This window comes from Arvicola amphibius, chromosome 15 (assembly GCF_903992535.2).
Source record: "Arvicola amphibius chromosome 15, mArvAmp1.2, whole genome shotgun sequence".
Taxonomy (NCBI): Eukaryota; Metazoa; Chordata; class Mammalia; order Rodentia; family Cricetidae; genus Arvicola; species Arvicola amphibius.
The window spans coordinates 45,727,418-45,783,437 of NC_052061.1; the positions used below are offsets into that span (position 1 = coordinate 45,727,418).

Below are 56,020 nucleotides of genomic sequence, written 5' to 3' on the forward strand. Positions count from 1 at the left end.
ATGGTTCAGTGGTTTGAAGCATTGCTGATCTTGCAGAGGATCAGGGTTTAGTTCTCAGCACCCAAGTGGTGGCTAGAAACCATCCATAACTCTAGTTCCTATGGGTTCGATGTTCTCCTTTGATTTCTGTGGGCACCAGACACACATGGTGTCTGTGTGTGCATACGGGCAAAAGCACTCATTCACGAAGGTTAAATAAGTGTGACTGTAGAAAGGATGAGGGAAGACGCTCGCTGAAGTGCTACCCACACCCCTCCCTAAAGTCCCACGTCTCCATGTGGCTGTCACCCCCGACAGACTAATCCTGCAATGCCCCTGCGGTCACGTACACAGCAGCCCTCAGGTAGTCTAGGGATTCAGCTTACACCATTCTTTCTAGAAAGCCCCAGACTGTCTTTGAGTAACTCCATCTCAGATTTAGATTTCAGTTAAAATGTCACCAGACCACAGGTCTTTTCAACGTCCCTCAAAGAGAAGTTAGGGACCCTGCCTCTCCCAGATCCTGGGCCTCTCAGCCATATGTGAGTCTGTGCTGAGGACTGACTGATTCTATTTGTAGTCAGAATCCACCTCTGCCCAGTTCTAGTTCTGTTCTGAGACTCACTCTGTTGCCTATAACTTTGTAACTCACTATGTAGCCCAAGCTGACCTCAGACTCACTGTGTGGTCAAAGTTGGCCCTGAAGTCCTGATCCTCCTTCCCCAGTCTCCCCTGTGCTGGATTACAGGCATGCACCACCGTCCGGGTCTTTCAAGTGCTGTCCTATTGGGGATGTGGCATTTAGGCTGCTAACCTCTCGCAGTGTGTGATCCTGAGGGGAAAACCATCCAGCGGTCCCTCAGTGACCAGCTTGAGGTCAGGCCAACACCTGACACCCAGAATGCAAAGGGGCTATGAGGTCAGCCCTAGGGTGAAAATCAGAAACTCTAGCCCAGGGCCAGATGCTTCAGTTCAGGGTGAAATCGGAGGCACTGGCCACAGGCTTCATTTTGAAAACCAAGAAAGGGAAGAATCGTAAATAATGAAGTCACCGATATCTTGTCCTTCCTTATGGTGGTCCCCAGAGCATTGTGGGAGATACAGGCATGGGTCTCCCCTGCAACTATCCATAAGATCTGGTCCCTTGCCACTGATGCCTCTCAGATGTGAGTATTTCCTAGGACTTTGGTTCCCCACTGCTGGTGTTTTAGGGCAATGCCCAGCACCCCCAAGCGGGTGGTTTAAATCACATAGCATTTGTAACTATCTGCTTCTAAGCCAGCACCCTGGCCCTGACACCACCTTCCATTTTAGGTTCCATTTTTGCTGTCATATAAATAACAAATGATGTCAAGTTAGCCTTTGCAGAAGCCAACACCACCCATCCCTGTTTCCCCGACTTTATGTCAAAAGTCTAATCAGTGGGTGGCTTGAATTGTCCCTTGTCACAAACAAACAACAAAAAGACAGGTCTAGGGAATATAGGTATGGTGTTTGGCATGTCTGAGGCCCTGGGTTCCTTTCCTAGCACAGAAAGAAAGAAGAAAGGAAGGAAGAAAGGAGGGAGGGAGGAAAGGAGGGAGGGAGGGAGGGAGAAAGACAGAGAGAGAGAGAGAGAGAGGGAGGGAGGGAGGGAGAAAGCAAGAAAGAAAAAGAAAGAGAAAGAAAGAAAGAAAGAAAGAAAGAAAGAAAGAAAGAAAGAAAGAAAGAAAGAAAGACCTGCTCTCTCTCTGAGCCATTTGCTTTCGAGGTGGGAGGAAACGCCTCTCAGGTCCCTTGAGGACAATTGTCCTTCTGGTACAGCAGCCTTCAGTGCTCCTCCCTGCCTGTCTCCTGTGACTGAGCAGTGATCTGGATGGCGGAGTCAGTTAACAATGCCCTAAGTAAAGAGAAAGCCGGGGTTCCCTCAGCAGGGAGGCTCCAGTTTTTAGCATTATAAACCAGTGAAAGGCTCTGGAAAGAAGTACTGTGTGGTGGCCCATGTCTAGGGGTACTCAGCAGGCCATGGGGCCGGGCAGGAGTCTTTGAACATTGTAGGTGGTACTGTCAACTTCACACAGTCAGAGACATGGGGAGGGGTAGGAACAGAAGGGCAGGGGAATTAGTCAGGCACTGAGCTAGCAGCTGGTAGAGGATTGAAAATCACACAGAGCGTGGGGCTGGGTTACTTGGGATGGGATTGTGTGTCTGTTCTCCCTTGGGTCTTATGCTACTGACCAACACAGCCTTGACCCAGCAGAGGTGGGAGAGTCTGTAGTTGTTTACACCTGTGGTATGACCCCTGTGGGCTGATTGACAGGATCCTCTCTCTCTCTCTCTCTCTCTCTCTCTCTCTCTCTCTCTTCCTCTCCCTCCCCCTCCCTCCCTCCCCCCCCTCCATCTCCAGTGCCTCCCGCCCCTGTGCACCAAGGCATAGCTGTCTGCGGAGCCTGTTCCTCACACCAGCATGTGGGAGATGAGAGCGGTCAGCTGTAGGCGATGGGGAACTCGTAACTTAATTGCTCCAGGGACCGTCATCACAGAGAATGTTGACGTTGTTGGCGTCTGGTGTGCGGTGTCCTGTGCGCTGTAGATGTCCACTAGATGCTGGGTGTGACACTCAAAAATGTGTCCAGATACGTAGTTCATTTTGTTATTTATTATTGTGTGCATACATGATGTTTGTGTGTGGATGTGTGGATCTCACAGCACATGCCAGAGGTCAGAGGACAGCTCTGAGGAGTTGGTTCTCTCCTTCCATCTTTACATGGCTTCCAGGGGTCAAACTCGGGTCATCAGGCTTGCATGGCAGGCCACTTTATCTAATGAAGCATCTCACTGGCCCTATTATTTTTTTAAAAGCCGGTTACCACTATGTAGCCAAAGCTGACACTTAAACCATCATCCTCCTGCTTCAGCTTTTCAAGTGCTGGGGTTACAGGCACATGCCATCATGCTAGCTGCATGTCACTTTATATGACAAGCAGAGAGAGACAGAGACAAGGGGGAGCTGCAGGCACAGAGCTATGCCCCCACACCCCACAAGTTTTACCCCGTCCCTGCCCCGTGCCTGAATTATTCTCAGTGCCAGGGACAGGGTCTGTGCATTCCAGGAAACGGCATCGTGTCAGAGAAGACTGGCAACCAGCAAGCAGGGTGCTCAGTGGGAATGAATGCTCTGAAAATTCATTGGGTTGGGGATGTGGCTCAGCTGGTCGGTGCTCGCCCAGCATGTACAAAGCTCTGGCTCGAATCCCCAGTATCACATGCGTTAGTCAGGGTTCTCTGATGGAGCAGAACTGATAGAATGAATATGTGTGTATTTATGTATGTGTGTATTTGTGTGAGTGTTTATATGTGCATGTATTATTTGTGTGTGAGTGTATGTGTGTGTTTATATTTGCATGTATTTGTGTGAATATGTGTGTGTATGTATGTGTGTGTGTGTTGTGTGTGAGTGTAATATTTTAAGGCTGCATTGCATGTAGCACATCTTGCTTGACATCAAGTCTGATCCTCCTGTGTCCACCTCCCAAGTGCTAGGATTACTGGAGTATCTACCACACTTGGTTTCTATGGTGTGCTGGCTAATTTGGTTATCAGCTTGACTGCATCTGAAATGAACAAAATGCAAGCCTCTGGGCATTTTGTTTAAAGTGGGATTTATTAGGTGGTTGGCATCATATGGTCCTGTATTATGACAATGGCTGTCTCCCACCAAAGAAAAGAGGAACACGGTAGTTGCTCAGTCCGTGAGGCTGAATGTCTCCTCAATCCCAGTCTGGTGTTGGGGGTCTGGGGGATTTCCAGATGAGTTCTGTGCTTTAGTCTGTGTGGGAAGCTGGAAGGAGCTGGTTTTAATATCAGTGAAGGGATGCAGCGGCGCAGCAACAGAATAGATGAACTTGCCTGCAAATGTGAAGGCAAGCAGGCAAAAAGCAAAGTTGCCTTCATCCCTCTCCCTTTAACCTGGGCTGAGAAGGTGTCACCATATTCAGGGCGGGTCTTCTCACTTCAAACTATCAGATCAAGCACAATTTCTCACAGGAGTGTCCAGTGGCTTGCATTTGTGTTGATTACAGATGCAGTCAAGCTGATGGCAAAGATGAGTCACCACACCGCATAAACCAAGAGTGGTGGTCACCCCTTTAATGCTAGCACTTCTTGTGTGGTAAAGACAGGAGGGTCAGTCGGCCTTGATGCCACAACAGGTTGCATTACATGAGACGCAGTCACAAAATAATAAACAGCTGGGCCCTGAGTCTGCAGCAGGACGCAAGGTAATGTTCTAGAAAAGGGTCTGGAAAAGCCTCCCAGAGGTGGCGAAGTAGCAGAGATCTATGTGGGTAATATCATAAAAGCATCCATGTCAGATTGGTCCAGGCAAGGGAGGCAGATGTGAAAGAGCTCAGAGCAGAACTACCCCATGTAAGGAGGCTCATGTCTTCAAGGTGACTGTGGTCATCAGGGGTGGGGTGCGGTGGCGATGCCCCTGGAGGTGAGAGTAGCCGCTGGCCCTAAGTGGTATCAATTTTTTTCTGCTCTGTAGACTGGGGAGCCTGATGCTGGGCAGGGGTGGGGTGGGTATATGACGGGTGGCAAAAGCCTCACTCTGGAGGCTGCAGTGACCTGACCATCTCCACTTATTGAAGCTGAAAGAGTTGATGAAGGAGCCCCTTGAAATGTATTGAAGAGTTGATAGATGGTTGCAGTGATCACGGGAGGAAGAAAAGGAGGGAAGGAAGGTGGGAGGAGAAATGGACCAGAACACTTGCTGAACCAGCAGACCCAGGTTCAAACCCCAGTCCCACCCACTCTAAACTAGCAAGTTCACCCCTCTGTGCCTCAGGTCCCTCTTCTATAGAATGATTCCACGCTGCCTCATCTACCACTGGGTTCCTGAGGCAATGCTGTCACTTGACACCCCAAATTGAGTGGAAGCCCCTCTTCTTCACAGTGCCTAGTAGGGAGGCTTTCTAGCCAACCACAATCTTATTTCTAAGCTGCAGCTCAGAGGCACAGGGACCCTCAGGACAGCCCAGGACAGGCTCCTTCAGGCTGTCCGTGAAAATACTGGTTGGAGTTCACATGCCTGCCAAACTTTGGGCCTCCACAGACCAAATCTGAAGCCCCCAAAGGCTAATTAAGGCAAGCTCTTCCCTCCACTTGCGGCCCAGGCATCGTGGCTGCCCTGACATCTGGCCTACCAACCTGCTCCTGACAGGACTTTCTGCTTGGTGCTTTATTTCTCCCCCTGCCTTTCAGCTCAGCTGCCACCCAGCCCCCAACACTCTCAGCACAAATCCCAGGGAGGAGCCGTCAGGACCCTCCTACGACATCTGCTCAGGACCTCATAAATCCACAGGAACAATCCCAGGCCTAAGCACCTCCGTGTCACACAGGATGGGGTACTGCAAGGGCCGGCTCCAGACACTCCAAGGAAAACAACACACAGGCTTGCCCCGCCTCATGCAGTGCCATGGAAACAAGGCACAGGGAACCAAGCATCTGAAGAGAATGTTCTAGAATCTGTGAAAGGCCTGGCAGGAGCATGTGGGACCCAGAAACAAAGCTGGGTGTATCTGTCTCGGGCTTTGTAGACCTCCCACAACCTGGCACCCCTCTGTCTCCACACCCCTTGTTCTGATGCTAAATGGGAAAGTGTGGGGGCACTGACTGCCTGCTCCCCACGCCCTCCCCATTGGCCAAAACAATTCAGGTGTGTCTGGGAGAAATGCCAATATTTAAATATCCCAGTTTGGGGGTGATTTTGAAAGTTAGGAGAGACTGGGTGGTCGTGACATGTCTTTAATTCCAGGCAGAGGCTGGTAGATCTCTGAATTTGAGGCCAGCCTGGTCTACAGAGTGAGTTTCAGGACAGTTAGAGCTGTTACATAGAGAAAACCTGTCTTGAAAAAAAAAAACAAAAGAAACAAATGAAAAGAAAAAGAAAGAAAGAAAGAAAGAAAGAAAGAAAGAAAGAAAGAAAGAAAGGAGGGGAGTGAGGGAAGGAGGGAGGAAGAAGTGGCAAGACCACTGGAGGACATGGACACTCGGGAGATGATTAGGAGCCAGTAGGTCTTGGGACATCGTCACAGTCCCAGTAGCAAGGAGGGCCTTGACGCCCCCATCCAGGTTCCTTAGGTGACCGTTGATGTCCTTACACTGCCATGCTTTAACCTCACCATAGTCACGCAGATAATTGCAGGTTCACTTTGTACCACAGGCTGGTCTTGAACTCCTGACCCTTCTGCCTCAGCCTCCTGAGAGCTCAGAATACAGATGTGAGCCAATGAACTCAGTTTAATAGCAGTCATGCACTGAGTGACCACAGTTTGCCATACGTCATGCCGAGTCCTTCATTCATGACCCGCCAGCCATGGGTCTTTAAGATGAAGATGACTGTCACTGAATTCTTATTTAAAAGGTCATGAGGACCAAGCATGGTGTCACACACCTTTAATCCCAGCACCAGAGAGGCAGAGGCAGGTGTATCTCTGTGAATTGGAGGCCAGCTTGGTCTACATAGCGAGTTCCAGGACAGCCAGGGCTATACAGTGAGACTCTGTTTCAATAAAAGGGGGGGGCGTGAAACTGAGGCCCAAAGAGGTTTGTAATTTAGGGTGGTTGCACAATGTGGGGTTTGCAGTGAGGATATAAAGGAGGCCTAAGGTGATGATGGTCCCAGTGTCAGCTGGATCCAGGCTGGTGGTGGTGGGAAGGGGTGCTGCTTCCTGATGGATACTCTGCCATCATCCTGAAGCTGTCTATAATATAGTCCCAGAGTTGCCATGGCAACCCTGGTCAGCACTGTGGCTAATGGTTTCTGACTCTACTGTAGCTTGAGAAAGCGATTCCATTACTCATTCAACAAACATTTCAAAGTGCAGTCGAGGCAGATGTAGAGGCTCCATCCAGCAGCTAAGGTAAAGGAGCTGAAGAGAGGATGACCAAGAGCCCGGGTTCAGGGAGTGGGGTGAGGGTGGGGGGAGCATGCCCTTCCTCTCTCCAGCAGCCTGCTAAGTTAGGGTTACTATTGCTGTGATAAACACCATGGCCAAAAGCCACTCAGGGAGGAGAGGGTTTGCTTTAGTTTTCAGCCTCTTGTCCATTGTCCAGAGAACTCAGGAAGCCTGGAGGCAGGAGCTGAGGCAGAGGCCCTGGGGGAGGAGTGCTGCTTCCTTGCTTGCTCTCCATGAGTTGCTCAGCCTGCTGTTTTTGTACTGCTTAGAACCGCCTGCCCAGACATGGCTCTGTGTACAGTGAGCTGGGCCCTCCACCTCAGGCATCTATACAGAAAATGACTCTCAGATTTGCCTACAGGCCAACCCTATGGAGGCATTTTCTCAATTAAGATTTCCTTCTTGCCGGGAGGCGGTGGCTCACGCCTTTAATACCAGCACTCGGGAGGCAGAGGCAGGCGGATCTCTGTGAGTTCGAGACCAGCCTGGTCTACAAGAGCTAGTTCCAGGACAGGCTCCAAAGCTACAGAGAAACCCTGTCTCGAAAAACCAAAAAAAAAAAAGATTTCCTTCTTCCCAGTTGGTCCTAGCTGAGTCGAGTGACATAAAAAACTAGCCAGCGCACAGCCTTGACTCGGCTTTCGATTCTAGTTACGCTGCAGGTGAGTGAGCCCAGCGCTGTTACATCTTCAGATGTGCAAAAACAAACAGAAACAAACCAAACCGAAAAGAACAAACCCAAAAACCTGGGAGTCAGATTTTCATGGGAAAGCTGTCCAATTCGAATTTCAAGGAGGGGCTTCTGGGTACGGTTGTGCACTGCACAATCTGGGGACACCGGTGGTGTTAGGTCGGGAGACAGTGCTCCACGCTCTCTGCTATGTAAGCCTGGTTGTCATCTGGTGGGGGAGGGGGGGCTGAGTCTGGTCTTGGGTCACGGCCTGCCTCACCCAGCTCTAGGTACAGACCCAGAAAGTTATCATACAGCCACCGACATAAGCCACGGGAAAAGGTTGAGCAGAGTGCGGTGACCCACGCCTGTCATCCCAGTGGAGGGTAAAGCAGGAGGATTGCAAGGTCAAGGCCAGCCTGGGCTCCGACAGTGACCCCTTGTCTTGGAAGAAATGAAGTAATGGATAATGTATGTGAGTGTGGAAACGTACTCACAACGATGTACAGGTCACTGATAAAATTCCTTCCCTGGGGGAGATGAAAGCAATACCCAGTCTTCCTGAGTTCCAATGACAAACCCGAGAACCACTCCGTCCCAGTTTTCTGAGTCAGGGTCTCTCAATTTAACCCGAAGCTCCGGCATTTGGCTAGGTTGGCTAGCTGATAAGCTCCAAGGGATTCCTGCTTCTGCCGCCCTATCCCCCACAGTTCTTAGGTTTACGGGCATGAGCCACGATGCTGGTTTTTGTTGTTTCTTTGGGGTGCTGGGGACCTGAACTTGGGTCCTCACACTTGAGCAGGCGTTCCTCCTCTGAGTCGCTCCCTCTCTGTAACGGGCTCTTTTCATTTGTGTTCTGCGGGACCATCCTCTCAGCCAAACTGCAGCCATCTTTAAGAGTTCAGCTGTGTCTGGTTGCCAAATCACCACAGCTGGGCTCGTTGAGCATTGATTCCCTCATAGAGGGAGGGACAGGAAGGGTTGTGGGCCATCACCTAAGATCCAGTCACTCTTCCTAAAAGAATGCAGTTCCGCCCCAATTGCAGGCGGTCTTAAGGAAGAGTGAGAGGGTGCAGGGGAGGGAAAGGACTAGGGGGAGATGGGTCCATCTGTGTGGAGATGTGGGAGTCACCCAGGCTGGGTGTAGACCTCCCAGTGACCACTTTAAAGAACCCCTCACCCAAATGAGCTGTGGTGGTTCACACCCTTAATCTCAGCACTTAGGAGGCAGAGGCGGCAGATGTCAATGAGTGGAGGCCAGCCAGGACTATAGAGTGAGTTCCGGGGCTACATAGAGAAACCCAGTCTCAAAAGACCAAGCACCAACCCCTCATCCACTGCTCTGTAAGTCAGCCTAAATGTGACGATGGTGACCCTGGAAGGCAGCACATGAATGTTTTGTCTTCCTCCATTTGTGGAATTTTTATTGTAGTTATGGTTTTCCCCTTGTTTTGTTTTGTTTTGTTTTGTTGAGACAGGTCTCACGAAGCAGTCCTGGCTATCCTGGAACTCATTATGTAGATCAGGCTGGCTGCAAACTCCGCAGAGATCCGCTTGCTTCTGCTCCTCAGCACTGAGATTAAAGATGTGTGCCACCAAGCTCGCCACCTCCATGCTTTTGGCAATGCCAAAAACTTTTTAAAGAAAAATTAAGTCCATTCATAAACTTCTCTAAAGTGGAGTCAAAGTTTCTTTTCCAGCCTGAAAGTGGGAGGGGCTAGCTTTGGGCCAAAGCTGGACCTCACACTGAATCAGTGGGGCCTTGGGGCTGAGTATGAAAAGCAGAATGCCTCCCCCAGTCCCAGCCGGCAGAGTCAGTAGGCAGGACACCAGTGGACTCTACCTTACAAGTCTGTCTCGGGGTGTGGCTAGTGCCACTGCCACTCAGCAAATGGCCATTAAGGGACCCTAGCCTCACCTGGAGGTGCGAAGGCTGCAGAGCTGCTGTCTGTCCCCACCTATGGCGGCGACTCCCAGGTCCCCGAGGCACTCTTCAAGAGATCTGCTCTGCAAGTAAAGTGGAACTGCAGGCTGCTAGCCTCTGTGTGCTCACCCATTCAGGCAGCACCCACTATGAACCTGAACCGTGAATGGAAAGAAAGACACAACACCTCCAATGGAGCCTTCCACGAGGCTGGCTAACTTCAGTGTCTGCAGAGCGGTTGGAATGTTTGCAGGTCCAGAGCACAATTTCAATTTATCTTGGATTATCTCCAGCCCCTCTCTGGTGGACCTACCATCCTGTGACTAACAGTTGAATCCTTTGGAGTGAATTAATAAAGCCGTATCCCACCAACTAAAAGGCTAAGCATCCAAGACCTCTCCTCTGTTGCAACCTCCTTGGTTTGTGACTTCCTTTGTTACTGTAAAGATCTTCATAAAACTGATTCCAGGTTGGAATATGGAATTTGAGGTAACCCAAACCTGTGTTCCCAGGCCATGGGTACTCATATTTGGCTCCAGAATAAACAATCTCTTATTCCCTTTGAGGTCCATTTTTGCATCCACAGAGTTATCATTGGGCACCTGTTGTTTACCAGGATCTGGACTGCCGGTGCCCGGAAGAATCAGGGGGATATGGAAGTGGGTCTTGGCAGCAAGCGCCCAGGCCAAAGCAGGCTGCTAGGGGAGGCCAGCAGCACAAGGTTCTGGAAGAGGCGCTGGGCCTGGAGGCCATCTGGACAGTCCTAGAAACTCCTGAGGACAGACTTTCCTTCAAACCGTTCAGGCCAACATTTTGCTTCTCCACAGAGCTGGCCTCATTTCGTGACAACGGAAAGCTTCAGACTCAATTTGGAACAATCTTTTTTTTTTCTCTTTAAACAGTGCTTTGTTTCAAACTCAAAGGCTCTGTGAACACCAGGCAACAGCCGTCACCAAACTCCACTGTCACCCCTGCCAATCCTCCTGTCACTCCCCACTGCACCCTGCACATTGCCCTGTTCCCTAGCTCCCTGCTAGCTCTCCCTCCGGGTGGACTTTGAACCAAGTCACCCGCTGTAGACAACACCAGATCCCTCAAGCTGCTGGGTGTCCCATGGGAATGTCTGTTTGGAAAATCACAATTAGGGTCTGGGGAGTGGCTGAGCTCATGAAATGCTGCCCAGGCTGCAGGACCTGAGCTCAGATCCCAGCACCTGCAGCCGCAACTTAAAAACTCCAGTCTGTGTTGCATGTTGAAACCCTAGTGTTCAGGAAACAAAGGCAGGAGATCCCTGGGACTCACCAGACAGCATAAGGTTCAGTAGGAGAGCCTGTCACTAAAAGTCATGGGGAGGGCCAGGGAGACAGCTCGGTGGGGACAGGTGCTTGCTGTACAAGTCTGATGACCTTGTTTGGATTTCCAGAATCCACAGCCAAAGAAGAGAACAGACTCCCAAAAGCTGTCCTCTCACCTCCACGTAAGTGCCATAGCAAGTGTGTGTTTGCAATCCCATCGCCCCCACCAGCCACACACACACACACACACACACACACACACACACCCTAAATTAAATTTAAAATAATAAAAATAAGGTTGTGATTGACTGGGGAAGAGGATGAACATTGTCCTCTGGCCTCTACACATATATGTAGACATGGCACAGGTTTACACATACACCCCCATGGGCACTCACACACACACGCACAAGTATGCTAAGGCCCTGCACAGTAATGTGCATACCTGTAATCCCAGCACCAGGGAGCCTAAGGCAGGAATGTGAGTTCGAGGCCACCCTGTGCTATAGGGCTCAAAGAAACAAGTTATTTTTTTCAAAAACTAAAAGCAGATATAAAGCCTGGTGAGGTGGTACATGCCTGGAATCCTGGCACTTCGAAAGCTAAAGCAGGAGAGCTGTGAGCTGGAGGCCAGCCTGGGCTACATCAGAAGACCCTGTTGCAAATCTTCACTGTAAACAGACAAACGACTCACCTCACAGATTTTGACCCACCCATTAGGCAGACACTAATGTTTTCCTGCAGTCTACCAAACGCCAGGCAAAGGTGAGCTATGCGTGCGCGTGCGCGCGCGCACACACACACACACACACACACACACACACACACACACACATACACACATGCCTGGATCACGTTACTGCCGTGTCTGAATGACACTGAGGATCTCCTGGGGTGCCCACATTTATGCTTGAGGATTTATGGGAAGAGTCATTGTGTGCCCCCATGGTCTGGCAAGGCACCAAGAGTGACATCAGCCATGGGAACTGCTGGGGATGAGCCAAGGGAGCAAAGAAACACATTAGCATCTGCTTGAGTGGGTCTGCCAGAAACAAGGCGCAAACTGTTACCCCTCCTTTCCAGAGGCCTCCTTCATCTCGACCCCCAACCCCTCCCTGTAGGCAGCACCCCAAACCTGTCCTGACACAGAGCAGGAAGGGCTCCCCAGGCTCTGCAGGCCCCAGTTCTCTCTCACCTCAGACCTCCATGAACCACAGAGCAGTATTTGCCTCTCCTGTCACACCCAGAGTGAGGCCCTACCAGGAGCCTCGGCGGCAGGGCTCCCTCCCTTGATCTCAGCTTCCTCAGAACTATTAAGAAGGAGTCAGAGGGTTGGATGGGCTTAGGGCCCAATGCGGGGAGGGGCAGCTGGTTTGGCGGTCAGATAGGTGAACAAATCAGCCACCTTCCTGAGGTGGAACTCAGGGCCGAGACAACCAGGAAGTCCTTCGCTCCACCTGGCACAGCACCAAGCTGGTTTGAGATCTGGCATCTTCTGTGTGGCTTGGTAGTTTAGCAGGACTCCAGTTTTGGTTTTTTTTGTTGTTGTTGTTTTTTTGTTTTTTTTTTTTTTGGTTTTTCGAGACAGGGTTTCTCTGCAGCTTTTTTAGAGCCTGTCCTGGAACTAGCTCTTGTAGACCAGGCTGGCCTCGAACTCACAGAGATCCGCCTGCCTCTGCCTCCCGAGTGCTGGGATTAAAGGCGTGCGCCACCACCGCCCGGCTTCCAGCTTGTTTTTTTGTTTCTGGTTTTTTTTTTTTTTTTTTTTTTTTTAGAAAGGGTTTCTCTTTGTAGCCTTGGCGGTATTGGAACTCGCTCTGTAGACCAAGCTAGACTTGAACTCATGGAGATCTGCCTGCCTCTGCCTCCTGAGTGCTAGGATTAAAGGCATGCTCCACACCATTTGACTCAGGACTCCGGTTTTAGCAGGGGGTATGTCAGGGACACCCAACTGCCAAGCGCTGCCCAAACTCCTGTCTTGTGGAAGGACCACCCAGGCACAGGGACACAGTCCCACCTGAGGAAGAGGAAGGTTTAAACTGATGTTACCACAGCAGCAGAATGTGTCCTCTGTCCTGAGGCTGCAGGATCTGCCATTCAGGGAGTGTGCCCTCGCCTCCCCTGGAGGCCCTGGAGCCCTCCTCCTGTCTCCTTCAGCTTTGCAGGGCCCCAGGAGTTGCTCAACTTGTGGCTGCTTCCTTTTCACATTCTCTTATCTTTGCTCTCTCTTGTCTGGGTCTCAAGCCTCCCTTGGACACTAGCTTGTTCCTTAATCCAGCCTCATCATCAATTAGATCCTGAAAGACAGTTTTTCCAAGGGAGGCCCATGATCTGGGCCTGGACATGTATCTTATGGGAACCAAAGTTTAGACCCCTTCATAGTCCACCTCACAGGGCCCAGGGAACATTCTAGAATCATGGCACAATTGACTGCTGGGGCTAGGGAAGTAGTTCGGTGGGTAGAGTACTTTCCAGACACACAAAATTGGGTATTGTGCTGCGTCCTAACACTCTAGGAGAGGGAGGGGTGGGGGCCAGCCTGGGCTACCTCAGACTACGTGTTTCTGCTCAGCACCTCCTCTTCCTGACGGAGTCACCTGAGCTAACCTCACTCAGCCTGGGTTTAATCTCTTCTGTGGTTCTCTAGGAATGGGGAACAAGAAGATTACATCAGACTAACTCCAGGGCATCCACCCTCAGGGAAGAGAGAGGCCTTTCCCCCAGTCTGGATGGCACCCCGAGACCTGGGGTGGCACACCCCCTTCTAGCCCCAGATAACCCCTGGAGTTTATCTAAGAAGAATGCCAGGGTCCCACAGGAGGGCTGGGTGAAGTTGTGGAACAGACAAGTCCCCAGAGACCAATCAGCAAAAGAGCAAAAATATATACCATAGCCCCAGGCTGGCTTTCTCTCGGGCTCTCCTTCCTTCCCCACTCTACGAAGGCCTCCAGCAAGGGCAGGATAGACAGAGGGCAGGAAAGGCTTGCAGGTATAGCCAGGTCTTTTTTTTTTGAGACAGGGTCTGTAGCCCAGGCTGGCCCTTGTGAACTCACTATGTAGCAGAGGATAACTCTAAACTTCGGACCCTCCGGCCTTCTCAAGGGCTGTGATTCCGTCATACCCAGCTTGTACGGTGTTGTCCATTCTCCTAGGAGGGATTCAGAGCTCAGAGAGGTTGACCTTCCTGAAGGCACACAGCTATAAACAGAAAAGTAGACGTTGGGAGTCACGAATGTGAATTTCCCATGGATGGGGTTACCTCTGGCCTGTGCTACTGGCCAGCATGGTCATGGCCTTGTGACAGGGGAGGGGAGCTGGTCTCTCTGATCTTGTTTTTTTTTTTTTTTTTTTTAAAGATTTATTTATTTATTAAGCATACAATGTACTGCTGACAAGGAAGACACCAGGTCTCATTACAGATGGTTGTGAGCCACCATGTGGTTGCTGGGAATTGAACTCGGGACCTCTGGAAGAGCAGCCAGTGCTCTTACCCTCTGAGCCATCTCTCCAGCCCTGATCTTGTTTTTATAAAATGAAGATAACCATCTATGGTTAAGAATTTTAAAATCTAAGCCAGGAGTGGTGACATGTACCTATAAACAGGAGGTTGTGGCAGGGAGATTGCCACAGTCTAGGCTGCAGTGAGACCCTGTCTCACTAGACACAAAAAAGGCATATATCTAAGGCTGGCTGTGGAGACTAAGACCTGTGAGTCCAGCTTCTTGCGAAGAGAGAGGAGGATTACAACCCCTGGGACGTGGAATGAGTTCAAGGACAACCTGGATCCCCTAGGCTGGAGTTAAAGGCAGTAGTGAGCTGCCCAATGTGGGTGCTGGAAACCAAACTTGGGTCCTCTGCAAGAATGTGGGGAGGGTTAAACGCTACTGAAATAGAGTGAGCTGATATACATCTGTAACTTTACCAATGCGGTGATGGCCAAATTCAAATTAGGAGTTCAAGACTGTCCTACAAGAAAACATCTTAGAGAAGGAAACCCTCGTGCCCAGGGAGGGCCCAGCAGCTTCTTCCACAACCACTCAGTCTGAATTTGGACAACCACACATACTCGCACACAACATACAAAGCAGACAACCCAACTCGTTTTTCTTGAAAAACACATTTATTTCTGTAAACTGTTGGAATGCCAGAGATGGTCCTCACAGCCCAGTCCAGTGCAGTCTTCTTCCCCCAAATGAAAAGAGCGAGGATAAGGAAAAGAGCCATCCTCACGCGCTCACGAGGAGCCATGCCTGCCTCAGCTTTTCTTTAAAAGCAAACAAAGCCATCTTTTCGAATGTGTGGTGCAGACTAAGATTGCAGCCGGCGCCTTCCAGGTGCCCTGAAGCCTCCCTGCTTGCAGGGGACCTTTCCACCCTGGTCACCCTAGGGGGCCCTGAGGTTGACCCTGAATTCCCACCACCACTGGACTCAGACCTCTCATATTCAGAAGGACTTCGCCCAAAGGGTAGTTTAGACCACATGGCAGAGCCACCGTCAGGCAAGATTTAAGGCAAATTATCACTTCGGACTTGGTCCACGCCAGACCTAAACCTGTCCCTGCCAAGCAGCATCTACCAAATTTACATAGAGCTTAGGCCACTCTGAACAGAGTGGGGGTGGAGCCTGGAGCCATGTCTAGGGGTTTCCGAGGAATGTGTGTGAGCTCATGAAGGCTGTGGGGTATGCACAGCTCCTGGCATGGTGGCCAGCAGAGGGCCAACCCTAGCAGGAAACAGCCAAGGCAAGCTGGGATGGTACCCAGGCCAGGCCCCAGCAACTGGAGGCCAGGGTGGCTCAGCCCAGGCAGGCCACAGTGAGGGAAAGGGAAATGCCCGGCCAATGGTCACTGACAGAGGCACCTGGGATCTGATGGTGTGCATGGCCCTGGCACCAAGATGACTTCTCTTTAAAACAAAAAGGGGGCAGGTACCAAATGATGCTTGGTGAGCTTGAGAGGGTCACAGAGGGGCGGGGAGGGGGAGACACACACAGGAATGGAGGGGTGGGGTTTGCACACACTGGCGGTGCTGGCGCCTCTCATGGCTCCTCCTCCCTGGTGGGCTGGTGACTCTGAGGTGGCAGTCTCCACCAAGGTGGAGCAGGCAGATGGCTCTGAGGTGTAGGGCTGGGGCTACTCTGTCTGAGCATCGTAGTTGGCCCCTCCGGCCTTCTTCAGCTCGCTCCTAATGAAGTCTTCCTCCAGCTCCTTCCGATCGCTGATCACAAACTCCTTTGCAAAATTCTGCAAGGACAAAGAAGAGCTCAGAGTTTCTGTGAGGGAGGAGGGGGGCAGGTCCAGGGTTGCCCAGGCAACGCAGCAGGAAGCCCTGGCACCCCAGACACTCGCAGAGGAGTGCGGTAAAATCACACCAACAGAGCCTGTGCCAGAAGCCCGAACAGACGGACAGGAATGCCATGTCCTCTGGGCCACGGGTGAACCCAAGCATGACTCCTGGACTGTCTCGTCCTGGCTGTGTTACTGTGGACAGGTCCCTCTCAACGGTCATCCACCTTCAGCTGTAAAAACCCACCAGGGAGGTTGTGCAGTTGGAAAAGCAGGTCAGAGAAGGAAGGGAAAAGAGGAGCTAGACATGGTGGCACATACCTGCCATCCCAGCACACAGGAGGCTAAGGGCAGGGGAACTACCATGATTCTAGGACCAACTTGAGCTACATAGTGAGACCCTATTGCAAAAAAATAAAATCACAGAGGGGAGGGAACAGAAAAAAGGGGGCTCTGACTTGTGGCTACTGCTCGCCTTCATGTGTTACTACTGCACCCGGGTTTGGGAAAGGCCGGGAAAATAGGCTCTTACACATGGGTTCAACCATTACCAGGCCTGAGTACACCAGGGGTATTCAGCCTTTCCAACCACATTCAGTGGTGGGCAGAGCACTATTGGCATTCATTCTACAAACATGCCAGGCTATCGTTAGGAAACACACCGCTTCTGTCACTACTTCGGGTGCAAGTTTGGCCCCATAACCCGAGGGCCTGGCCCAGGAGGGAAAGAGTGAAGCAGGTGGTATCTTATCAGATAACACTGAGCCATGAGGGTTACGTTATTTTATACGTAGATTATACATTTCAATAAATCAAGAAAACCTCAAAGGGAGACAAAGAAAGCTGCCAGAAACACAAGTCCAAAGGTCGGGAAATTATCCACAGAAAGGAGTTGAAGGTGGCTGTGTAACCCTGTAAAATCAGCACCGGGGAGCTGCAGGCAGGAGGCAGGAGGCAGGAGGCATGGGAGTTCATGGCCAGACTCAGCTACACGGGGAGTTCAAGGCCAACAAAAGTCTGCGCGGTAAGAGGAGCATGCACATGTGTGCGTGCGTGTACACACACACACAGTGCTGTGGTACCGAGACCAAGCCACAGCATCAAACATGAGACCCCAACTATGACCCTGGGACTGGACACCTGAAGATCTACCTGAGAGAAATGAAATCACCTTGGCTCCTAAGCACACGCCCCGATCTCACAGCAGCGTGATTCACCAACAGCCAAGCACCCCAGAGAGCTAAACAGATGAGATGAGGCGGTACAGAGAGCTCGGGCGTCCCACATGGTGAAGCATTAATTAGTCAGCAATGAGAAGGAATGAAGTTCAGATGCCGGCTACAGCATGGAGGAGCCCTTAAACAGGAGCAGAAGCAGGCAGACGCGAAAGGCCACCCACTGTCTGGTTCCCCTGACAGGAAATGTCCAAAAAAGGCAAATCCACCGAGAAAGCAGATCAGAGGTGACCAGGGGTGGGAGAAGAACAGGAAATGACAGATACCACCTCAAATTGGACACGGTAGAATCGACAGAGCTCTTAGAGATGACTGTAAACCAAGACGGGCCGGAAAGCCAGGAAAGCCAGCTCTCTCTCTCTGCGTGAAGTACGGCTCTGCCCAAAATCCCCTCAAGAGCAACACTTAAAATCCCCAAAACAATCAAGATGTTTCCAGTTTCCATTTTACAGCCAAGACAGAGTTTGAAGACCCACCCAAGGTCACAGAGCTGGGACTACTGCCTTGGACTGGGAGTGTGGCTCAGGAGGAGAGTGCTTACCTCAGCAGGCACGAGGTCCTGGGTTCAATTTCCAGCACCCCCCTGATCCCCCATACAGATATAGATATAAAGAAAAGATGGCAAAAAAAAAATCTTTGGAACTAGGGAAGAGTGGTTAAAATGCTTAATTTCATGGCTTCCACATCAATAAAAACAAAATAAGCAAAATTGCCATAGCATCAGGAAGATCAACCTCTCAGCTTTCTAGATACCATGAGCAAGGCCACCAAGACATGGAGGGATATGGAGGAGGGGTTAGTATCAGTCAAGAGGGACTAGTATTAGTCAAGAGGGACAGCCTCACACACTCTCTGAATCCACTCTGACACAGTGGCCTTTTACACGGTTAAGATAAGACACACACACACACACCCCCCCCCCCCCCCCCCCCCCCCCCCCCGGCAGACAGCTTTGTCCAGTCCCTTCCCACCAGCCCCACTGGCCAGCACTGCTAAGTAAAAGCATGTGACCCAGACAATGGAAGGCAGTGGGCCTCGGTCAGAAAGAGAATTGAGAGCTGACTTGAGTCTCAACTCCCAGCTCAACCCAAGGGCACAGGGGAGGGGCAAGAGTGTCCCAGCAAGGAAGCCAACAGGCTTAGAGGAAGTTCAAAGTCCCCTGCTTGTTGACTGCCATATATGGCAATCTAAAGAAAAGAACCTGAAGTCTGTGTCAGGAGCAGGCGATAAGGGGTAAGAAATCTAAAGGGAAGTGTTAGGGGCTGGGTGCAGCTCCAGTTAAACCACAAGAGTGTGAGCTGTGACATGGCAATCAGGCAGCGCGGTGCTCACACCTACAATCCCAGATACCTTTAATCCCAGAACTTTGGAGACTGCCTAAGACCTTGAAGCCAGTTTGGGTTCAGTAGCAAAACCGGCTCAACAAAACAAACCAGGGGCTGGGGATGTGGCTCAGTGGGCAGAATGCTTGCCCAGCATGTAAAAAGACCTGGGTTCAATCCCCAGCACTGCACAAACCAGGCGTGATGATACAGGTTTATAATCCCAGGTAGCAGCAAGAGGATCAAAAGCTCAAGACTGGGTGAGGAGATGGCGCAGCAGGTAAAGGCACTTGCAGCCTACCCTGATGATCTGAGATCCCCATAGTGGAAAGAAAGATCAGCCCCTGTGCATTGTGTTCTGGCTCCACATGCCGCTGTGGTGTGCACAAGTCTACACACAAATAGATGTGGCAAAAAAAAAAAAATAAGGCCAGCCTCAGCTGCATATGGAGTTCAAGACCAGCCCAGGCTACCTGACTGTCTAAAAAAAGGAGATCAGACCAGCGAACCATACATAGCGATAAATGTGAATGGGCAAAATCACCTAAGCTTTCCCATGTACCCCCATATATATAACACTCACATGCACACATATACACTGTCTCAAACCATAAAAAAATAAATGCAACCTCAAACTTTGAGGTGTGCTTAAAACCAAACAGCCATGAAGCAAATGCTTCCAAGTTCACAAAGTTTACAGGACAGCCAATGCTCCACCCACACGATGCCTTGCTGTGTCAGTCACACAGAACATTCTCTCCTCTCTGTTGTCACAGAAGACAGGAAGAAGGAGACTTGACTGAAGGTGTGCTTGTACTGTGGCTGCCTGCAGAGCCTGAGCCGGGACCTCTGGGATGGTAACTCCGGGATGATGTGGAAAAGCATCACAGGGTCATGTGCTCAGCACCCTGTCAGCTCATTCCACGCCCACTGTTTTGGGGGAACTCTTAGTTGAGTGGTTTTCTCTTCTAGTGACCAAGGCAGGCATTTAACATTTCTGAGGTCACTGAAGTTCAAGCAATGCCCATGGTACCAAGGGAGACTGTGGATTTGCCCTGATGCCTTAGGTTGATGGTCTCATCCACAGTCAGCCAGGCTGCGGCCTCATGGTGAGCCTGGCTGGAGGTTGGCTCTGCTCCCCTCACCCCACAAGAGCCCAGGAGGTGGATCTGCACCCAAACTGCCCAGCTGAAGTCAGAGATGTCTGCAGATGCTAGAGGAGACGCTTCCTCTGGGGCTCCCATCTCCCCAGCAGCAGACTGGAAGATGACAAGGCCCAAGAAGTCATTCAGTTACCCCTCCATCCACAGTGAGGACAACGGAGGCTTCACAGCCTTTGGCTAACACCCATGTTACATCCACTCAACTGCCCCAACCCCTGCACCCGGGCCCTCCAGGAACCTTCCAGATCTCAACACCCCCTATGATTCAACCCTTCCCTGTACATCCCCCTAAATGAGGTTTCCCTGTTTGCAGCCAAGCCCGTTTATGGGGTCCTGTCACCCACGGACAGCCCTGATAAAAGCTGAGGGTACCTCTTCCCCACTATTACAGGGGCAGTTTCTTCTGATCTGAGAAAGTGGGAGAAGCAGGCATCCTATGAGGCAACCATGGTGGGCCAATAAGCCATTGCCCCCACAGAAGGCTTGACACACATGGCACATTCTTCCCATTGAGGGTGTGAATTCTACACAGTGTCCCCAAATGTATGGCTTGGGTACTGTGCTGGTTAGTTTTATGTCAATTTGATACGAGCTAGAGTTATCTGAACAGGGGGAATTGCAATTGAGAAAATGGCTCCGTAAGATCAGACTGTAGGCAAGACGGGAGAACATTTTCTTAATTAGTGATTGATGTGGAAAGGCTCGGCCCATTGTGTGATACCAGTCCCTGGGTTCTATAAGAAAGCAGGTGGAGGAAGTCATGAGGAACAAGTCAGTAAGCAGCACCCCTCTATGGCCTCTGCATCAGCTCCTAAGACAGGCTCCAGCCCTGCTTGGGTTCCTGCCCTGACTTCCTTCAGTGATGGACTCTGATATGGAATCCTAAGCAAAATAAACCCGTTCTTCCTCAGCTTGATTTACGGTCATGGTGTTTCAGCACAGTAATAGAAATCCTAAGACAGGTACCAACCTCAAAACTTACTTGAAATGACCCCCTGCACCCTGCCTTCACTCCTACTAAGTAAGCAGTCAGCTTCAGACCTAAGAGGGCCAGCAGCACCACCAGGGAGTCTCCAGTGGCACAGGGGAGTCGCCTTCCTGGTATGTTTGTAAAAAGAGCAGAAACCAAGTGACATCACTGGGCAGATGAAGCCTGATCTGGGAGCAATGCCAGGACCAGAAAGAGCGAAGAGCTGCTCACCTTCATCACTGGGTGCTAGCCACCAAGAAGTCACCTGTGCCAAAAGGTCACCTGCCTTCACGCTCGACCCCTATACACACACGCAAGTCATCTAAGAGCCACAAGGAGAGAAGGTGGCAGAACCCAGGCCTGTCCCTATTGAGAAGTGTTTCGATGGCACACATGCGGCCTTATGTAAATGTCACACAGCAAATGACACTGCAGCTCCACCGAAAGGCTGCCAGTTTACCCACAAGTAGCACTCACAGCCCCTGGCACAGATTGGTGTCACAGGTCAGCAGCAGCAGTGACCAGCACGCTGAAGCTGTTGGTGACTGAAAAGAACACCATCTAGTCTGCAAGCAGAGTGGCCCCACGGGACAGTCTCCCATCACAGAGGGGGCAGCAAGGCCTGGCAGGGGTGTGAGGGAATAAATGTCCCTCCCTTAAACCTGGTGGTGGCTTCATGGGTGCTCACAGGGGAAGCTTGCAATGTTCAAAAGTCACCCAGCTGTAGCTGTCCTGTGGTTCAAGACAAAGTGAGAGGATGGAACCAAAGGAATAAAACCCACTAAACCCTGCCAAGGCCAACCACCCCCGTTTCTGATAGAGAAGCGGAGAGGGGAAGTGACTCATTTCAGGTCACAAAGTAAAGAGCCCCATGTTAGGTCTGCCCTTCCTCCTCGCCCCTCCTCCAGGCTGGTCTACACTGTCTCCACCCCCACACCTCCAAACCAAAAGCCCCAAGGCTGCCCAAGTTACCGGTAAGAGTCAAAAGCACAAAGTACCAGTCTGAGTAATGTCACCTGAGGCATCTAGTGTTGTGTCCAGGACCTGCACACCCCTCCCAAGTCTCTAAACAGGGACTTTCCATGTCTCACCCAGTGGGACTCTTCAAAGGAAGAGGCTTGGGGCTGGAGAGATGGCTCAGTGGTCAAGAGCACTGGCAGTTCTTCCAGAGGACCTGAGTTCAATTCCCAGCACCCACATGGCAGCTTACAGCTGAATGTAACTCTACCTCCAGGGTATCTGACACCCTTACACAGATATACATGCAGACCAAATACCAATGCACATAAAGTAAAAAATAAATAAATCATTACAACCCCCCCACACACCCAAAAACAAGGAAGAGGCTCTTTCAGCCATGTTCAGTTCTGGCAGCTTCAGGCTTCCATCAAAACAGCCTGTAAAGATGGCTGAGGACAGGTTTGTCCCACAACCCTTCTCAGACCCCAGGCCTCTCTCCTTGAGAAAGTGATCCCAGTGAAAGGCAGTTAGGAAGTAGGTCTGCATATGCGCACGAACACACACACACACACACACACACACACACACACACACACACACGCACACACACACCTCTGTATGCAAGGTTAAATTAAGTATGTTAAATTAAGTATGCACGCAAGTATTCTCCTATCCTTGAGATTTTAAATTGTCTGCCCACCTCCTCTTCACCCCTCGGCTGACCTTGAACTTGCTGGTAGCCAAGAATGACCCTGAACTTCAGACTTTCCACCTCTCTGGTGTTGTGATTACGGATGTGATTACAGTGCCTGGTTTATGTGGTGCTGAGGACCCAGTGAGCTATATCCCCAGCCCCCGACTCTTTTTTAAAGGGCTTCCAACTGCCCGGGGTTAAACCCAGTTTTCCAGCTAAAGCAGGCTGCAAACAGGATTTAGTCTAAGCTGCTCCGTGCTCTGCAGCAGCCTGGCCCTCCGGAGCCTCAGTTCCTCCTCCGCAAACAGGAAGAGAAACAATGCCACACGCTGAGACTCTAATGAGGGTCTTGGAGTCTGCCCTGAGCCTACATGTTTGCTGGGTGCGCCCAGCACTGGACAAGTGCTGACTGGCCCTCAGCTGACTTGTATGAGTGATGTAGCTTTCCCTTCAGCCTCAAGGCTTCAGGGGAGCTTAGGGTTTAGTGGCTGGGCCCTTTCCTTGTTCCCCAGAGTTTATTTTCAATGAAGGACGGCCCTGAGGCTTCCTCTGGGTAAACATGGAAGGTGCTGGTTATGTCCACCAACCCAGTGGCAATCCCCAAAGCTGGGCTGGGAGAGCTGCAGAGAAGTTGCAAGTCTGCTAGGGAAGAGAGATGGCTGCCACCTTACCAAAAAGCCAAGCAGAACAACGCCACTCACTGTTCCCTGAAACCTATGCTGGCTTAATACTCACTATGGCCATCATTTGCCCATACCCTGGGAGGCCAAATTCCAGTGTTGTGGCTCTCTCTAAGAGAAGAGTAGCAGAGGCTCCAGGAGGCTCCAAAGGCAGTATTCAGTGGCTCTGGCCCTGTTCTCCATTCTGTGAAAGAGGAGAGGGAGAAAAAAGGGTCTCCCAGCCATGTTCACCAGCCATCCAGGGGTCTGCTTATGTCTCTAGAGCATGAAGATAAAGATGGTGACAATGTCCCACCATGAACACCAGAAGTCATGGGGGACCAACATAGCATCTCAGCCTTGTTCTAGGCTTTGGGGCCACCCGGAACCCATAAAAATCTCCACTATACAGGGTGGAGAGTCTCTGCCACATGCATGAGCTGTGGCAGGGCGTGGACAAGTCACCTGCTGGCCATAATCAAGTGCCTTTCACCAACTGTAATTCCCCCAAAATTCTAAGCCAAAGACCTCTCTCTGAGTGCAGAATAAAGGCAATTAGTCCCCAACAGCCCCTCTTGCCGGGAGGAAGGACAACCTCGCAGGAGGCTGAGCAAAAAGAAACTGAAGCTCACAGTAGCCGCTGGCACACTCCACTGTCAGCTCTCCCGCCCCCTTTGGGCCCTCCTACACCTATTCAGATGTCTGAAAGACCAAGTCCTTAAAACCTGACCAGCAAGGTATAATTTACTCAAAAAGAGCAGGTTTTTAAGCAGCCATGACTCATTGGAGAAGGATGAAGGCAACAGATGGATCAGAAGGTCAAGTTTCTGACAGCTTTGGAAACAAAGATCCCCCTCCCGCTCAGGGAGAGAACCAAGGGCACACCACAGGTGGGCATGTCATGATCTAGCAAGACAGAATGTGAGTAGACAGATATCCCCAGATCCTGCTGTGCGCCGGTGTGAACCAAACCAACTCAGAGCAGTTGATCCCATACCAGGAAAATGTTGTGGAATACTCTTATAACTGGGTAGAGATGTGTTCCATTTGTTTATGAATTATGTAAAACTATGCAGCATATGTTTCACCTTGCCTGCCTAAGGCACCTGATTGGTCAAATAAAAAGCTGAATGGCCAATAGCTAGGCAGGAGAAAGGATGAGGGAGGCACTCTAGGCTCAAGAAGAAGGAAGAAGAAGAGAATGACAAACACACTGTAGGCAGCTGTCAGCCAGCCAGACATGGAAACAGCAGAAAAGTAAGAAAAGGTAAAAAGCCCCGAGGCAAAAAATAGACAAAAAGAAACCAGTTAATCTAAGTTAAAAGAGTTAGTCAGACATCTTGAAATTTGCAGGCAAATGGATGATGGAGCTAGAAACATCATTTTGAGTGAGGTAACCCAGACCCAGAAAGACAATTATCATTTGTACTCACTCATAAGTGGTTTTTAAACATAAAGCAAAGAAAACCAGCCTACAAACCACAATCCCAGAGAACCTAGACAACAATGAGGACTCTAACAGAGACATACATGGATCTAATCTACATGGGAAGTAGAAAAAGACAAGACCTCCTGAGTAAATTGGGAGCATGGGGACCTTGGGAGAGGGTTGAAGGGGAGAGGCAGGGAGGGGAGAAGAGAAAAAATGTAGAGCTCAATAAAATCAATTTAAAAAAAAAAAGGAGGGGGCTGGAGAGATGGCTCTGAGGTTAAGAACACTGCCTGCTCTTCCAAAGGTCCTGAGTTCAATTCCCAGCAACCACATGGTGGCTCACAACCATCTGTAATGAGATCTGGCGCTCTCTTCTGGCGCGCAGGCATACATGGAGGCAGAATGCTGTATACATAATAAACAAACAAACAAACAAACAAATAAATTTTTTAAAAAAGGAGTTAGAAAAGAGTTAAGCTAGGCCGAGCATTGAAAACTAGTAAGAAGTCTCTGTGTCATGATTTGGGGAGCTGGCTGGTGGCCCAAAAGAAAAGGCCTGAAACCAGGCGGTGGTGGCACACACCTTTAATCCCAGCACTTGGGAGGCAGAGGCAGGCGGATCTCTGTGAGTCTGAGGTCAACCTGGCCTACAGAGCTAGTTCCAGGACAGGCTCCAAAGCTACACAGAGAAACCCTGTCTGGACAAACCAAAAAGAATGAGAAAAAAAGAAAGAAAGAAAAAGCCTGGTACAGGAAAACATCCTCCTTCATAGCCATCTCTTTTAGTATATGAAAAACTACCTTAGACCCGCTCCTCTGTCTCCCAGATGTTCACCAAAGCCCTGACCTCATCTGGTCTGACCTCTGACCCTATCTAGTTCAGAGAAGAGAAAGGGGTAGCAAACACACTCCATTCTCTGCTACCATGTCTGTGGCAGACACCACAAATCAATCGTGACACCTTCTTCGTCAACATTCAACTTCAGAACCCTTCTTCATCCAGAGCCCAAGCAGTCCCTACCTATTGGTCAGCTAACAGGGTAGAGGTCAAATCCAGGCTGGGTCTTCATCTTCTGACTAATCAAAACTGCCCATGGCTGGGGAACCGGCTATGTAGCAAAACACTCACCCAACACGTGAGAGACCCTGGGTCTCCAGAACCACAAAGAGAAAAAGAGAAAGCATACAATTTCTTGTTCCCAGCCACATGCATGCTTGGGAATTTCATCCAAAGAATCAGTAAACAGAATTGTTTTAAAATGACAACACTTAGCCTCAAAGATGTTCACTGTCAGCAAATACCAGATGTGTTCATAATTCAACAGAAAATGAATACATAAGTAAACAGGGTTTGCTTAATTGGTAGAACGCTTGCCTCGCATGCGCAGACCCCTGGGTTCCATCTTGGCACCGGATAAACAGGGTACAGCGGTACACACCTATAACCTCGCCACTTAGGGAGGTAGAGGCAGGAATTTCAGGGGCCCAAGGACACCTCAACTGCATAGTTAAATCAAGACAAGTCTCGGCAACATGAGACCCTCTCTCAAAAAGGAAGGAACTGTGCCTCTAGACCAGCACTCCCCATAGGCAGTGTCTTATAATTTGATGCTTCCCTGTGTTAGACTGACATCCCATTGCTCAGATGAGGAAACAGGGATACAGGGAGGTGAGGGGCCAGAAACATGATCCTCGGGAGCTTCTGGCCAAGGCTGGCTGAGGTCCACAAGAGAAAGAAGGCACATGACTGGCATTAGACTCAGTCTGGGGTGGGCACTCACAGAGCAGGGTCTGGCTAATGAGCCTAGGGGGCCACACAGGCACAACCGTGTGTGGTGCAGGCCTGTTCTGAAAGGGACTGTGTAGAGACAACCAGAAGACAGAAAATGGAGAGGCACCGGGAAGGGGGCAGGCAAAGCCTCAGAACACACACCCATGGAGCTTGGGCCTTGGAACACTATGGGGAGGCCTCCCACCTTCAGGGAGCTGGCAAGCAGGAATTCCATGGTCCTGCGTTGGGCACGGCTGCTAGGCAGCTGGCATGTGCCACACCCAGGCACGCTGACCATGGGCTAGGAGTAGGTCTAGAGTCTAGTGAGGGGCTGCAAGTCTGGCACAGCACAGCCTTTTGGTTAAAGCAGCTTTGTGTACGTGCTGGACCTTTCTCCTTGAGCAAAGCCAGCCCAGGCTCCCCACTGTGTTTCAGATGATGCCCCGCCTTCAAAATGGTTTCCCTTTGGTAAGTAAGATGGCTTGGCAAATAAAGGAGCTTGCTGCTAAAACCTGCAATCTGAATTTGATCCCAGTCCCCAAAACCTACATGGTGAAAGGAAAGAGACTCCACGACGTTGCCTTCTGACCTCCACATGCACACACACACCACACACATCACGCACACATATAGAATATTTTTAAACTCAATAAATTAATACAAAGAAACAATAGAGCACATGAGAGCATTTTGCGAGGCAGGCCTGATCCACTCTCTGATGCCAGGCAGCCTGGCCTGGCACCGGGAAGTCTCCCCTGCTGGCCACCACATTGTCCCCACAAGCCTGCCGAGGCACCAGAACAATGGGCAGACAACAGCATGGCAGGGTGATCTCAGCCAGGGAGCTGTCTGTCCGCTCAGCACATTGCTCAGCACATTCCCCAACTCAGGGCAGTCAACTCAGCCCAGCTTCCTGCAGCCTCTGCTGCCCTGCGGCTGGTGGAGAAGGGGACTTTTGTCTAGTTTTCCCAGGCATGGACCTTTCAGCGACCTTTCTGACTTCCAGTTCCAAGCGAGCTTCAATCCCCAATCCTCCTGCCTCCACACTAGGGTGCCGAGGTTACAGGCATGCACCTCCATCTGGCCAGGAACCCCAGCTCCTCATCTGAGTGACACCAGCATACCTCAATTACCATCATGCCTCTGAACTGGATGGGACCTCAGGGTAACTCAAACCATAAAGCCCCAGTCCCACCCCCAGATGTCAATCAGGGTTCTTTGAAGGGACCTGACTATCACAGAGGTAGCAGGCCTCTCTCTTCTGGGGTCCAGACCTTGAAGGGTCACCGAAGCCTGGTTGTTCCTTCTGCTGGGCAGAGGGTGACCAAATCCAGAGAGAAAGAGAACAAACAGGAAATGAAAGTTCCCTGAGCCTGGATCCAGCCATGATTCCCTGGTGCCCTCACCTCCCCCTGTGAAGAGCCAGTCAATTCCACTTAACTTCAACTTCTCAGAGCCTGCAAATCCACGACTGAAAACCAGTATTCCCACCATGAAGGTGCCACGAGAGAAGCCAGGTCCCCGAGTCACCCCTGCTTACAGCTCTGCTTTGCCACTGTAACCATTCAGGGCTTGCAGAAACCCGGGGCAGGGACTGCAGCTTGGCCCCGGCTGGAACCTCAGCACCACAAAACAAGCATGCAATAAACAACTAAACGAACAACAGTCTAGTCATGTGTGGTGGCTCAATGTCACACTCAAACCCAGAGGCAGAAGTCTGAGGGCAGACTGGGCTACAGAATGAGGCCCTATCTCAACAAAATTATATTAAAATGAGATAATAATGGGGCCAGCAGATAACCTAGTGAGTAAAGGTGCTTGAGGTGAATCCGATGAATTTGATCTCTGGAGATCAAGGAAAGACAGAGAGAATGCACTCTGTAGTGCTGTCCACACACACTCAGTGTTGCACGTGTGCGTGTAAACAAAAGACAGAAGGAGAGAATGGACTCTGTAGTGCTGTGCACATACACTTGGTGTTGCACATGGGGCACACACACATACACACAAATGCAACAGAATTAATTAAAAACCTACTTTAAATGCAATAAAGCTGACTCTCATGCTTATAAGCCCTGGAATCCCTCCTAGGGTTCTACAGAGGCCATCCAGCAGGGGTTGCAAGCTGCTCAGGCAGTAAGATGCTCACATAAGGACCTCACTTTAGTCCTTAGAACTCAAAGGGAAAGGGAAAAGCTGGGTATGGTCAGGTTCCACCTGATTCCAGCACTCAGGAGGCAGAGACAGGGGAATCTCTGTGAGTTCCAGGACAGCCAGAGCTATATAGCAGAGAGAGCCTATGTGCTGACTAGTTTTATGACAGCTTGTCATAAGCTATAGTCATCACAGAGGAGGAAGCCTCAATTGAGACTATGTCTCCATAAAATCTAGCTGTATAAAAACCTGTAGGACATTTTCTTAATTGGTCATTGATAGGGGATGCCCAGCCCATTGTAGGTGGCACCATCCCTGGGCTGGTGGTCCTGGATTCTGTAAGAAAGCAGGCTGAGCAAGCCATGAAGAGCAAGTCGGTAAGCAGCACCCCTCCATGGCCTCTGCATCAGCTCCTGCTTCTAGGTTCCTGTCCTGTCTGAGTTCCTGTCCTAACTTCCTCCAGTGATAACAGTGACACAGAAGTGTAAGCCAAATAAATAAAGCTTTTTCCTCTCAACTTCTTCCCATCATGGTATTTCATCACAGCAATAGCAATCCTAAGACACCCTGTCTCAAAAGAATACTTTTTAAAGGCAGCCGGTGTGTCACTCAGGGAGCCAAGGAAGCCAAGGGAAAGTACCACATCTTTAGTTGGTTTTTGTTTCATTTTACGTGTATGGATATTTTGCTTACATGTATGTCTGTGCATCACACACATGCAGTGCCCGTGGAGGCCAGAAGAGGGTGTCAGACCCCCTGGGGCTCCAGGGTCAGAGGGTTTGTGAACTCCCACATGAGTGCCAGGAACCAAACACAGGCTCTCTGGAAATGCAGCCAACGCTCTTAATCACTAGCCATCTCTCCAATCCCATTGTTTGTCTTTCTTTCTTTCTCTTCCTTCCTTCCTTCCTTCCTTCCTTCCTTCCTTCCTTCCTTCCTTTCCTTCCTTCCTTCCTTCCTTCCTTCCTTCCTTCCTTCCTTCCTTCCTTCCTTCCTTCCTTTCTTTCTTTCTTTTTTTGAGACAGGGTTTCTCTGTGTAACAACTCTGGCTGTCCTGGAACTCACTTTGTAGACCAGGCTGGCCTCGAACTCAGAGATCTGCCTGCCTCTGCCTCCCAAGTGCTGGGATTAAAGGTGTGTGCCACCACTGCCCCGCTCCATTGTTTTTATTCACACATGTCACTTGGCCCTGAGCAACAGTCAGCCTGAAGGATTGAAGGGCTGGCCACATCTACTCTGGTCATTGAAATAGCAGTTTGGATAAACTAAAAGAAAGAAGGCCTCTAGGTTTTGGGAAATCCTGCATGCTCATCTTGCTTCACTAATACAAATTCAGATTTCCCTTTCTTCGGGTGGCTCCTTACCCAAACCTACAAACAACCTCACCATGTATGGTGCTACTGCTACTGTCATGCTTTAGTTACCAAACTGTGACAACACGCCCCACTGTCAATCATCAGGTGAACGCGCACTGAGCAAGTGTGAGCAGTGTCCCCGTGACAGATGCTGTCCTGGGAAGGATCCCATCCGCTTCCTTAGGTCCCCATGGCCACTGCTGGGGTCCATCCATACTGGGACAGTGTTCTCCATTCTGGTCATCTTGTCAGCCCCCTTTCTCCGTGGGCTGCTGGCTGTGAAGACTTGGATTCCAGCCGCTATGTTTTTAGGTGTGGCGGTCAAGGTGGCAGAGTCCACCCCATACCCCCCATCCCAACTGGAAGGTGACCCTTGGAGACACGCAGCAGACCACATTACCTGGACCACCTCCTTCACCAGCGTCTTGTCGGTCCCTGTCTTGGCTCGCTGCAGCCCACTCACGTCCTCGCCTATCCACGTGATGAGGGCGAACTTGGACCTCTTGCTCATGGCATCGCCGGTGGTGAAGCGCACAAAGGCAAACAGCCGGACATCGTCTGTAGCCAAAGCAAAGAGAACGCGGTACTCAGTAAGGACTCCCCGACACCGTCTCCCTGGGGAGAGCCCACGGCCACAGGAGTGCCCAGTAAGAAGAAGGTGGAAACAAGTGTGTGCCCACAGACCTCGGCAGCATCCTCTCCGATGCCTGCTTGACAGAGGAGAAGTGGAGAGGCAAAACCTAGATGACAATTGCTGGTGAGATACGGAGCTGGAGGAATGCTGGGATTTGTGCTCAGGCCTCCCTGGCTGTCCCCTCTATGATCTTCATGGGCCAAGACTCAAAACACGAATGTTATTTTGAGATAGACAGCACTTCAGGCTGGGAATGCGGCTCAGTGGGTAGAGGGCTCGCCTAGTGCACCCGAGGCTCTGGGTTCAATCCCCTGGCACCTCCTAAACCTCCATGCCTGAAGCTCCAGCATTTGGGAGGTGGAGGCAGGAGGCTCAGAATTCCAGGCCAGCTTGGCCTACAGGAGGTACTGTCTCAGAAAACCAAAGTTGCCAAATCATCTTTAAGGTTCTACCTGGAATGGGAAAGCCACTCTAGAGAGACAAAAGCCAATGCAAGCCAGGGTGCCTATGACAGGACAGTGAAATCCATGACATCTTCCAGCTGGAAAGTCAGGCGACTTAGGCTGCTTACGCCATGCTTGCTTGTTTTCAAGGAAACTCCTTGAGCATTTGCTCCACTGAGCTATGTTAGAGTTCTATAGTTACTTTGCAGTCTCTCACAAAACCCACGCCAAGCACAACCTCACCAAGTTCCATCTTCCGCTGTCCACTCCCCACACTTCATATGAGAGGCAGTGGTGGTGCACGCCTTTAACCCCAGCACTCAGGAGGCAGAGGAAGGTGGATCTCTGTGAGTTTGAGCCCAGTCTTGTCTACAGAGTGAGTTCTGGGACAGAAACCATCTCAAAAAACTGGGGGGGGGGGACTGTTGGGAGCAGTGAGACCCCAGATCCTGAATTTCTTGTAATCCCCTGATCTGAGTGCCTACAGCTGCTCTGAGCATGAGACCTTCAGGAGTTCTGATGGCAGAGTGGTTTCTGGTGGGTTTGGCTGGGGCGTGGCTATCTCTATATAATTTGCCCCTGAACACAATAAAGGGGGCATTCTTGGGAAATTCAAGGATGACCCTTGTCGCTGTCTGTCTGTGTGTTTGTGTATTTTAACCTCCTGCCCCTTGGCCGAATCTCGCGAACTGGGTGCCAGTGCACTGAACGCAGACACGGGGGCGCAATGAGCAGAAATTGGAGGTCCCAGCTGAGATATCGGGAACTAGGGAATGCTGAGAGGTCACCCTCAGAAGGTGAGGGTGGATTGGGGTATATGTGTTAATCCTGACGTCCTTCGCTCGGTTTGACAGCAAGTGGAACTCCAACTGAGAAAGAGGGGTAAATGAACAAGGTTGTCCCCGGCCGGAGGGGACGTATATATTGGGAAAAGATAGAATGTATACAGCTTAAAAAGATAAATGTGTACAGATGTATGATACGTTGATTGTGTTGTTTTTGTGTTCTGGACTGGAAAAAGACATTTGATTCTAGGAACTGCTAAGAAAGGTATCTTGACTTTAAAATATGGGCTTAAGAATTTGATGCTTTGGAAAAGAGGTTCTGTTTTTGTCTCCACAGACGATGAGAGCCTAAGGATTTATTCGAGATTCATGTGGTTTGGGAGACCTCCTGAAATGTTGCAGTGGAGTGTGAGCAGTGGCGGCTCCAGGGCCAAGCGGCTCCAGGCGATGGGCGCTGAGGGGCTGCGACTCGTGCAAACCCCAGGACCTGCCTAGAGGACCAACCAATGAGGCAAGAACGCTAGGCCCATTCCAGCACTGGCCTCAGGGCGCAGAAGCGCAGCACTACCACGACCTGCATCTGAGCGCTACTGGAAAATGGCAGTAAATTGTTGTAAATACCCCCAAGAATGCAGCGTCCCAACTCAGCAGGAAGTAGCCAGACAGACTGACAACGCCCAAATTCCCTAGGTGGGGCCCCTTCAGTGGCTGCAGAGCAGCAAGCCTGCTTCCCTGAGTTCCGCTCCACTCCATGCACCAGTTTGGACCCATAACAAATGCAGCTGGGGCTAGAAGGCAGCTGGAGCAGAGCTTTGCTAGGTGGCTGTGGTGGAAGCACATTGCCTCAGCCCAGTCGGTGCCTAGCCTGGCAGATGCCACAGCAGTGCCCGAAGTACATGTTACCTGGAGATACTGACCCCTCATCTGCCCCCGCCCCGAATACTTAAAATCAGACACTGTTTTATAAAATGGGGGAGATGTTGGGAGCAGTGAGACCCCAGATCCTGAATTTCTTGTAATCCCCTGATCTGAGTGCCTACAGCTGCTCTGAGCACAAGACCTTCAGGAGTTCCTGATGGCAGGAGAGTGGTTTCTGGTGGGTTTGGCTGGGGCGTGGTTATATCTCTATAATCTGTCCCTGAACACAATAAAGGGGGCATTCTTGGGGAATTCAAGGATGACCCGTGTCGCTGTCTCTCTATGTGTGTTTGTGTATTTTAACCTCCTGCCCCTTGCCCAAATCTCGCAAACTGGGTGCCAGCGCACTGAACGCAGACATGGGGGCGCGGGGCGCGGCAGGGACAAAAAAGAAAAGGGAAGGGAAGAAAAGGTGTACGACTGGGTAAGTCACTGTGGTGTGGGTGTGTCATGATTTACAGGGTGTACACAATACCCCCGGCCAACACCACTAAAGACCAGAGCTGTGACAAAGAACACAGCCACATACTCAGCTGTCCCCCGGGGACAGAACCACCTGTCCACTTGCAGGGGTGCAGGGGGGGCTATCCGTGAAGGCAATGTTCAACGGACAGAGGTCAGAGGACAACTTTGCCAAGTCTGTTCTCTCCGGTCACCATGTTGGTTTCAGGGGTTGAACTCAGGCCGCCCTTACCCACTGAGCTATCTTGCCAGTCCACGCAGTTTGTACTTGCACGACACTATTGTAGGGATATGCTACATTTTTCTTATTTTTTCTTCAAAATCTAAATGTCTGACAGTTGGAAACTTATAAAAATGTCACTTGGGAAACAGTGCGCTCAAGTATGCGCACACACATTTTAAAGGACACAACCGTGCACCCATCGCCGTAGCCTAACTTCAGAACGTTCTCATCAACCAAAAAGGAAACTCAAACCCAGGAACAACTGCTCCCGTGCTTACACAGGCCCCAGCAAGCACTTAACCTGTCTGTCTCTGTATTTGCTGAGATCACTGATCTAGACAGTCACACGGGTGATATCGTGTCACATGTGGGGACCAAGTTCTCTCATAAATAAATCGCTGTTCTCCGGGTTCACCTGTGTGTTGTGCACCTGCGTGTGTGTGGTGGTCAACCCCAGGCGCTGTGCTTCAGGTGCTGTCTGTCTGTCTACTTTTGTCTTTTGAGACAGGGTCTCCCACTGGCCTGAAACTGAGCAAGTGTGCTAGGCTGGCCAGCCAGTGAACTCCAAGGATGTGCCTGTCTCTGCCTCCCCAGTGCTGGGACGACAAGCGCATGGCACCATGCTGGCTTGATGCGGGCTCTGGGAATGGAACACAGGGCCTCAAGCACTTCACTGAGCGAGCTAGCTCCGAAACAACCTTTACTTCTATGACTCCCTCCGGACCCAGAACATTCCATGGTATTATCTACCCATCATCTGATGGACATCAGAGCTGCTTCCAAAATGGCAGCTCCACACTCTGCCCATCGTCTGGGAAGAGGGGACATTCGCACTATAGACCGAGGTGGTCCACCAGACACAAGCTTCCATCTGAAGCTACTGTCCCGGTGCAGGGCTGCCAGGGTGCTGCTGTGTGGCCTGGGGTTAACTTTGAACTCTTGAAGACGAAGGCTGCTAGGTTACAGGGACACAGGCCTTGTGGCTGACGCAAAGGGGACATGAGTACCCGAGTGCATTTCCCAGCACAGGACGGGTGGAAGCATGGGCAGTGTTGTAGGCACTGTGTCCCAGTAACCAGCACTGAGAAGTTTGACTGAGTTTCACCCATGGCCTATAGGGGAGGCAGGCACCCATCCCAGTCACCTCCCTACCAGCCTTCACACAAAAGACCACCAGTGTCTGTTTCCACAGCAACGGCTTCCCAGTTCTACAGTGCCAGCATGGACTCTCGGGCGCAGCGACTGTGGGTCGCTGCCAAAGGCTCTGTGTGGGGCAGTGGCCGGAGCCCCTGACCTCACTCTCCATTCAGCCAAGTGCAGAGCCTTCCCGAGGCATCAGCTCTCCCTGCCTGCCTCTCCTCCTGTCACCCTCCGAGTGTGGGTCAGATTTCCGGCACCACAAGGGACTTCGCAAGGTGACCCTCTCAAGTCTGTCTCTCATCCATTTCAGATACTCCAGCCACCCCAGCCACCACAGTGCTTTTTTTTTTTTTTTTTTCTTTTTTGTCTTTGAGACAGGGTTTCTCTGTATAGCTTTGGAGCCTGTCCTGGCACTCACTCTGTAGACAAAGCTGGTCTTGAACTCATGGAGATCCACCTGCCTCTACCTCCCGAGTGCTGGGATTAAAGGCGTGCGCCACCACCATTTGGCTCTTTTAAAATTTTTATTTAATTGTATTCCTTATTATGAGTGTATGTAAGTGATGTGGAGTATGTATATAGAGGTCAGAGGATAAATCTAAGGAGTCAATTCACTCTCTTTCCACCTTTATGTAGTTCTGAGTTCTGGGGATTGAACTTAGGTTGACAGAATCTGTGTGGTAATCATCCACTGAGCCATCCTGCCTGCTCCTTGATTTTCTTTGAAATTCCCTAGCAAACACCCAGTGTGTCCTAAGGGCTAGCCTATGCACAGAAAGTCAGTCACACCCACCCCTCAAAGGCACTGGGAACCTTCCAGAACCCCATACTGACTTCAGTTAAAACAACCACAGGGAAGGGAGAGAGCCGCATATGGAATGACTGGCTGAGTGCTTGCCTAGCCACAGTTTGCTCGGGAAGACTGCTGACAGGCACATTTTCGGAAATCCAAGTGACACTGCACTTACAAGTGCTGGACACTAGAGACCTGGCCAGACAGGATGTCAGCTGAGGATGGACGGAAGGCCTGTGGGTCCCAGTAGCACTTTTACCACTTCTTCAAAGCCCTGGACTGTCCCTGTCACTCTGACAGCTCGGGAGAACAGGCGGCCCTTTGGGGAAGTCCACGTCCACTCCTTTCTCCAAACATGAGGGCTCAGAAGCTGTGAGAGCACACGCCCAAAAGCTACCCACTTCTCAAACAGAAGCACGGACAGCAGGCGACTGAGAAGCAGGGGGAACGCCTCCATGTGTGCACACGTGTGGACACACACATGATAAGATGGCAAACTAGCCAGGAGGCTGGCGCCTGGGCCTGCTGGCATCCCCTCGGTGATGCTCTGTGCCCGGTGAGACTTGGGTGGTGAGGAACTAGAACTTGCTTCCCTGCTGTAGTCCAGAACCATGGTTCTCGATCGCGGCACAGTCCCAGCCTTTCGACACACAGAAACCCAAAGGATGTGTGTGTGTGTGTGTGTGTGTGTGTGTGTGTGTGCGTGCGCGCGCGCGCGCGCGCGCGCGCGCGGACGAACTGGGAACTCTGGGGGACGGCTCGGGAGTAGAGCTTGAACAAGCCCCTGGGGTGACTCTAATGGGCCAAAGCTTGAGAGCCACTATGGAAAGAATAAGGCAAGGTGGGTATGGAGGGCTCCAGTATAGGGATGGCACACTGCAGCTGGTGGGCACAAGAGATGGGCCGAGAGCGCGCCAGGGTAGAAAAGCAGAAGTACTCAGAGCTCAGCCCCACCCCTCCTCCTGCCCTACATCCCCCTCATTTTAAGGAAGTGATCAGGCCAAGTCTTCTGCAGGGCCTAGTCCCCCTTTTCCACATGATCCTCTGCAGGATCAGAGACATAACCATCAAAGGTGACAGGACTGTCCCTGAGACACACCTGCCCTTAAAAGCCACAGCAGGAAAAGGGGCCACTGACCAGTGTCATAAGGAATCCAGACTCGCTTCAGAATACCTCACTGCTCACCTACTGTGTCAAGAAGCCTTTGTCCTGATGACCAGGGCATGCATTACAAATCCACTTTAATCCCATTTCACGAGGGACATCGCTGAGAGCAAGATGAGACCAGGCCAGTGCTGGAGGGTTGGCACAAGTTCTGTACCCTCCCCAGGTATGCCAGGCCCAGGGTGATTACACAGAACACTCCATCTCCAATTCAGGCACTGTTATACCCTCCTCATTTCCAGAGAGCTTTCCTCAGGAAAGCCACAGGGTTAACTAGACCCTACCCAGAAAACCTTGGCCTGCATCTCCTCATAGGCTGAACTCTAGGAAAACTGTGGGAACAGGTAAAACAGTCAATTCAGGCTCCTGCTTGCAAGGCTCCAGGCTCATCTACTGAGCAGCCTGAACAATAGTAGGGAGCAAGGGGACATGTTCAGTGCACTATCTATCTGACCCAGGGCACTGCCTGACCCAGGGCACTGTCTGACGCAAGGTACTGGCTGACCCAGGGCAATCACGGTCTGATCCTGGGCACTGTCTGAGTGGTGCTCCGTCAGGGCACTGCTGCCTCTGCCTGCTTTCTTCTCATGTCCCCTTCTCTTCATGATAGCCTCCACCACCATTCTCCTGTCTTATCACCAAATGTGCCCTCTCCCCACCTGTGCCCCCTCCCCATATCTACCTTCTTCCCACCTGTGCCTGCCCTTTCAGGCTCCCTTCTAGTCTAGGAAGAGGGGAGGATTCAGGCAATGAGGCAAGCAAGGATGGAGTCCCTAGCAGGAGTAAGGAAGAAGAGAGCCAGCTGGGGTTCAGGCAGGGGATGCTGGGCAGGGACAGTAATAAGGATGGGGGAGGAACAGGGTGACAACAAAGGATGGAGTGACCATAAAGGGGGATGGGAAAATGGATCACAGAGGGGAAGTCAGTATTTCTGCAATTTACAAAGACAGGTTGCTTCAATGATGCCCCCTAGAGAACATAGCATCCCCAGCACGCTGACCACTGACCGTGCATACTGATCTCCCCTCTCACCAAATTCAAAGTCTCAGTGGACTCTTAGGTTGACTCATCCCCTCTCTCTCCACCTCTCACCAGAGTCCTCCCACACTGACCAAGGCCCTGCCTTCTTGCAAAAGTCTCCTGCTATTCCCCAAATTCTGGCCTAAAGCTTCGGGACCAAGGAGCTGCCATATACCACTCTAAACCACTCCCTAACACTCAACGAGTTTTCAGTGACTCCCCTCATCGCGTATGACACACAGTATGTGTAGAACAAACAGAAACATGAATGAATGAAAATAAAGCTACACACGGGAGGGGCTCTGAAAAACGCCCTTATTCTTTGATCGAGAGCCTCTCTCTTCAGCCAGGGCTTCCCTGGAACTCATTACATAGCCCAAACCAGCTGCAAACTTGCAGCAATGCTCCTGCCTCAGCCTCCCAAGTGCTGTCATTGTAGAAGTGACCCACCAAACCTGGCATCTTTTAAACATGAGAACCATCTGTCCAGTTCTCGTGTCCCTGTGCCAGGGAGGCACAGGCAGTCCATAAATGAACCGTGGGCCAACAGAAAGGAGAGAAAAAGAGAATGGTTTTTGCTATCTCTGCCCTGAGGCTGAACTTCATAGCAAGACAAAAGGAGAAAGGAGAAAGCAGAAGGATAAGGCCCAGAGCCCCATCAGCTTAGACTGCTGACCTTCCTCACAGCCTAAGTTGTGCAAACAAAGCACAGAAAGGGGAAACCACCCCCACACTAAAGAGCTGAGCAGTCATCTTCGCAAAGGGAGGAGCCTGCAGGCTGGAGAGAAGGCTGCAGACTGGCAGGGAGGAGACAGCATCCGGGATGGGAGGGGTATAGTCTCGTGGGGGGGGTAGCTGCAGTTGGTGTAGGAAAGTGAGGGGAATGTAGGCTGAAGAGGAGGAGGCTGGGGTGAGGGAGTGAGGGTGCAGGGTGGAGGGGAGGAGGCAGCAGTCGTGGGGGGGTAATGGGGGAGATGAAGGGTGGAGGGGAGGAGACTGCAGGGAGATGGAGAGGGCTCCAACTCCAGGAAGCTGGGAGGAAGCGGAAAGAACTTTGACATCCTGCCAAAGCCCAGAGGCAGGCCCTGGACACAGGCATTGCATCCTGGCTCCTGTAGGGCCATGCAGAGGGCACAGCCCCGAAGAGGATGAGGATCTCTTTCCATCACAGGGGAAGGAGGCTGGGATAGCCCACATTCATATGACAGAAACTGTACTACTGAAGGCACACCTCCTCTCCTCCCCTCAGCCCTCACCATACTCCGTGAGTACAGTGTAGGATAGATACACATTGTATATATACTTTACATATAATATATATGTGTGTGTATACACACACACACACATAGTATACATATACTCTATCCCTAGCACCAGAACATGAACGAATGAATGAAGAAATGAATGGATGGATGGGTGGGTGAATGGGTGGATGGATGAATGATCGATAGTTGGATGGACAGACGGACGGATGGATACGGCCAAAAGGTGCGAACCACGGGCTGACCTGAAACTGCTAGGTAACACATGGCCTCTCTGTTCATGAGCACACAGCAGATCCTGGTTATTCAGGACAAAACAAATGCACTAGCACCCTCTGGTCCCAAACACACAAGCGTGCGCACACGCGCGCGCGCGCACGCATTTTTAAAGACAGGGACTCATATCACCTCAAACTCATTTGTAGCCAGAATGACCTTGAACTGATCCTCCTGCCTCTACCTCCTGAATGCCGGGATTAAGACATAAACCTAGTTTATATTGTGTTGGGAGTGAAACCCAAGGCTTTCTGCATACTTGGCAATTATTCTACTATATCCCTAGCTTCTTAGGAGATTGAGGCAGAAGGATTGCAAGCTTAAGACCCATCTGGTCAATTTAATGGGATTTATTTAAAATTGGAAAGCAGCCAGGTGGTGGTAGTGGCATGCACCTTTAATCCCAGCAGTTGGGAGGCAGAGGCAGGAGGATCTCTGTGAGTTCGAGGCCAGGACAGCCTCGTCTACAAGAGCTAGTTCTAGGACAGACTCTAAAATTACAGCGAAACCCTGTCTCCAAAAAAATAAAATAAAAATAAAAATAAAAATAAAAATAAAAATAAAAAACAGGGCTTGGTTATGGCTCAGTAGTGGAGTCATGCCTAGGGGAGAACAGCAGCAGCCCAAAGGCCCCAGGGAACAAGCTGACCCAGAGATCAAACTGCAGATGGCCCCAGGCAGCCCCAGGCTTTTCCCCAGCACAAAGCACTGGTGTTTGCTCTCAGCAGTCCTCTTCCTCCTCTTCAAAAGAAGATCAAGTGCTGGGCAGCACCTAAGCAGACACCCTAGGGCCAGTGTGACTGCTGAAGCACCAGCAGCCACTGCAAGCACTGATTTGTATTCGTGGCTTTGCTAAGCAGTCACTGGACAAGCATGCATCCAACCTGTGATTCGGAGACTACCGAATAAGACACGATCGCTATTCTCAAAAAAGCATCAAACTAAGAGTACCACCCGGACAGCTGTTACTTGGCTGTTACTGGAACATCAAAGGAAGAAGGAAATTGGCTCTTCCTGGCAGCTGTGATCAAGGAAGGCCTCATGGATGGGGGTCGTACTTAAAAGCTAAACTGGTCCAGAGAAGGTCTCCTGTAGCCCAGGCTAGTCTTGGAACTGTGTAGTCAAGATGATCTTGAACTGATTCTTCTTTCAAGCGATTGAATGACTAGATCACGACAGGCACCACTATATATGGTTTGGGCAGCGAGGAGAACTGAACTCACAGTCTCCTGTACCCTAGGCAAGCACTCTACCAGTAGAGCCAGAGCCTGGAAGGCTGCATCATGTTCTTATTAGTCCCAGGGCCCAGCTGGTGTCTGGCACATGGCACAGTCTCAGGAAGAGCCTTGAACAGTCACTTCTGTGGTCTCGAGAGCTTTTAGTTCTTAGTGTCAACTGTTTAGTGCTGTGGGAGGTGCCAATCCCCCCGGGGCACTGTCAGTGTGACTTCTATCATCCCCAGGGAACAAGCAGGAGATGCAGAGAGATCTCAGGGGCCACCTAGCAGCTGCCAGCATTTGCACACTGGCCTGACACCAAAGGGCATGGAGAGGTTGAAGCATCCACTCACACCTGCTGGCCTGGGTGAGGCTGTGAGGTGGGGGACATGCCCCCTTCGTCCATCACTGAGCAAGATCACACAGGACCAAGGGGATATGGAGAAGTCCCCTCTCAGTCTCCAGGCAGTAACACTGTCCTCGATGGACTCGGGTGACAGAAACAAGCTCTTGGACTTGACACATCGCAAGTTTTGAAAGGGGCCAGACAAGCTCAGCATATCGTAATAACACCTGTCATACGATATTCTAATGGCTGAGGCAGGAGGATTGTGGCCCTAAGGCTAGCCTGTGCCACGTGGAGAGACTATGCTAAAAAAAATGGGAGGGAAGGAAAGAGCTAGTGAGATGGTAATGAAGACTAGAACACCAATGGTAACCATGGCAACCACAGGGTGCAACAGAGACTGCGGAGCTACATGACAGGCTAGGTGTTGGAGGATGCACCTAAAGCCTCAGAGCCAGTCCCAGGGGATACAGGTCTTTGGATAGGCAGAACCCACCCTGGGGACCAACGACAAGTAGAGCCACAGGGTATGAGGCTGGAGGATCCCAGTTTCCCATTATGGCTTGGGCTGCTCCAGCTGGACCCTACCGCTCCCCATCATGGCCTCACTTTATCACTATCCTCTGCCATCTTGGGGGGGGGCTCCCCTCTTTCTTTACAATTTAAACTTTATTTGATTTTATTTTTTAAAATTTCTTATCCATCAGAACCTGTGGCGGTGACCTCACATGGCAAAGGGGACACTACCAATGTAACTTGGTAGAGGACTGGAGGAGGGATGACCCTGGAGTACTGGCTTGGCTAAATGCTATCACTAGGTCCTAAATGGAGAAAAGGGAGGTAGCAGGGTCAGGACCAGGAACTGGCATGAGAAAGAAGAAAAGCACAGTGCCAAGGGCCTAGGAAGGGCACCGTTAGCCACTGTTCTTACTAATACTATCGACTTGCTCACTATTGGCAAGGACAAGCAGAAATAATAGAAGACAAAAATCAAACAACAGTGAGTGCAAGAGGATCGATGGGAGACCAGCAAAGCTGGAAACACTATCAGAGCCTAGGAGTGGTGTGAGACCATGAGTCCCAGGCCACCCAGCGCTGCCCAGACCCTGCTTCCATAGAAATAAACAGTAAACAAGCCAGGCCCACTAGGGCAGGCCTGTCAACTCAGTTACCAGGAAGGCTGAGACAGGAGCAGTCTAACTTCAAAACCGTCCTGGGTAACTTGACAAGACTCTATTCCAGAATGAAAAGAGGAAGAAGCAGGCTGGGGCGGCAGCTCCGCGGTAACACTTCTCTGCCCGCACACACGAGCCCCTAGGTTCAACCCTCAGGACTGCCCCCCCACACCAGATCTATTGCAAGTTAATTCCGAAGCGCAGCGATGATATAAATATTAAAAGGCAATATAAAATCCCACTCTCGGAAACAGGCCTCTGGGTATTGACGCTCTGAGGCCGCCAGCCGACTCTGAAAGTAAGTGGGAGAGGCACTCTGGGACACAGATTGCAGGAAGATGCCTGGCACTGGGCCAAAGCAGTCATGTGGTCAGGGACACTGACAGGGGCCATTTGCTCTGCACTGGTTACTCCGCTATCAATTCAGAAAGGGACAGTGGGACTTCCTGTGCAGGCTCAGCCCTCAGACATGGCTGGGGACAACCTAGGCAATAGGGGACTGTGGTGCTGCCCATGCACCCTGTGTGCTCCCAACACAACACATCAGAGAGGCCAGGCTCCTGCCCTAGGCTCAGATCCCAGCAGGGATAGGAAAGTGTGTGTGGGCGTGGCCTTCGGTACTGCTTCTTGCTCTAGGGAGTGCTGGTCTCCAGAACACTGGGCTACTCTACTTACAGCCTGTCGACAAAATCACTGACTGCTTGACTCCACAAAGATGCAGCCTCAGGTCTAAAGATACCTCTCAGCCAATGAAGTGGGGGCATAAACCAGTAGGAGTGTGCTGCAGCTTCCTAGCTTCCTCAAGGGTCCTGCAAAGTGCCATTTGGGGTACCTACACCTTCACCAGCTGACTTTACTGCCTCTCCTCCCTTCTGCCTCACCCAACCCACACCCTCATTTCTGCTTCCTGGTGATCTATTCCCCCAAACTCCTGGCTTGCACTCAGCTAATTTAAAACTGCCCAGGAGAAAACTGAGCAGGCTGGCTGGACAGAAAGTGGCTGAGGCTACAGGTTTAGACCAGCCTGAGCTGAGGCTAGCTCTTCTGAGGGACACACTGGGCACAGGGAAGCTAGATGACTTGCCAAGGTCACACAGCTCACGTGGAATAGAGATTGGAGGTCAGGCAGCATGGGCTTCCTTCTTGAAGTGGAAACGGAAGGCTGGAGAGTCAGCAGTTACAGGAGAAGCCATGACTCAGGCCACTCAAGAGAACAACACACTCATGGGGAGGTTGAGGCGGGGAGTTCAGGCCCTGGCTACCATGAACATCACTAAGATGAACATCACCAAAACATGAAGTCTCATCAGGACCTTGCTATGGGATCTCTCTCTCTCTCTTTCTCATTCACACACACAAACACACACACACACAAAAAAGAGTGTATGCTATCTATATATGTGGCCAGCATCATTAAGACAAGGGTGACATTTACCCTGGGCCTTAACTAATGTATAGGAGCTCTCCTGGAAAGCAGAAAGGAGGACGACAGGGGAGGCAGGAAGACTGCCCACAAGGTCTGAGGAAGAGAGGGGTGGGGCTGCAGGGGGCACTGCTTCAACATGCCAACCTTCCGCTGGCCACCATACACGGTAAAGGAAATGGGCAGGCTCTTCGCAGCAAAATGCCTACAGGTTGTTTCAAGTCCCTTTTAAATAGGAGACATTTAGGAAAAGACCCCACGTGTGGTGCCAGGATCTAGGTACCAGTGAAGCCAGCCAGCGGCGTGTGTGATAGCTAGCTAGCCCGTCCCAAAGGGCCTTGCAGGTCATTCTCAGCACAAGGGCCTTCCGGACAAAAGCCACAAAAGTGCGGGGGGGTGGGGGGGGGGAGTGGCACCAAAGTGAACTCAGAAAGTTCAGAGGAGCAGGTCATGGGGTCAAGGGCAGGGCTCAAGTCAGTTCAAAGGCCTTATTCAGTTAAAGTGAGACAAGGCCACCATGATGGGCGGAGCCCTGAGGGCTTTCAGACTAACAGGCAGGAAGGAGAAGGGACAGAAGGAAGAAAGGGTAGTGAAGATGCCCCAACCAGCTGGGCAGAGGGAGGGGGCAGGGTGGAAAGAGTGGACAGGACAGAGGGAAGGGGGCAGAGTGGAGGGAGGGGGCAGGGCAGAAGGAGGGGGGACAGAATGGAGGGAGGGGACAGGGCAGAAGGAGGGGGACAGAGTGGAGGGAGGGGGCAGGGCGGAGAGAGGGAGCAGGGCTTTTTTTCTGAAGACAGAGGTCTCTGGTGAGACCAGAAGAGGTAAGTAAATTGGGGGTGGGGAGACAAATTGGGGGTGGGGAGACAAAGAGGCTGGGCATGGTGGCAGTTTGTGCCTTTAATCCCAGAAAACAAAAGCAGGTGGATTGCTATGACTTTGGGCTAGCCTGGTCTACATAACAAGTTCCAGGTCATCCAGGACTCCACAGTGAGAAAGTCTTTTTTTAAAAAAAAGCAAGCAAGAAAATACAGCTGCGAAGGGGAGGCTGGGAGGTGGTGTTTCTAGTACCCAGGAAACCAGAAGGAAGGCTGCCCAGGCTGTACCAGCTCCTGAACGTGGAGATTAAAGGAGCTGCTCTCAAGAGAGGGGGCGTCAACTACTCATGACGAAGACAGAGAGCTGCCAGCCTATACCTGCAAACATGGCCACAAACCCAAAGGCAAAAACAAACTTCACCAAGCCATAGAGCCAAAAGGCTGACACAAAGCCCATGTACTCAGCTGCAGAATGTAGGGGGGATATCAGCAGAGACCGAACTGAACAGTATCCAAGCTACTCGCCAGCCTTGAAGGTAAATATCAACCAGAGTGGTGGCTTATATTTTTTAAATTTATTTTTATTATTAAAAGTTTCCACCTCCTCCCCACCTCCTATTTCCCTCCCCCTCCCGGTGGCTTATATCTTAATCATGGTACTAAGGGGGATTATTTTAAGACTACAAGGCCAGCCTAAGATATACAATGAATTTGAGGCCAATCTTGGCTACAGTTTTAAGATCCTATCTTAAAAGGAAAGAAAAAGAATTCAAATGGCTCAGGGAAGTGAACAGTCTGTAGAAATAGCTTCAAGCATGGCTGGATCAAGGGTGTAAGCAATGCCAATTTGTCTCCAACCCTGACCTTTGCCTGAGCTGTCTGTCCACGGGTTCTCTGTCTGAGGCAAACGGGTCCTGTGAGCTCCAAGCCTTCATTATTCTCTCTAGGTTTAATCCCAGAGAAAGATTAAAGGACTCTTTCCCAAGAGCCCTGTCCAAAGTCCCAGTCCCAGTAGCAGGCCTGATCAGCTGGAGGAATCATGTGAGACCCCAGTCTTGAGCTAATCAGTGTGCTGGGGACGGCTTGCTCTGATTGGCCAAGTCTAGGTCATGTGTCATCTGAGAGCTATTTTTCCCTCCAACCCTCCCAGCAAAAGGACAGGATGCAGGACAGTGTCCTCAAAGAGGCTTCAGGTTATTCTGCTGGGGGCTGACCAGAGGACCATGGGAGTCTCACCTGTCCTGGCATTAACCCAGCACCTCTGCCAACCAAGCTTCATTGTTGACACTCTCCCTTCTCCAGGCACCACCCTATAGGTCCAGTTTCCTTCAACCTGCCTGGGCCAGGCACCTCCCAAGGCTGCTAGGTTGGAGCTTTAAACGTACTGAGCATCTACCTTCTGCAGGCAGCGCTTCTGTATCCGGTCACTTAACCAGCCACAGTTACCCTCATCTCATAGATGCAGAAACAGAGACTCAGGGAGACCCTGCCCAAGGTCACACAGCACAGCCAGGCTTCGCCCAAGGTCACACAGCACAGCCAGGCTTCAGCTAGAGGAAGAATGGTTCCTTCAGCTGTGCCGTTCCCTGAAAGCTCTAAAACCTACACCAGAACGCTGGACTCGTTCCCAGAAGCCTGGGTTCTTTCCAAAAGAAAACCGGCTTGCTGCGAAGCCTTTGGGTCTATCAGGAGGACTGGTTAGACAATGTTGCAATTGACAGAGAGAATATTATGTAGCCGTTTTAAAGGGGCCACAGGAAAAAGAGGTTAAAAAAGAAAACAGAAACAAAAACTAGAAGGTAAAGCCGGGCGGTGGTGGCGCACGCCTTTAATCCCAGCACTCGGGAGGCAGAGGCAGGCGGATCTCTGTGAGTTCGAGGCCAGCCTGGTCTACAAGAGCTAGTTCCAGGACAGGCTCTAAAAAAAAAAAAAGCTGCAGAGAAACCCTGTCTCGAAAAACCAAAAAAAAAAAAAAAAAACCAACCAAACAAACAAACAAAACAAACAAACAAACAAAAAAAAAACTAGAAGGTAGTAAAGATGGAGGAGGTAGCTCAGCCCCTGCAGCGATGATGGGTGGTCCAACAGCCACAGGCTGGTCCCACTTTGGATCAGAAAATACATATAGAGAAATATTTCAAGAATATAGACAAAAACTAGGCCCCTGGTCACGTGGGCAGTCCTCTTGGGAGACCATGAAACATCTGCTGGGCGTAAGAATTTCTATGTTGTGACATGTTCCCTGGCTTCCCAAAGGAGACTACAGAGTAGCCACCGGAGCACAGAATGAATGACTATGAAGACTGAGGACAGAACAAGAAAAGGGGACACATTCCTGACCGGTCTGCACCTCGTTTTTGCACCGAGTTTCTAAATATTCTAAAAGAATCTTGGGTGGTGCAGTTGGGGGTGGGGGTCTTGGTTGATAAAGGGTCTGGGTCTCCTACACAAGCATGAGAACCTGGATTTCCAGCACTCATACAAAAGCTGGGTGTGGTAGCCTTGGGGTGCACTGATTATCTAGAGGTGAGCTCCAGGTTCAGTATAAATCCCAGTCTCAACAAACAAGGAGGCAAACTAGCAAAATGGCCCAGCAGATGACAGAGCCTGTTCTCAAGCCTGACCCCCTGAGTTTGATCCCTGGAACCTAGGTGGCAAAAGGAGAAAACTGACTCCCACAAACTGTCCACTGCCTCCCACGTGTGCACCACAGCAAATGCATGCACAGAAGTGCACACACATACACAAATCTTAAAATAGAGAGTGATCAAGGAAACATCGACACTGACCTCTGGACTGGGCACACACACATTCACATGTACTCACACATATGTGTGCATACACACAAAGACTCTTGAGCTGTCTGTACAGTACAAAACCGAAATGTGACTCCAGACAGCTGGAGTCTCTGCTCTGTCACCCATGCCAGACCTATGAGCCCCCTTCTACAGTTGTCATATGGGTAGCACATCCTCTCTGGTTGGCAAGTGGTCGCTCCACCTCTGTGAGCAGAGCTGCAATGCTGCCTGACTCCACATGGCTCTGGGGTCCTAGAAGCCCCTAGCACAATTCAACCTCTTCCCCATCTTCTCGTCCTCCCCTTTCTGTCACTCTCAGCCGGTACCCTGCTTCTGCATTACCTCTGTCCCAGAACAAAACACCAATTCTATTCACTGGCATTTGAAGAACTTATTACACCCTAAGTATACACTCCCACTGATTCCACTGTGGCAGAAGGGTCACCAGATGGGCAGCTTGCCTGCTTCAGGAACATGAATCTGAATCCAGAACAGCCTGAACCCCTCAGCACCATGGCAACCACTTCTCCCCATGGACGGAGCAGCTTCTGCAAACAGACCCAGGCTAAGGTTAGTGCGACAGGAGACCATTACAAGCAAGATATGGGTGAACCCACTGTGTATTTGTCTAGGCACCCACTGAAAGTCTCAGGACGGAAGCTACAGGGGTGAAAGTAACTTTGCTAACTAATATTTATATAGTTGTTCTGTTATTATTATGTAGTTATTAAGAACAATTTCATAAAAAGGCAGGATTGTACTCTGCGCACCTCTGAGGTGCTTGGAAACAAGAAAAAAAGCCTTTCTTCTGGGGCCTGCCAGGACAGCTGATGGGGACTTAAGGCTCCCCCTACGTCACATTTAAGTAAATATGATCTTCTAATCTGCAAACCATTCCACATACAAGGAACAGGACCTGAAACCACTTCTTTAAGGCCAAGAGAAATGGGATTCAGAGTCCAGTCCCAGCTCTTGCTCTTCCTAGCTGTGTGATGGCAGGTAAGTCACTTAACCTCTCTGGGTCTTCTTGATCTGCAGTCCTTGGAAGGAAGGAGTCAACCCACCGGAAGCATGGCTGACACACAGGTCAGGTACGGTAGAAGGTAAGAAAACAAGCAGGAATGCAGAGGGTGAGGTCCCTGGCTCAGGAGGACTCAGCAGGGGAGGGACAGAGAGCAAACGTGGCAAGCAGAACCATCTGTACAGTGTCCACCAGATGGCTGGGAGGAGAAACAGACTGCAGCTGCTGCAGACCAGCCTCCGATCCCACAGCCCATTCACAAGGACCAACAAGCAGCCTGCAGAGCATTTTTAGCTCACCCGCCAGACGCTTGCCATCCCATCCCCGTAGAGGGTGAGCACAGGGAGACCTGAGCAGAAAGCCACAGCCCACCAGAGGAAGGAAGTGTCCCCCAAGCAGCATCCAGGCCGGATGTCCAACAGCCGGGAGCCTCAGTTAGGAATCCATCAGCAGGATGCTTGGCCTTCCTCTGTCACCTTCTCCAGCCTGGAGGAGAAAATAGTGAGAGAGGCAGGAAGGCTGGGGATGGGCTTCTGGGTGAGGAGGGAAGTGGGCACGGAGCACCCAGCCCCAGAGACTATGAGCCAATCCTGCTGACGGTGCACCAACTCTGGGGAAAGTTGAGCCTGCACTTGCCCCGCTGTAGAGGCATTTACTGCAGTCAGAACAGCAGAGATCCTGCTCCGGAGCCAGAAGCCTGCGCAGGGACTCCACAGCAGCGCTGAGTTGCACTTTCCGCCGGTGATGTGTTCAGTGAATTATTTACAAAAGCAATGAACACAGGGTCTAGCAGCAACTCCCAGGAGACATTTTAGCTGGGAGAACACTTACACACGAACACACAACTGCACACGAATCTAAGTACCACCAGCACAAAGTAAATGCCCTTTGAGATGAACCAAAGACAAAGGATGATTCAATTAAGAAAGTTATGCAGCCGGGCATGGTGAAGCAAGCCTACAATCCCAGCACTTAGGAGGCAAAGGCAGGAGGATCAAGAGTTCCAGGCCAGGCTCAGCTACCCTAGCAAGTTCGAGGCCAGAAAGTAATTAAAGAGCCAGGTAGCACAAGCCCGTGAGGGCCCACAGTTGTGAGCCTGTTCTATCTTGACTGGAAGTCAGAGAGTTTGAGCTTGGTTCTGCTCTCTCAAAGTTGTTGACAATAGCTAATTAGTACTTTGAGGGTTGAAGTGGATCCGCTCCTCCTGGACCAAGGGTCAGAGAATTCAAATCTATTCCTTGTGTCATGCTATGAAGTCTGTTGCCTCCCTCCTCCCATTTTGGCGTGAAGTATATAATAAGCGTGTGGAAGATTGAACAAGGTGAATTCAGCATTCGCTGAATGTCCCTCCCGATGCTGTTCTGTGTTTCTGTCTCTCATTTCTCCTATATCTTGATTCCTTTCACTTAATTATTCTAATCCTCACATGCCTATCCTGGAACATACAAGTTTTCTCGAAGCTGGCTTTTAACACAAACCAGGAAGTAGAAGTAGGAAGATATCAAGTTCAAGGCCTGCCTGGACTACTGAGTGGGAACTTGTCTCAAAATAAAATACTTTAATTTTTAAGACTGAGATGTGCCTCAAATGGCAGAGTGCATGCGTGCCCACCCAGCAAGTTCTATACCCAGTGCTAAAAAATGAAAATTAAAAAAAGAGGAATAAGAAAAAAAAAAAAGAAAGCTGTTAAAGAGAGAAGTCACGTGACCTTGGCTTGGTTTTTGTTTGTATGCCACCAATGACTCTGACAAGCACTATACTGAACACTTACACACTTGGGATCATTCAATCCCACAGCAGCACTAAGAAATGACAGATGAGGAACAGTGGCCCCCATGGGGACTTGTTCCCAACCCACCCAGCTGGGAAGCTGCCCCAGTGGGATTCAAACCCACAACCATCGACTAGGAGTCCACACCCTAGCTTCCAGGTGGCCTGCCTTTGTCTGAAGTTAGTTCCCAAGCTAGAGACAACAGGGGACACTAGGACCCAGGGTCTCCTATTCAAAGGCTCTTTTTTTTTTTTTTTTTTTTTTTTTTTTTGCTGGGGGGTGGGGACAGGAGTGCACAGCCCAGGACCACCTCCAACTCTCCATCCTCCTGCCTCTGCAGAATGCCGAACTGCACTGCTCACCAGCTCCTTAAAAGATCACATTATCAGCTGTGTCCTGAAGGTCTGCTTCTGCAAGGGACTGCGACCGCTTAGGCCATGTGTTCTTTCATGGGCCACACACACACCCTGGGGGAAGCTTGGAACACACACGAACCTTCGGTTTCCCGTGTGATGATGCTTTTAGTAAGTCACACACCTGCATGAATCCTTCACACCAAACCATGGGGCACTTCAGCTCCCAGGGCTTCCCCCATACCCCACCCCAGTCAGGGGCCATTCACTCCCCATGAAACTGGCCCCTCGGACCTCCCAAGTCAGCTTCACTTTCTCTAGACCTCAAAGAGCAACATCAGGCATCCGCCTTTAGCATGTGGCTCCGGACTCTTCAAATTAAAGGCTTGTACGGAAGCAGATACGGACAAAGATGGAAGGAGAAAGGAGGGTGGGGCCCTGGGTTCTGCCTTCAGCTTGCAGCCCCCAGGGGCTTCGTTGTTATTGTTCACTGGCCAATCAGAGAGGGTTAGTGGATAGGGTTGGACACTGGAGTTGGAACTGGCCTAGCTGACCTGGAAACCCAGTGAACCACAGGGGGCGGAAGAAGCCATCTGATCTGACACTGCCAGGGGAGGAATTTGCACTGGTCACTTCTGCCTCCGCTGATGGACAAAGGGGGTGGGGGGTGAAGGACACACACTGGACTTTAAGAGGCTCAGATCAGAGCCTGGCATGGCTGTGCACGCCTACAATCCCAGAACTAGATGCTTGTGGCAGGAGAATAGCCAGTTGGAGGTCACCATGGGCTCAAATTGAAAAAAAAAGAAAAAGGCAGAAACACCAAACCAAACCGGGAGTCGGGGGAACAGACCAAATATGTTGCTGCTTGGATGCCCAACCACCTTGGTGCCCAGGGTGCCCACCGTCTCCCAAAAGGTCTCGGGTCTCTACCTGTGCACTGCTGGATGAAGTGCTGGTAATCCGTTCCCTGATCGCCTGGGACAATGGTGGCGCCATCGTATCTGAAAGTCACCCTTTGGGTTGGAGGAAGAAAAGAAACAGAGGTGAGCGGCTGCGGCGGGCGGCACGAAGCAAGTCACTACCGGCATCCCCGGGCCCGCAGCGTTGCTCACCAGATGACTTCCGAGCCGTCGTCCCGCACTAGGTTGTACGCCGCGCGACACGCCTCCTTGTCGATCTTCGTGGCCATGGCCGCCGCGAGGACACTGCTGGAGCCAGTGAGCGCGCCCCTGACAGGCTGCGAGGTTCGACCGAGCGCAGAGAGCGAGCTAGGGGGACAAGGGCGGCAACTCAGACCTAGAAATTCGGATTCCGAGAGAGGCGCCCGAGGCTAATGCGGAGCCGGATCGCGCGCCCGGACTCTAGTCCCAGGAAGGCCACGCCCCTCAGCCGCCATTGGTCACGAAGGCCGGGGGCGGGGTGTCTCGCACGTCCAGAGGCCAATCTCAGCCTGGGTGGATTGCGCAACTCCGCGAAAGATTGGAGGAGGGGCTCTTCCTCTTAGTTCCCCCCCCTTCCTCCTCCTTCTTCCCCAACCCCTCTCTTCTTCTACCACCTTCTGGGTTCTCCAATCTCGCTCTCTTCCTTCCCTCTCTTCTCCCATCCTCCCCTTCCCTCACTCCGTTGTCCTCCCTTTCTTCTCTCTCCCTCTTCCTTGTTCTCCCCTCTTCTCATCGATCCCTTTTATCCCACCCCGAGCCCCTTCTCCTCCTCCCAGGGCCTCCTTCCTCCTTCTCCACCCCTTCTACCCTTCTTCCTCTTCCCCTCCATCTTCTCTTGAATCTTATTCTCTTCTCCTTCTCCTCCACCAGTGAGCTGGGCTGCAGAGCTCCCCACGCCCCCTCACCTCCAGGAAGATAAGTTAACTCAGCAAGTCTGATGAGCCAGGCTGGCAAGACCGGCCACAACCCCGGTGTTTGCTCTGTGGGTTTGGGATGAGAGGAACTGGAAAGAAGGAAGCATTTCATTTGGAAAGGGGCAGACTGGGAATCACTGTTGACATTGTAGCCTGGCTGTCTGCAGTCACGTTAGGCTCTGAAGCAAGAGCTGACTGGAGTGAGGAAGAATCCTTAATTCCCTCATTGGGTATCATTCCCTGTCCACTGTCTGTCCTACAGGCAGATGAAAGGCGGGTCCTGGAGGCCCAGCTCTGGAACTACACCCAGTGTCATTCTCATCCCCAAGCCATGGAGCAAGTCCTGAAACTCCTCCACGAATACTGCTCTCTTCCCATGGTAAGAATAACACGGCCAGCTTCACTGGGCGCCTTCAGCTTTCATTGAAACGTTGTGTATAGCAAAGGCAGACATCAAAAGAGGTCATTGTTGGTTTGCAGTTAACTAAAAAGAATCCTAGACAGAAACTGAAAAGGTCCAGAACAATATACAGCAGACAGGAGAACCCTTGAGACTGAGGGTGTGGCCCAGTGGTCCAGGATCTGTGAGGCCGCAGGTTCTCTGGGCATAGTAGCTCACACCAGTCATCTCAGAATTCAGGAGGTTGGGGAAAGATTGTACACGGACAAGCAGCCTGGGCTACACACTGAGTTCCAAGCCTGCCTGGGCTACAAAATCATCTCCAGGCAGATTCTATACTGTAGTTACAACTCATCTATACCCAGCAAACAGCCCTCATCTACTCAGAGATCTGGGGAATCTGGCATTTAAATGCTTAATTATTAAAAAAAAAAACTTTTCATAACAAAAAGAGACAGGTAAGAGACAAAAAGGTCTCAGGGTGACAGAGGTGGTTTGTTCTCTTCCTGAGGACTGCAGCTTCTTTCCCAGCACCCTTGTCTGTAATTACAGCTCCAGGAGAATCTGATGCCCTCTTCTGACCTCTGTAGGCTTCTTCACACGCATGTGCACACACACATACACACACACACAAATGAAAATAGAGAAGTCAAAGAAGAAAAAGGGAAGAGAGGGAGGGGGATTAGAATCTTTGACAAGGAAAACAAAAAGGAGCTAATGACCTGTCAATCAGTGGTGGGTTAATAATGGTGGGTGGGCAGCACAGGAGCTGCAGACGAGTGAGCAGATGCTGCCGTGGATGAAAAGTAAAAACAGGAGGTGCAAAGCCTGGTGGCCTGAGTTTGATCCCTGGGACCCGCCTGAAGAAAGGAGAGAACCAAGTCTCTCAAATCACTCCACAAGCATACTGCGGCATGTGTGTACACATGCATGTGCCCACATACATACATATATACAGAGAGAAAGAGAAGATAAAATTCCTAACTAATGGAGCTCACAGTGGTCCTTGGAAAAGGGAAGGGAAGATGGCCATTAGAAAGGATGGGTGTTGTCCACAGCAGGCATCAATGTCAAAACCCCAAAGGGGCCAGAAGAAAACATGAGGTGCTTCTTTCTTGCCTGGAATAGGAAAGGTCTTTCTAACCAAAGCTTAAAACCCAGAACACACACACACACCCATTCCACACATACACTCTCACATACATACATACATACATACATACATACATTTGAATAAATAAAAGGTATAGAGACACACACCTGTTGTCCTAGTACTTGGGAGGTGAATGCAAGAGAATCAGTTCAGGTTGGTCCTCAGATACCAGCCAGCTGAAGTCCAGTCTGGGCTACATGAGATTATCTCACTACAAACTACATACACTATAGAATGAGTTCCAGCACAGCCAGAGCTCGTACACAGAGACACCCTGTCTCAAACAAAACAAAACAACAACAACAAGAAAAGCCCTGCATACATACATACACACATATGGGGGGGCTGCTAGAAAAAATACTACTACACCCTACAAAGTGAAAAAAAAAACCATGAAAGCTAATGCAACCACTCAGTTCCAGTGGCTGGCGCTCTCTCTCTCTCTCTCTCTCTCTCTCTCTCTCTCTCTCTCTCTCTCTCTGTGTGTGTGTGTGTCTCTCTGTCTCTGTCTCTCTCTCTTGTGTGTGTAGCAGAAGATCTCAGATGCCTTCCAGGCTCCCTAGCTGGCATGGAGCTCGCTCACTAGGCTTGTCTGACTGGCCATTCAACCCCAAGGGTCCAGTTGTCTCCACCTCCCTACCTCCCCAGCACTGGGGTTACAAACCCAGCCACTATGTGGCTTTATATTTTTTGTATGTGAGTTCAGAGGGTCAAATCAGGTCCTTGTGCTACCACGGGAAGTACTTTACTGATTAAGATAGTTCCCCTGCTGTTCTTTGTGTGTGTGTATTTGAGATAGGGTCTCATGTAGCCCATGCTGGCCTCTAATTCACCAGATAGCAGAGGGTAACTCTGAACTCCTGATACTCCTGCCTCCCCGTCTCAAAGGCAGGGATTACAGGTGTGGGCCCCCAGGCCAGATGAGCCTACAGACATGAAAAATTCCAAAAGAGGAAACCAGATCCCCTGGAGCTGGAGTTACAGGAAGTTATGAGCTGCCTGACTTGGGTGCTGGGACTGAACTTGAGTCTTTTTGAAAGCAACAAGTGCTCTTAACTATTGAACCATCTCTCCATCCCCTGTTTTGTTGTTGTTGTTGTTGTTGTTGTTGTTTGTTTGTTTGGTTGGTTGGTTGGTTGGTTTTGGTTTGGTTTTTCAAAATAGTATTTCTCTGTGTAGTCTTGGCTGTCCTGGAACTCACTCTGTAGACCAAAGATCCATCTCCTTCTGCCTCCCGAATACTGAGTACTGGGACTAAAGGTTTGCGCCACTATGTCCAGCCTACATTTGTTTTTAAACCATGTGAATATATTATTTACTTATATGAAATTACTACCGAGGAGCTTGATGATGCATGGTGGTGCATAGTGACATGGTGGTGCAAGGTGACATATGGTGGCTCATGGTCTTTAATCCCAACATGGAAGAGAGTTGTAGACCAGCCGGGGCTGCATAGTAAGTTTAAAGCTAGCCTGGCCTACATAGTAAAACCCTGCCTCAAAAACAAAAGGAAGGAAGTATTAATTATTACCAAAAAAAAAAAAAAAAAGTGAACTTGACCTTGCATCTTCTGGCTCTACATTCCAAGCACCATACAGACCATGGGAATAGGAAAACAGGAATTAATTCCCTAGGGCCCTCAACAGTTCTTTCTGCTCCTTGCTGAGGGCGCCCTCTACTGTGAAAGGGTTGTTTTGCCATGGAACCTAGATTCTGTCAAGCTACTCAGCTGTGCTGTGAATACCGACCTCAACTGGGCTCCATAGAATATCACAATACAGAAAGTAACCTGGCTGGGTGTGGTGGCCTGCACCTGTAACCACAGGAACCCAGAGGAAGAGACATGAGAATTGACATATGTTTCAGGTCACCTGAATCTACAGATTAAGTTCCAGGACAGCCAGTGCTACAGAGTAAGATCTTGTGACAAACTCAAAACAAAACAAAAAAATGGGCCACTGATATGGCTCAGTGAATAAAGATGCTTGCTACCAAATCTGACAACCTGAGTTCAAACCTGGGATGTACATGGAGGAGAGAACATAGGGGCACATTTACCCCCGAGTGAGCACAGCTACCAACCATGAAAGAAGGTCCTCTGTAACACTCTGCCAGTCACTGTCAGCCAAGCTTCTGCCTCTGAGCACCCATTGATCTCTCTGACATCGCCTTTCTCTCATCTTAGATTTTGTCTGTCCACCCCTAGAAGAATGCCAGGTCTACAAGCAGGGATTTGTCCATCTAGCTCACCATGGATGCCTGTCTGTAAGAGCTACAGGAACCCCAGACAGACACAGACATCCTGTACCACTGACGCACACACACACCTCCAATTTCAAAGGCCTTAGCAGCACCCGTTACTGTCCCATGAGATAGACAGTGGCCACAGCCTGGAGACACTGGTTTCTGGGAGCTCGTTCGCAGCCTCCTTCCAGGCCCATGCCCACCCAGATAAGCAATATATATAATAATGTATGAAATGCAATTGCAGTTCCTTTTATGCCAGGCCACTGCAGCATTCTATAACACTAATAGTAATGACATCATAATTCTATATGTTAATTATCTATCATTAACAAATATGATGTCCTGTGACCCTGCATGGAGTGCCAGACATTGCGTTAAGTTCTGTGGGTCTGTTTTCCATCAGCTGACTGGCTTCTTACATAATTTTTCTTAGAGACTGTCATATGTGTGTACAGCGTGTTTTGATCATATCTACCCGTTCACGTCTTGATTTTTGGAGATGGATCTCATGGAG

The 56,020-nt window shown here is 50.6% G+C and overlaps 1 protein-coding gene across 1 annotated transcript; it reads right to left on the reverse strand.

The window, feature by feature from the left end:
• Positions 1-14,910: 14,910 nt before the first annotated feature.
• On the reverse strand, positions 14,911-51,193 carry Cotl1 (coactosin like F-actin binding protein 1). The gene is made up of 4 exons (XM_038313250.2): positions 50,964-51,193; positions 50,782-50,864; positions 30,209-30,366; positions 14,911-16,051 (listed from the first exon to the last, which is right to left on the reverse strand). Exons 1-4 carry the CDS (start codon positions 51,038-51,040, stop codon positions 15,941-15,943), a joined length of 429 nt encoding a protein of 142 aa, XP_038169178.1. The 5' UTR covers positions 51,041-51,193; the 3' UTR covers positions 14,911-15,940.
• Between the last annotated feature and the right edge of the window lie 4,827 nt (positions 51,194-56,020).

What these genes read in the sequence shown, in the direction of transcription:
- Cotl1 (XM_038313250.2), bottom strand. Translation starts at nt 51,040, where the DNA reads ATGGCCACGAAGATCGACAAGGAGGCGTGTCGCGCGGCGTACAACCTA. An exon ending in CTTCATCCAGCAGTGCACAG is followed by an intron (nt 30,367 to 50,781) that starts GTAGAGACCCGA and finishes CTTTGGCTACAG; the next exon opens with ACGATGTCCGGCTGTTTGCC. An exon ending in TGGTGAAGGAGGTGGTCCAG is followed by an intron (nt 16,052 to 30,208) that starts GTAATGTGGTCT and finishes TTGTCCTTGCAG; the next exon opens with AATTTTGCAAAGGAGTTTGT.